Source organism: Astyanax mexicanus, chromosome 5 (genome assembly GCF_023375975.1).
Source record: "Astyanax mexicanus isolate ESR-SI-001 chromosome 5, AstMex3_surface, whole genome shotgun sequence".
Lineage (NCBI taxonomy): Eukaryota > Metazoa > Chordata > Actinopteri > Characiformes > Acestrorhamphidae > Astyanax > Astyanax mexicanus.
In genome coordinates, this window is record NC_064412.1 from 43,020,406 (window position 1) to 43,092,494 (window position 72,089).

Sequence of the window (72,089 nt, forward strand, 5' to 3'; positions counted from 1 at the left end):
GGTTTACAAATGAAATGTGAAATTTACTGATGATCAGTGATGGTTTGGAGAGACATGTCATCTGCTGGTGTTGATCCACTGTGTTTTATTATCAAGTCTAAAGTCAGTGCAGTTTTGTTTTCCCGGAAAATCTTACAGCACTTCATGTTTCCCTCTGCTGACAACTTTTATGGAGATGCAGATTTCATTTTCCAGCAGGACTTAGCACACTGCTAAAAGTTACAATTGGTCAAGACACTGAGTGGTCCAAGCTTTATAAAACCGATCTGACCAATAATGTTAAGAACAGCAACTACGAATATATTATAATGCATTATATCGCTTTGTGATATAAAGCTTTATACTGTGGTGTTATAACGTTTTATGTTTGAGATTATTAACAATTATTTGTAGTTAAAAATGCTTATGTCAAGTGTTATAAAGCATTATGAATGGTTTATGAAGCTTTATGCACGCATTTATAATGCTTTATAGATACCTGATTCACAGAAAGTGTTTCCACAGCATTTTAACACAATTCTCCCTCCCAGTGTTCAGGTGAGTCAGTGTTTTATGGAGCAGGTTATTGATGGAATCACCTGTCGAGCGGTTTGTGTTGTGGCGGTATGCAAACTGTAGTAGGTCCAAATAAAAAACTAATAATTTGTAAAAGAACAGCTTAAGCTATGGACGCAGACAGAGGGAAAAAAAAAAGAAACACGCTGAACTTCTCTTTCTAAGATAAGACCACCATGCTGTTCTAATTCAGGCTAATAATAGGCGTAATGAAAAATTACGCAGCTTTCTGTAATATTGGCCGATCTCAATTTTCTCTGAATGCGGTCAAATTACCGACAGAGGCGTGGGGATTAATGGAGCCAGCAAGTCTTGAAAATGAGCGGTTAGCTGCGCTAATTGTGCCGCGGCGCGGCTTTGCGCTCGAGCTGCTCAGGTGTATTTAAAAGGCCACTTTCCAAAGGGAGCCGCAATCAATATCCCACTGGTGGAGGTGAAGCGGTGATCAATTTTACACTATCGACGACGTTTCATTGTTTTCTTAGTGCATGCTTGTGTGTGTGTGTGTGTGTGTAGAGGGCCTGAGGTGCTTGTTCAAACCAGAGCTCTGTTTTTATTTCTCAAGCGTGCGTGTGTGTGTGCATGCCTGTTTTTTTTTTGTGTGTGTGTATGTGTGTGAGTGTTACACGGGTGTGTGTTTTGGGTAAACATTGCCAGGCTGGCTGTAGTTCTTTGCCATGTCTCTGCTGTGAGGAGAGGCTGGTACCTGGCATGGGGGCGCTGATTACCCTTATTAGAGCCGAGACAGTGGGCCGGGATCCAAACCCTGCCGCGTGGGCCGCCGGGGCCCGAGCACCACTCTCCGCTCTGCAGCCAGCAACCAGCCGGAACCCCGCCGGCCTGCCTCCTCGCCGCCTCTCACGCTGGGGGTGATTGTCGGAGCAGTTGTCAAACAATTTAACCAATTAATTTGTTTCCTGCGTGCTTCCTGTGTAGGATTGCGCACCATACCCTCACTTTACCCTCCTTTTCCTTTATTTTAAACTGATAGTTGTTGAAAATGTTGAAAAATATTTTAGATGATCCGCTGTCAAAGCTTAAACAAATTTAAACAACTTTAATAACTAAAAGTCCATAAACTTTTAACCAGATATTGAATGACGTTTAAATGGTACAGGGTTAAATGTAAACATGAGCTTGCATATAAACCCTGATAATGCTGACGCAGCAATTTATATCTAGTACATTACCCAGAACAGTGATGATAACTATTTTTGATTGATGATATATTGTCTAAAAAAATTATTGCAACCAAAAAAATGATTATTTTAAAATGCTTTTTAAGGCCATTTCAAACCATGGATATAATGATTATAAAAGAGCATAATAAGAGTAAATAACTTTTGATTAGTAAAAAAAAATTGGACATGGATTGGAATTTACAGTTGCTCAAAAAGATAGCTTACAGCTATCTTACTACTACTACTACTACTACTACTACTAACTACCAGGCCGTTATTGTAAATAAGAACTTGTTCTTAATAACTAGCCTGGTGAAATAAAGGTGAAATAAAAAACGATTTAAATGTAATTTAATTGAGATATTAAGCGATAGACCAACACAAAGTAGCACATAATTGTAAAGTGGAAGAAAATGATACAGTGCCTTGCAAAAGTATTCAGGCCCCTTGAACTTTTCAACCTTTTGCAACATTTCAGGCTTCAAACATAAAGATATAAAATTGTATTTTTTTTTTTGTGATTCAGTTTTATGGGCTGTTGATACTCTAAAAATCACAATGGATTGAGGTCAGTAAAATCTATTGAGGACCCATAAATGTACAATTAGTTAAGTTTATTTGGGACTGAACCAGGTTGATTTGGTTTACATACAGTACGTGCAAACACACATAGGTCCAAACAAAGTCCAGTTTAGGGTCGATATTAGGTGATAATGTATTATTATTCATAACAGCATTTTGTAACAATCGTACCTAATAATAAAAGGTTAAACAACATGTTGATGGTACTTTATAGAGTTCTAAAATACACAACTGTTTCTCAGTCTTTACCACTTCCAACAGTGAATCTCATAACCAGAGTTATTTTAGTGTAAAATCTAATGTTACTCTATCACCTCAGTATGGAGCAAACAATATATAAAAACTAATTATTCTAAAATGCTGCTTTTATACAACAATTAAATGTTAAAAAATGATGACTATAATTTACAGCAGTGCAGGACTTTATAAGCTACAGTGTCCTACATCTAAATGGGTAACAAATAATGATTTTGTTGATGCTGTAGATGCGTCACTTTTGATTCCCTAAAAAAACATGTTTTGAGAAAAATCTGCAAAGTAGAGACCAGAGTTGGAGCCAAACATGCCTACCTATTGGTAGACCCACCCTCTTCTCCCAGACCAAGTGTCACAGACCGTCTTCATTGAGTTTACAGTTCTGCCTGAAGTAACAGAAGCAGAGCAGTTCATGTATTGTATTACCAAAACACTTCCATCATTTCCATCATTTACAGTACCAGCACTTAGCTCTGTTTACCATCTACTATTTTAACCCTTAAAACCCTACAGACGGATTTTCCATCCAAAATCACACCTTGTGTTCTCAGCTTAATTACTCAGGAATCCCTTCACACATCAACATAATCCATATATGGTTAGAAAGGGCTGAACTTACTCTTTCTAGAAATAGTAATGATATCCTAGTGCAGTAAAGCTAAATCTACAGGAAACCCATTGAGAAAACACCTAAAAATGTGAGATCTCCTTCCCCAACCAATATTATTTACCTTTAGTGCTTCAAACATATTTATATGATGTTTCAAACCAAATAATATCAGTAAATACCAGACTCAAAAGTGTTCACAGAAAAAGTGTGAAACTACCTGCTTTACTCAAACTAAAGCTAGGTATGGTGTGCACACTACTTTATATAGTTTTTATTTTACTTGCACATTTTTACTAAGTAGATATTTTGCACTAAACATTTTTATTTATTTAGACTAAAAAGTTTACATTTTTGTATATAGTTTTCTTTGAAAGGCATAGGCTGCTCTGACTGTAATCTACGCCTAAGTCCACCTGATGCTCTTCATGTATTTTGTCAAAGTAAAAAAACATGTAATGTACTATTATCAACATTCTTATGTTTTCATCTCATAAACACTCTAGTCTAACCATTTTTGAAAATATATCTTAGGTGTGAATATATTTAAAGTCTATACATTTAAAAATAAGTAAAAAAAAAAAAAAAAAAACAGGTGCTTGGTAAATTTTTGACCAAAACATGATCAGTTCCAAGAAAATATAACAATTCTGCTTCCTTTTACATTTTACATGATTATATTTTGGAGCAGCCGTATGTCTTCTGGAGTAAAAGAGATCAGGGCATGTGTCTGTCTGATATAATTACTGTGTTATAAGACCTGAAAGAGGAGCTGACAAAAACAACGAAGGAAAAACACAACAAAACAGCCTAGGGTTCGAAGGGTTAACCCCAAGCTGTTGTCAGGAGATCAGCACACACTTACTTAGGTTAGGTAAGTGTTAGTGTGTATTAGGTGTATTAGATTAAAATTACAGTCTTTTTAATGTTAAAGGAAATTATCAAAAAGCATTCCTGTCCTTTACATAAAATTTGTATAATACTTTATCTATAGATTCAGTGATATGCATTTCTCACATTTATTATATGATGTGTACATGAAGACTACAAAAATAAAAACATTAAATTATGATTTCTCTAATAAAGCCTACACTGCAGTTGAGCTAGCGTCAGTTACTGCGTGGCCACTGAGGACACTTCAGCTGTCTGGTGATGCTTAATGCTTTCACAGACTCGCTCCGGAGAACGCAGGCAGCTCTTCAGATCCTTTGTTAGGCTGAACCACAAGCTGAGCTGTACATTAAAAGGATCTGAAACTAAACTGCTGCATTTCTGTTCTTTCAAATATAAATAAAAAATGATGCTTTAAAGCAGCTGAGTGTAAAGATGCTGTCAGACGTGTTTTTCTCTTCCCATCAGGCTGACGTCTCCATTTGTAGTGAATATAACGGCAGTGTGATTGTGCTGCATGTTCCTCTGGAGGAAGCCAGCAAGGCTTTTATATAGAGTGATGCCTGGCCTCCAGAGAAATCTGTATAGCATGTTAGCACTAAGCTAATAGTAAAAGAGTCAAAAATCACAGAAAAACCTCTTTATTTCAGAAACTAATGGGAAATTAAATGAAAGTTTTTGCCCCCTTACAAATGCAATCACAGACCATCACACTACCACCACCATGTTTTACTTTCAGTATAATGTTTTTTTTTTTTTTTTTATTATGTGTTTTTATTATGTTACACCACATGTAACACATCAAGGACTTCCCAAAAGTTTCACTTTTGTCTCGTCAGCCACAGAATATTTTAAGTCCTAAAGATCAACAAGTGAGTTGGGACATTGTGTTTCTTTTTGGTCAGCAGTGTTTTTTTTTATCTTGGAACTCTCCCATGGAGATCATTTTTTGCTCAGTCTCTTTATTTTTATTGAATCATTAACACTGACCATAACTGAGGCGAGTGAGACCTGCAGTTCTTTAAATGTTGTTCTGGGTACTTTTGTGACCTCCTGGATGAGTTGTTCATGCCCTTTTGGAGTAATTTTGGCAGGCCGACCACTCCTGGGAAGGTTCACCAGTGTTTCATGGTTCTTTATCTGCTTCATGTTGTTAGACAGGATCTATTTAAGTGATTTCTTGATTCTACAGGTCTGGCAGTAATCAGGCCTGGTTGTGGTTAGTAGTGAAATTAAGCTCAGCTTTCCAAAGAAATGTGGTTAATCTCAAGTCATTTATAGGGGCAATTTTTTTTTTCATTGCTTTTTTTCCCTTAATAAATAAAATCATTATTTGAAAACTATTTACTCAGGTTATATAATATCTATGATATTAAAGTTTGTTTGATCATTTGAAAAAATGTATGTTTAACCAAAAAGCAGAAACAAATGAAATGTGTAAGTGGGCAAATACATTTTTCTCACCCCTGTAGTGAATACTCCTATTTTTTAAGCTGTGTTCATGTAACACAACTTATCTAATTTATGAAATAAAGGTGTGTCCTGTGACTTTTGACTCACCCTGTATAAGTGGTTATATAGTGAATTATTTAAGGCTTGCAGCTAGTGCTGGACAATTACTTTAAATTCATTTCAAATTACTGTTTTAATGTGATTTTTAAAATGTGGTAACTAAAATAGTTGATATTTGCATTTAGTAGTTAGGTCTATGCTTCTGTCAGAAACTTCATATTTCAAAAGTGAATATTTCACATTTTACACTTAATTACTCTTAATTTAAATATAATAAGGTTATGTTTGCACTCTATTTGATATAAAAGCTGCTTTTATATCAAACAGATTAAAGAGAGGCACTTGGTTAATTAAACAGTTAATTTCCATCTAATTACATTGTTTGTTAGTCTGAAGTGTTAGGCTTTACAGTTCTACTCCTGAAGTCCTAGCGGATAAGAGAGCATAAACATACCAAAAACAAAATATATAGACTAAATGAATATGATTGTTATCTATAATATTTCTAATTTATCATTTTTCTAATTCACAGAAATCTTTAGGCCTTCTTTCGAGGTGGCCCTGAGGAATAAAAAATGTTGCTTTAATGCAGTTGAGTGCAGTAAAGATGCTGTCAGATGTGTTTTTCTCTCCTCACCAGTCTGATGTCTCAATTTGTAGTGAATATAGCAGCGCAATTGTACTGTCCTCTGGAGCAAGCCAGCAGGCTTTCAGAGCGAAGCCCGGCTTCCAGAGAAATTATTATACGTAATTGCAAACTAATTAGTACAATGATGGCTTGGCACCTTAGTCTTGTGCGAGACACTCAATGTGGCTTTACAGCATGCATTTAAATTTTACATTAATTAATGATGCATGATTTATGCATGGCTGGGGTATGCTTTATAATGGTTATTAATAGAGTTGTATAGATTTCATTAGTATTTAATCCTCAAATAAAAACCTGAACACTTTATGATTAGACGTTCCGCGCAATATATAGAGTGACATGACTTGTATACTAATTTATGTGGAATTTGCATTCATCTTTGCACTGGGAGAAGAGAGTGAGCATTTTTCTGCTGCCAAAGCAGCCAAACACTGAATTTACTAATATATAAAAACACTACTCACTTTATTAGAAGGGAAGAACTTACACTGTCGGTCTGTCAGGTTACCTAATGTACGCTGAGCGATATCAACCTAGACAGGTTGCGGTTCTTGCTGGTGGAGATTTTTGCCGGTACAAGCTGGTATAAGAATAGGTGGAGGTTCTTGCTGGTACAGGCTTGTATGAGGACAGGTGGAGTTTCTTGTTGGTACAGGCTGGCATAAGACAGGTGGAGGTTCTTGCTGGTGCAGGCTGGTATAAGACAGGTGAAGGTTCTTGCTGGCACAGGTTGGCTTAAAACAGGTGGAGGTTCTTTCTGGTACAGGTTCACCTCAGACAGGTGAAGATCCTTTCTGGTGCAGTCTGATATAAAGACATGTGGAGGTTTTTGCTGGTACAGGTTGGCCTTAAACAGGTGAAGGTTCTTGCTGGCACAGTCTGGCATAAGGGTAGGTGGAGGTTCTTGCTGGTACAGGCTGGCCTAAAACAGGCGGAGGTTCTTGCTGGTACAGACTGGCATAAGAACAGGTAGAGGTTTTTGCTGGTACAGGCTGGTATAAGACAGGTAAAGGTTTTTGCTGGTACAGATTGGCCTAAGACAGGTGGAGGTTCTTGATGGGGCAGGTTGACTTAAGACAGGCGAAGGTTCTTGCTGGTGCAGGTTGGCCTAAGACCAGTATGGGTTCTTGCTGGTACAGGCTGGTATAAGACAGGTGATGGTTCTTGCTGGTACAGGCTGGTATAAGACAAGTGAAGGTTCTTGCTGGCACAGGTTGGCCTAAAACAGGTGGAGGTTCTTCCTGGTACAGGTTGACCTAAGACAGGTGAAGATCCTTTCTGGTGCAGTCTGATATAAAGACATGTGGAGGTTTTTGCTGGTACAGGCTGGTATAAGACAGGTGAAGGTTCTTGCTGGTACAGGCTGGTATAACACAGGTGAAGGTTCTTGCTGGTACAGGTTGGCCTAAAACAGGCGGAGGTTCTTGCTGGTACAGACTGGCATAAGAACAGGTAGAGGTTTTTGCTGGTACAGGCTGGTATAAGACAGGTAAAGGTTTTTGCTGGTACAGGCTGGTATAAGACAGGTGAAGGTTCTTGGTAGTACAGGTTTGCCTAAGCCAGGTGGAGGTTCTTGCTGGTGCAGGCTGGCATGAGGACAGGTTGTGGTTCTTGCTGGTGGAGGTTATTGCTGGTAAAAGCTGGCATAAGAACAGGTGGAGGTTCTTGATGGGGCAGGTTGGCCTAAGACCAGTATGGATTTTTGCTGTTATAGGCTGGTATAAGACAGGTGATGGTTCTTGCTGGCACAGGTTGGCCTAAAACAGGTGGAGGTTCTTTCTGGTACATTTTGACCTAAGACAGGTGAAGATTCTTTCTGGTGCAGTCTGATATAAAGACAGGTGGAGGTTCTTGCTGGTACAGGTTGACCTAAAACAGATGGAGGTTCTTGCTGGTGCAGTCTGATATAAAGACAGGTGGAAGTTCTTGCTGGTACAGGTTGGCCTAAAACAGGTGGAGGTTCTTGCTGGTGCAGTCTGGCATAATGTAGGTGGAGGTTCTTGCTGGTACAGGCTGGTATGAGGACAGGTGGAGGTTCCTGCTGGTACAGGGTGTCATAAGGACAGGTGGAGGTTCTTGCTGATACAGGCTGGTATGAGGACAGGTGCAGGTTCTTGCTGATACAGTCTGTCATAAGGACAGGTGGAGGTTCTTGCCGGTACAGGTTGGCCTAAGACAGGTGAAGATCCTTTCTGGTGCAGTGTGATATAAAGACAGGTGGAGGTTCTTGCTGGTGCAGGTTGGCCTAAAACAGGTGAAGGTTCTTGGTAGTACAGGTTAGCCTAAGCCAGGTGGAGGTTCTTGCTGGTGCAGGCTGGCATGAGGACAGGTTGTGGTTCTTGCTGGTGGAGGTTATTGCTGGTAAAAGCTGGCATAAGAACAGGTGGAGGTTCTTGATGGGGCAGGTTGGCCTTAGACCAGTATGGATTTTTGCTGTTATAGGCTGGTATAAGACAGGTGATGGTTCTTGCTGACACAGGTTGGCCTTAAACAGGTGGAGGTTCTTTCTGGTACATTTTGACCTAAGACAGGTGAAGATTCTTTCTGGTGCAGTCTGATATAAAGACAGGTGGAGGTTCTTGCTGGTACAGGTTGACCTAAAACAGATGGAGGTTCTTGCTGGTGCAGTCTGATATAAAGACAGGTGGAAGTTCTTGCTGGTACAGGTTGGCCTAAAACAGGTGGAGGTTCTTGCTGGTGCAGTCTGGCATAAGGGTAGGTGGAGGTTCTTGCTGGTACAGGCTGGTATGAGGACAGGTGGAGGTTCCTGCTGGTACAGGGTGTCATAAGGACAGGTGGAGGTTCTTGCTGATACAGGCTAGTATGAGGACAGGTGGAGGTTCTTGATGATACAGTCTGTCATAAGGACAGGTAGAGGTTCTTGCCGGTACAGGTTGGCCTAAGACAGGTGAAGATCCTTTCTGGTGCAGTGTGATATAAAGACAGGTGGAGGTTCTTGCTGGTGCAGGTTGGCCTCAAACAGGTGGAGGTTCTTGCTGGTGCAGTCTGGCATAAGGGTAGGTGGAGGTTCTTGTTGGTACAGGCTGGTATGAGGACAGGTGGAGGTGCTTGCTGGTACAGTCTGGCATAAAACAGGTGGAGGTACTTGCTGGTGCAGGTTGGCCTAAAACAGGTGGAGGTTCCTGTTGGTACAGGTTGGCCTAAAATAGGTGGAGGTTCTTGCTGGTACAGGCTGGCATTAGACAGGTGGAGGTTTTTGCTAATGCAGATTGACATAAGGACATGTGGAGGTTCTTGCTGGTATAGGCTGGTATAAGGACATGTGGAGGTTCTTGCTGGTATAAGGACATGTGGAGGTTCTTGCTGGTATAAGGACAGGTGGAGGTTCTTGCTGGTACAGGTTGGCCTAAGACATGTAGAGTTTTTTGCTGGTGCAGGTTGGAATAAGACAGGTGGAGGTTCTTGCTGGTGCAGGTTGGAATAAGACAGGTGGAGGTTCTTGCTGGTACAGGCTGGTATGATGACAGGTTTGATTAGGTGTTTGATCAGTGTAGAGCATTTTCTCCTCAGGATCATGAGCTTTTATAACACCTCTGACCACCTAATAGAGCTTAGACCATCTGAAAGCAGATGGATCTTATTTACTGAGCCCGGAAGGGGACGTGGATAAAAACATTAAATCCAGAAATAAAGTAGAAGTTTGTGCTCACGTTTTCTTTAAATGGTGCAAACCGTTGGTGCAGTTAGTTTTTTTTACATTGTTTATAGTTGGAGAGGACACTTTTGTATGTACATGACAGATCTGATGGTTGTTAATGTGTTTATATGTAATAACTGATAAATATTGAATATTAAACAGAATTTAACTCTAATGAGAGCATCTTTACCCTTTCTAACATATAAACACATCAAAAGCCTTCAGATCTGTCATGTACATACAAAAGCGTCCTTTCGAATGATGAAAAAAGTGAAAACAAACTGCAAATTGTTTGCTTGAATTAAAGAAAACGTGAGCATGAACTGCAAATTGTTCGTTTGATTTAATTGTTTATTTTTCTTTTGTATCTATTGGTTATTTTTATTACTAATGAGTACTCACCATGTAACAACAACATGACTTGTGAAATACCACTAGATTTACACAAATATCAATAATATGTGGATACTAAAAGCAAACAGTAAATTTCAGTTGGAAAAGACATATCCTTTGAATAACTATTTAAAGCTGAAGATAACAGGGTTATTTAAGTACCTTTTTCTGTGGTTGTGAGGATTTTGCAGTGCTTATTTTTTCTTATGTGAATGATACCAACCATTGTTCTACCAAACATAATTGGTTAATTGCACTATTAGCTCCAACTTATCACAGTTCTACTAATGGGAGAGTATGCTTGTCTGAACTGAATCAAAACCAATATTATTTTTTGTAATAAAAATGAACTAAAGGTTGTGGACATATATTTTAAATACCCTAAAATCAGCAGATCTACTCTGGAGATGACCCTGAGGTTTTCCCATTAGTGTATAGTTACATTTTAGTTAATTGCCTTTCAGTTAAGTGCATTTTAATTAAATAATTCATTAAATATGTATCTTTATCTTATGAGCAAACAAATGAATTCAGTAATAGTAGTGTGATAACTGCTGTGATAAAAACATAGTAGTTATTTACTGTGATAATAATCAGTTACATGTGTTTTATAGGTATGTAATTAGTGTTCATTTTACACTGCAAAAAAACTAAACCTTAGCAAGTGAAATTTTCTTAATTTAAGGCAATAAATCTTATTTTCTTCTCCGATAAGACTTTTTGTCTTACTTAGCATTGTTAGTTAGAGTATTTTGCTTATTTTAGGGATAATTATCTTAATAATTCTTACTTAGAATTTGTACCTTATTTTAAGTAATTTGAGCTCAAAATAAGCACAATCAAGTTATTCTGATTCTTGTGTCCAAAAACAGTGACCTTTTTGCTTGATTTAGGTGTTACTTCACTCATTTTGAGACTTTGCCATTGCTTTTTGTAAAAAATCTTACTAAGAAAATTTGGCTTACCCCATTGGCAGATTTTTTTTTGCTTAAAATAAATATATTTGTCTTAATTTGCATATATTTTGTCTATTTTTTTGCCAATGCATTTTTTGCAGTGTACTTTTTTTTTTTTTTTTTACAGTGTAGCTCAAACAGCGGGGCTGTGAAACTGTAGCTACAGAGTCTGGCTGGTGTCTGAGGCGTGTGAGGTTGTGAAGCAGCTTGTGCTTGGCCATATCCCCACACCTCAGTACAGCGGGGTGTTGGGGGGCCGTACTCAGCCTCATTAGAGCCGAGGCCAGGCCGGCTACCGGCGGCCGACCCCACTGGATCCCCCGTCTGGATCTTGAGGGATTAATACTACGCGACACTGTTCAGCCTTCCCTCGCACGCCTTAATGAGTTCAGCATGGACCTCACAGCGACTCCTTAATTTCACCTAATTGAGCGGTCGTTAGCGGCCATGTGCCCCCGCACAGGGGCTCACGCGGGTGTGTGTGTGTGTGTGCGGTGGACGGCTTGGCACAGTTCGCGCAGGGCACTCGTGGCATGACGAGATCATTAATTCTGGCTCTTCATGCGGATTATTTTGATGTTTTGGTAATGAGCGCCTGCTAAGAAGGTTAGTAAACAGCAGAAACAGTACTGGGTCTCAGCTCCTTTGATGTTGAGTGATATAGGGAGGAAGATACGCTGGACTTGAAACCAGGATCCTCAGGATCATCACCCAGAGCCTCCAGTGCAATATCACTCACGCCAAGCTTAGCAGCTGCACCTGCTGACTCTACACTGACTCTGAGAGCCTTAAAATACACCTTCACTCATAGTGTCCAGGTTCAGAAACACAACGGCAAGATATCCAATCCTACACCATTCATTTGTCTTTATATGGATACTGGGTTAAACCGGGCAACAGAAACACTGTTATGCTAGATCTCTAGAGCAGTACAGATAGACATTAGAGCAAAGTTATATATTAGATACACATTAGAGCAAGACAAAAAAAAAACGTATTGCATAGACAGTAAGTACAGCAGACAACAGGTTAAGGTGCAGTTATTTTGAATTGTAGTGAATATGCAGACACTTATAAAGTACTAGAGATCCAGACTTGAGTAAAAGTAGAAGTATGTCATCAAAAAAGTGACTTAAGTAAAAGTGTTACTTAAGTGTAAATACTTTATAATACAGGGGTTAGACAGTGAAACTGAAACACCTGTCATTTTAGTGTGGGAGGTTTCATGGCTAAATTGGAGCAGCCTGGTTCCAAAGAGGACAAATTTTTGGAGCGCATCTTGCTGGCGCATCTGTGACCAAGACAGCAAGTCTTTGTGATGTATCAAGAGCCACGGTATCCAGGGTAATGTCGGCATACCACCAAGAAGGACCAAGCACATCCAACAGGATTAACTGTGGACGCTGTAAGAGGAAGCTGTCTGAAAGGGATGTTCGGGTGCTAACCCGGATTGTATCCGAAAAACATAAAACCACGACCTCAACTCTCCTGTTTCCACCAGAACTGTCCGTCACCACAATCAATTATTGTGGTCTAAAACCAGCTGTTTCAGGTTCATTGTCCAACCCCTGTAAGTATTCAACATTTTGTGTACTTAAGTATTGCAAGTAGTTTGTTGTAAAATGTACTTCTGAAGGACTGAAAATAAAAGTACAAGTATTGTGTTTTGTAGTTTTTATAGAAATAAATAAAACATTGTTTCAAATGTTCAGGCTAAAGGACACCCACAATTCCTCTGGCTGCATCAGAAGTACATTCAGTAATTCAGTACAGTAGTGAAGTAGGGGGTAAAATAATGCACACACATTTGATACCTTGAATCAAAGCCCACTGTAGCTAAGGTAGTACATATGTGAAATAAATGTCTGAAAAAAACAGTTGTAAAATCGTTTATTGTCTAGAACGTGTGCTCTACTTGATATTAGAGACATGTTGGTGTTGGGATAATGTAGGTCACACCAAACATCACATTTACACACAGCCCAGTTCACCATTACTGAGATACTGCCTATAAAACACAGTTTTAGTAAATACACTTGCTCATTTTCAAATGAATCCCTTTTAGTATTTTCTTCATCATATGAAATCAGAGATTGAATGTGTCAGTCCTGACGTTGTCAGTCTGCCTGCCACGGACTCTAGGGTTCACTCTGTAGACTCCATATCCCACAATTCACCTGTCCCCAAGCTCCCGGACATGCTGGATCACGTGGCGCTTTGGTGTTCCAGCTCACCCAGCTACTGAAGTTACTCACACCTGTGTTTCCCTGTATAAATACCTCTTGTTTTCCTCTTCTCCCTTGCCTGGTATTTAAACTAGATTTCTAGCTCTTTTACCCTTGCTTTCTTTTGTGTTTGCTTCTTTGTTATTGATCCATTTTGTGTTTTAGAGCACTTTTTCGCCTAGCCCTGTATAGTTTTATAGTTTACTCATTGCCAACCTTATTTTTGTATTTTGAGTGCCTTCTTTGCCTTGCCCTTCTAGCCATTTTTGATTTCCTGTGTGTGACCTCTTTGCCTGCCCTCTCTGGTATGTTGCTAATCTTTGCTGACCTTCTGTTACTGTCCTTGCCTGTCCCTGATCATTCCTGTAGGTTTTGCCCTTTATTTAATAAGCTATGTGTTTGGTATCCGCGTGTGTCTGTCGTGTTGTTTCCAAAGTTCGCTGCACAAATTGTTCACACACATCTCTCTATAATATAGATTAACAGATTGGGGGATTGGCGTGTCTTTAGTGATTTCCTGTGTTCTCATAGGCAACATAGAACTGAATCCACCAATTATAGTGGAGGGTCAGAAACAAATCCACCAGTCAGACAGAGCAGGAGTCGGAGGTGGAGCCCTTTTTCATAGCCGCAAATCTATTAATAGACGTAAAATACATATTTCTTATCCACAAAACAATGATTACGTATGAATGAATAAAGGGAGCTGGAATTCAGAACACTGATGGAGGATAAAGTTTAGGAAAATACAGTATATGTCTCAGATGTCACAAAGGAGTAGAGACAGCTATGGAATGAGTTCAATTGGAAATTAGTTGGTTTTATGTATTTTAAAATACAGTACTAATAAATGCAGCTCTGGTCTCTACTGACCTCTGTCTCTACTGTCTCTACTGTCTCTACCGCAGCTCTGCTTGCAATGTGATTTGAATCGACTTCTCCACATCCCTATCTTGATCACTAACCTTGACTCAAAAAGAGTCAGGTCTCAGAGATGCAGTTTTTACAGAAACAATAGTCATCCAACAAATTTGCATCCAAACATTACCATGTGTTCCACCCTTGTGATCACTGTGAGGCGGCCGGCCCTCCGCCCAGTCCACGCTTCAATCGCCCGCTGTGCCGCGTTCTTGAAAAGCGGCATGGAGGAGGCTCTCGACTGCGCGCTGACGATAAATTAAAGACTGAGGGGTTGCGAAGCAGTTGCTGTCGTTGCCCCTGGCGACCTCGGCTGCCGTATAACCCCCTTCTTCACTTGTACGTGTTTTTTTTTTCCCTTCACCCCAAACACAGGCAAGAAGGAAGGACGACGTCTTGACAGTTTCCTGTTACGGCGCATGCAGAAGGCCGGGGTGATTGGACGCTATTATGCAAATGGTTACGGTGAGCACGGCTGTTTGGGAGCATCTGGGCGGCCAGGCCCACATGATAACGATCATTCTTCTGATTGCAGGGAGAGAGGGGCCATCAGACGCGCATTAGCATGGGAATCTAGCCGAGCGGGGTTGGGGAGATGTATCATAACCTCGGCAGGTATCTGATCGCATTCTTATGTATATGAAAGGACGCGCCGAAGTTTGCCGTCTCAAGGTTAGACTGCAGCTGTGTGACGTACGCACCGTTCCCAGCTAAAGGGACAGCAGGGACCGTTTGTTTGGTTGGTTGATGAGTCACAGGCTCACTGACCCTGCCTACTGCCCACACAGACAATAAACACACTCACATACACACTCAGTTCAGCGCAGTATATTCAGATGTTCTGCATTTTCCTGTGATTTTCCATTAAAGCAGGTGGTTTCATACAGCAAAATGTACTGTTGCTCTGCTGGAAAGTTGTGTAATTGTTACCAGTTGCACACGAGCCACTAACAATCATCCAGTTTAACGTAATGTCAATGTATCCAGCACTACACAAGATCAGACCTTAATTCTTACTCTAGCTGCTACATTGCTACACATAGAAATAAAGTAATAATAAAATAAATGACCTTTACTCTTACTGTTAAAACATTAAACTTACTGTGCAAACTGAGGATTCAGTGGAAAAAAACACTTTGATTTTGGTCATTTAGACTACATTCAAAACACCATTAATTGTAAACTTAATTAGCTCTAAAGCTGTCAGATAGTTAAATAGCTAGTTCATTATATTATATTTTATTAATCATGTGGTGTTGTGGTGTTGTGCTGTTGGTCGCATTAACAGAATTAACACTCTGTAAAGGTTTTTTTGGTAACACTTTACTTGGATGGTCCATTTGATGGCCTCTTTGATGCTCAACTGACATTCAACTAACATTCAACTACATGTCTATTAAATTCAAATGAACTAAAAGGTGAAAGTAATTGATTCTCTATTGAATATAACCCTACAACTCTAATCCAAACGCTTATCTTAATATTTTAAGGTTGGGTTTAGGGTTAGATTTTAAGTTTAGGTTAAGGTTAGGGTTAGGGTTAGGTGTAGGGTTAGATTTTAGGGTTGATTAAGGGTTAAGGTTAAGGTTAAGTGTAGGGTTAGATTTTAGGGTTGATTAAAGGATAAGGTTAGGGTTAGATTTTAGGGTTGATTAAAGGATAAGGTTAGGGTTAGGTGTAGGGTTAGATTTTAGGGTTGATTAAGGGTTAAGGTTAGGGTTAGGTGTAGGGTTTGATTTTAGGGTTGATTAAGGGTTAAAGTTAGGGTTAAGTGTAGGGTTAGATTTTATGGTTGATTAAGGGTTAAAGTTAGGATAAGGGTTAGGTGTAGGGTTAGATTTTAGGGTTGATTAAGGGTTAAAGTTAGGATAAGGGTTAGGTGTAGGGTTAGATTTTAGGGTTGATTAAGGGTTAATGTTAGGGTTAAGGTTAGATTTTATGGTTGATTAAGGGTTAAGGTTAGGGTTAGGTGTAGGGTTAGGTTCTATTTTTAATCATTTACATTCAACATAGGGTTAAGTTCAATTTAATGGACATTCAATTGAGTGTTAGTTGAATGTCAGTTGAGCATCAACAAGGCCATAAAATGGACCATCCAAGTAAAGTGTTACCTTTTTTTCTGATATTTGAGTAAAATGGACAGTGTGATCTAATGAGTTGTTATCCTTATTTAATTTTCTAATCTTAACGAAGACACTTAAGAGTAGAAGGCAAGTCTACTAATTGAGAAGGTAAGTCTTGCTCTGCCTTTGGTCTCTACTGCACAGAATTTGGTAGCAACGTTTTTACAACATGGTGGATATTTTCGGCTTAACTTGTATAAAACATAAGGAATTTGCAACACAGTGCTCATGCTTATATAGGCAATTCTTTGGAAAGGTCATTTTTTGTGTCTTCACACTTCACTGGAAAGTCATGTTACAAATAATTCTATTTTTAAATATAACATGAAGTTATATTACCAATTGAACCTTCTTTAACCATCAATTTAGTATTTTTTTTATTTTTAATGTAGTATTTTTATATATTATTTTTTTGTTTTCCAAGCACCAAAGAAGTGCCTGTTCCCAAAGGTGTGAAGAGTGAGAGTCATATTTAGAGATAAATACATGTTTTTTTCTATGATTTTAACTGTAATACACATGACTCTAAAATATATTATTTATAAACTATAAAATGACAAATGCTAAATACAGAATATAGAAAGCTCCCAAGGAGTTACATTACTGGTGTTACCACATAGTAAAACCTTCTATATGTACTGTACCAGTCAAAAGTTTGGACACACCCTAATTTCATTGTTTTTTTCTTATTATTTAAAAATGATCTGCATTGTAGATTAATACTGAAGTCATCCAAATGATGAAGAAAAAACATATGGAATGATTTAGTAAACAAAGAGACCATCAAAAAGGTTATGATGAAACTGGCTCTTATCAGGACCACCCCAGGAAACAAAGACCAATAGTTACCTCAGTTGCACAGGATTAGCTCATCAGAGTTAACAGCACCCCAGATAAGAGCACCTAAAAGCTTCACATTTTAGTATTTTGGTGTGTTTATCACTTTTAAGTTTTAATGATGTGGAAATGCTCATACTTTCACTATTAAACATATCCTTGAGTTCTAGTGTTGTTTTTCTATTATTTAATTCCATTCAAATTAATGAAAGATTTTTGTCTGACCCCATTCCTTCCTCAAAGATGATGTTCTTATCCCAATTTTAGTAGTTTCAGCAACCTCCTTAGATACTTGTTGCTTGATGCATTTATTTATTAATTTGACCCTTCTGAAACTAATCTCATCAACAACCACAGGACAAGTCTTTCCACATGACAATTCAATCTAATTAAATCAAATTTATTTGTATAGCGATTTTTACAACTGGTGTTGTCACAAAGCAGCTTTACAGAAACATGATCACAGGACAAAGAATCAGGCAAAACATTAAACATAGAAAATACATAATACAGAACCCCCAGTGAGCACGGAGGCAAGGAAAAACTCCCTCAGAGCTGCAGGAGGAGGAATAAACCTTGGGAGGACCAAGACTCACATTTAAGGGGGGGGGACCATCCTACCACTGGTCAAACGGCTTTTAAATGAATTTAAAAAAGTCTTTATACATCCACATAGGTCTTATATATTCAGGAGTATAACAGTGCCACTAATAATCATCCACCTCTTTGTTTATCTTAGGTGATGAAAGGTACAGTAAGCTGTAATTCCACTGTCTCTTTTAATCTGACTTTTTCTCATTTAGCTCATCATTTCATATAAAACTTATAACTGGTGTGATGTTTTTCACAGCTGTGAAAAAATAAAATACACCTACATTAAATAACATATTTTAGTAGATATATAATTTCTTTAAATGTAATTTTCATGAAAAATGTAATTGGTGTTTCTGTCACTGTTAAAAAAAAAATCATAATGCATAGTTACACTTATTAATACAGCATAGTAATATGATCTAAGTTTTAATATTAAAGACATTTTTCCATTTCAAAAGTGGACATACCTGTAGATTATCCCAAATATAATCATTACCTTATCAAAATCTTCTTTTCTGTAGATTAGCCCACTGGCAACCCTTCTAAGAACTCTTTAATTCTCTCTTTAAAACTCTCTCTCTCTCACTCTCTCTCTCTCTCTCTCTCTCTCAGCGATTGTGATTGGATGCTCAGGGCTATCAGCATGTTCCGGCCAGTTGTGAGATAAATGATCACCTTGCCGAGTGCAGTAACCACCATGTCAAACCATTCTGTCATTACAGTGATTGGCAACACTGCTGATCACCTCACCTCACCATGATTTCTCCACTCCCAGACACTTTTCACATTTCACATCTCTTTCTGTTTCTCTCTCTTCTCTCCCCTCGCTCGCTCTCGTTCTCTTGCTCTCTCGCTCTTGCTCTCGTTCGCGCGTTTTCTCTCTATTGTGTATCTCCGGTCCCTGTCATACTTTACAGTGCTGTCATTTGCAACAAAATTTGCTGGAATGAATTCCTCATTCCCGGGATTCATTGCTAACATGTCTCCTGCTGAAGAACTTTCCATCTTTCCTCAGCCGCAATATGAGGTTTTCAAATGCCGGTTGTTATGCTGCTGCTGTCAGCTGTGTGCTTGAAATGTCAATCAACTGTGGGGCCAATGATTTGTTTTTTGTGTACTTTTATGTTTTACGCTGTAACATGAATGAGTTCTCATTGGGAAGTGTTTACTGAAACAGATGTCCTGTCCTGTGTCGTATACGGCAGAGCCTTGGCATGTATGTGTTATGTTTCTCTGTGTTCTGTTAGCCAGGGATGGGCGGTATGATGGTGATACTGTATACAGCTGTATTTTTAAATAATGAATAATTACATGACATCTCAAAATGATGATGTATCAAATGCCTGATTTGTGTCTATCTAGCACACAGCCAAAATGGCCATAGAATGGGGGTGCTTTTTTCTCTAGTTTGAACACCTATTACTTCAAAATGCTGCAGTAACATGATATGATCAAATCATTTAATCTTTATATCATTAACCCTAGCACCCGAACATCCCTTTCAGACAGCCTTCTCTTGCGTCCACAGTTAATCCTGTTGGATGTGGTTCGTCCTGCTTGGTGGTATTCTGACATTACCCTGGATACTGTGGCTCTTGATACATCACAAAGACTTGCTGTCTTGGTCACAGATGCGCCAGCAAGACGTGCACCAACAATTTGTCCTCTTTTGAACTCTGGTATGTCACCCATAATGTTGTGTGCATTGCAATATTTTAAGCAAAACTGTGCTCTTACTCTGCTAATTGAACCTTCACACTCTGCTCTTACTGGTGCAATGTGCAATTAATGAAGATTGGACACCAGGCTGCTCCAATTTAGCCATGAAACCTCCCACACTAAAATGACAGGCGTTTCAGTTTCATTGTGCAACCCCTGTATCTGCCCCGGTACAGTAATATCATACACCACTGCAATATTTTGAGACTGTATACTGGTCAAAAAGTGGATACCTCCTTTAAATCCTTCTTTTAGCACTTGCTATGTATAAATTAAGATAATGGAAGCGCCACTGATTGGATCGTGATTGGTGGAGAGTGGAGTATAGGTGAAGGGAATGGTCTGGGCTGAACCCCAGTTGTAACATGGATGATATTTTCCTCTTCCTGTATTGTGTTACTCTGAGCATCACTGGAGATATCGATGGAATTTCAGAAGCATACACTTTATTGTCTGCTCAGTCTTATAGAGTCCCATCATTTACGTTCAACAGTGACTGACTTATTAGCTGAGTGGCAGTATCTGTTTGGATGATTTTGCTGACCATGCCTTCATGAGATGTTGATTCCTCCTGAGACCTTCCTAATGAGGAAGCCAGTGACTGTAGACTGAATGAGAGAGAGAGAGAGAGAGAGAGAGAGAGAGAGAGAGAGAAAGTAATAGAGAGAGAGAGAGAGAGAGAGAGAGAGAGGTAGAACAGACAGGAAAGATCTGTGGGGAAAGTTGATGACATCAACATATGGCTTGAACAGGAATTAGTTGGAGCCGTAAACGGCTCGCTAAGACTCGGGGTGATCTCGTTGATGACACTTGAGCTCCCTATGGGGGAATGAGGATGAGATTGCCGACGTTCGCCCACCCCCTTCCTTCTGCCTTACCACCACCCCCCCACCCCCGAACCCCCCATCGTCCCAATCAGGCCCTCTCTCTTGCCGAGATGAGGGCTATAAATAGCGGCTCCCACAGCTCCAAGGACATGCAGATTTGTGGCGAGTCACATGACCCTGGAGAGGCGAGGAGAAGAGCGAGGAAGGGCTGGCGAGTCTCCCTCCTCTCAGGTGGCGCGTAATTGGCTTTATCGCATAGGTCGTCATGCTCAAGGACTAACATGGGCCACGGGCACATGTCCGCCAAGGTGCATTCGAAGACGAGTCTGGGCACTGCTCCTCTTCATTCCTGGCCCTTACTGCTTTTCCCTTTGTCTCTTCGCTACTGTGGTACAATTCTGTACAACCAAAGATAGGTTGGAAGACGAGACCAGTAACTGAGCAATTGAGTTTCAGACCCATTTATAGAACACAGGCATAAAATGTAAGAAAAATAAATAAAAAAAATGCAAAAATGTGTCACAGCTCCAATTCATACTCAGCAGGAAAAAAATAAAATAAGGTTCTTAATTCTCAAATATCTCCTATAACAAACCTGGTGCTTCATAGAACGAAAAATATTTCTATGGCAATATTCGAACCACTGAAGGCACTTTTATCAATTTTGAGTGTTTACTACTCTGCCCTTTGCAAGATTTGTCTCTGTATCTTTGTTATTTTCCTACAATTCTATTCATCCAAAGGTACTTTCAATGATGAAACCAGACATCTCTTGCAAAACCTGTCTACTCTTTTCTAGTTGTTCCTATTAGAGATGCTACTAAATATATATTTTTTTTGCCAAATAAACAAAATGAAATGTAAATCAAGCAGCTTAAATGTATTTCTGTCTTAAGTTTCAATGAAAATGCAATAAAAAAACCTACAATTTAAAAATATACAGTATATCCCCGCAGACCAACCAGCAAAGCCAGCAATGTTTTTGCTTCATATACTTATAGATAATATATAGACTTACATATAATACATATAATAATTTTTCGAATCAATCTGTGTTTTACTTTGTTATTATGAATATTATAAATATTTTCAGTTGCCAAATATACACTCTATATCCATATTTGCTGCATCTAAATTCATTTTGAACTGTGTTCCCGGCACTTGTATTTCTGTTTTTTTTATAGTTTTTGTTTCCATCTGTTCTATACTATATATATACACTTTTAACTAGATTTGAAAGGAGTCTTCTCTTTTCTAGTTATTCCTTTTTCTTTATTAGGCCAACTGAACAAAATGAAACAGAAGGATTGCGTAAATTAAGCAGCTTCAATGTATTTCTGTCTTAATTTTCAATGAAAAGGCAATAACAAAACTACAATTCTAAAATATTTATCAAAGACTTTGACATCCCTGCAGACCAACCAGCAAAGCCAGCAAAGTCTTTGCTTCATATACTTTGCATGATGGCGGATCACCATTGGTCTTAATTACAGACACACTGAAAGCTCAACATTACGTTATTGAGGCCCTACATTTACTGAACACTCTGGTGTGCTATTCCAACAGTACATTCCTCATCCACATAATGCTGCTAGAAAACACAGATAGAATATCATGTTTAGCCATGTCATCAGACTTATCCCTGATTGAAAATGTGTGGAACACTATTGAACATCTAATCAATATGCCACCCCTACTGAAAAATTACAAATCTGCAGGAACTGCATGAGAATATTGGAGCTGCATGGGATGCATTATCACAGGACACCATTAGAAACCTCTACAACTTCATGCTGATACATTTGAGATGTTTCGTTATACATTAATTAATAACACACTATTACTTCTGTATATGAAGCTCAATAAATACAAATGATTGTTTCTGGGGATTGTTGTAGCAGTTGCCTCTACTCTATTTGATTTGTACTATTTGATTTGTCTCTTTCTGGTTGAGTTTTTCCTTTTATTCCATTCATTCATTTACTGTAAAAGTGCTTTTAAGAAAACCAAGTCCAGGTGATTGTAGTGCTGTTCTTTTTTCTGCTGTTCTTTTTTTTTTTTTTTGAGTTTGTTTCTGGCTGGTGTTTTGATTCCATTCATCCATCCAGAGATACATTTGGAAATTAGAGTTGGTACTTCTGGTTTTTATACCTTTCATTGTATTTATTTATTTATTTATTTATTTATTTTTGCTTCTGTCGTTTGATCCAACCTATCCATCTATCTCTAGGAAAGTTCAGAGATAACACTAGTGCCTTCTCATTCCATCTACCCATAGCTTGATTTAAGGATGACTTTACTGTAACTTGTTGTGCTTTTCTGCATTTTTTTCTCTTTCTCGCTCTCTTTTTGCGTCAATCTGTATTACTATTCCTCAGCGTCACTGTTGCAGCAGCCGGTTCCAGTATTTCCCCCCGTTCTCGCCTGCAATGGCTGATAAAATGCCCCCAGACTGTGAGAGATGATAAATCGAACAGTCAGGCACGGTCCGTCTCCATCTGCTAAGGCTGCGCTGGGTCTGGCTGCCACAAAACCACTTTTACATAGAGGAATTAACTGGCCTGGCAAAAGTGCGGCCGAGGCCGTGGCGTTAGCCGCAGGAGGTGACCCCTGGCAAACGGTCTGTTTCCAAAGCCAGATGAAAAGCACAACTCCTCTTTAAAAAAGAGAGTGAGAAAGAAGATGGATAGATAGATGGGGAGGACAGAAGAGATGAAAGCACTCCCACTACCCAGCATAAATTCATCAGTACATACAAAACAGCCCCATGTATCTGCTGGCAGAAGCAGCGAGGAGACAGAGGAACACTGTTACTGCAATCTGTTTCACAATCAGAGGCTTTACACCAAACCATTCACACGCAATACGACACAGTAATAACTCACTGAATACATGTATCACACTACTGACACACACAGTGCAGTCAGAACAATATGGGCCCTATATTAGTGATCTATAGCGCAGAGTGATTTTGGGGGCGTGTCCTGTGTCTTTGGTATCATGCTTGAAATGCAAAAAAAGGCGTGTACTAATTCTCTTGATTATTCATGGGTCTTTTTTGGGCAAAACGTGAAATAAACCAATCAGTGTGCCAGTTGTCATTCCCTTTAAAAGGCAATTTTGCTCTGACTTTGGCGCATTGGGATCTTAAGAGTGCTGTGCTTTGTGTGTCTCAGCATAGGACACTGACCTGTATCATCACACTGTGAAGATACACCAGCAGCTCATTTAAGGGAAGAGCAATGTTATTATTTTATTCTTTATTCTGTTTATTGTTGATGTCTGTTTATTGTTGTTTTAAATCATGGAAATATCAACTTATCCTTTATCTTTGAGTAACTTTTTAGGTCCTTTTACATTACATTACATTTACATTTGTCAAAAGCTTTTGTACAAAGTGACTTACAATAATGATGTACATAGAGTCCCTACTCATTTTAAGTTTAACTGAACTGAGTTTTATATCTGTAGCCTTTTTTTTTAGACAGAGGCGATGCCACATTTTTAAACGTTATTTTAATGACCCATGCGCAAGGTGTGAAAAGAAACTGTTGACGGGGTGTAAGATAGCACTGTGCACCACCACATGCCTTTCGCAGGGTGTACAATAGGGCCCTATAACCTACTCCAAATTTTCTACACTCACTATCCATCTTATTACATCAACTGATCATACAGTAGTTCTATAATTACACACTGATTAGATGCAGCAGTGTTGCTGGAGTTTTTAAACACTGTGTTTACCCAGAGACTTCACTTAAATAAACGCTCCACCTTGTAGATAAAGTAAAGCCAGAGCTAGAAGCTCTGAATCTGTTGCTGCACAGTTTGTGCTGGTCATCCTCCAGTACTTCCTCTGTGCACACAGGACACTGCCCACAGGATTCTGCCCGCAGGACACTGTCTACAGGACACAGCCCACAAACCCAGAACTGCTTTTGATTCACTGCTATCAGGGCAACACACACTAGCACGAAACCAACAGTAGGCCAGTGTCACTGCAGTGATAAGCATGACCCAACACCCAAAAAATAGCTGCTCATTTATTCTGTTATATTGTTAAAATCAAGAAAATATTTTTCAGTGTTTACATTGTTATCACAAAAATACTCAGAACAATTGTGATATTAATTTAGGCCCACCCCTACTTTACAAATTTTACAAAGCCAAAAGTTGTTTTTTTTTTGTTATTTTCGGCAGATTATTATTATAGATATTATTGCTTATCTGGTTCTGTGACATACAATGCGCTATAGAATTTAGATCATCTCATTACAAATGCACAGCATATTGTATCAAATGAAAAACAGGCCGTTTTCTATGTATTTGCACAAGCGCCAGTTTAAATGTCTAAAGAAAGAGAAGAAGCCTGGAGGAAGCTTCATGTATATGTTTATAAAGGTCAGTCTGTCGTTTCAATGAGGTTAAGGAGCAGGTCAGCGCTGAAGATTCGGACAAGGCTAGCTCTCTAAGTCTCTTTCCCTTTCCTATCTTTCCGTTTCTTCCCCACGAGGGCTGCATGATGTTCACGCAAAAAACACTCACCAACACACACCATTCCTCTTCTTGTGTGTTTTTTTTTCTTAGAACAGAAAGCGATAAAACCTCCTTTCATTCCTGCACAGCCTCTCTCGCTCTCAAGCCACTACACAAAAGAAGTAGCAATTTCAGTGTGTGTGTGTGTGTGTGCGTGCGCGTGTCACGATCACCCCCTTCCCACAGCCGGATGGATAGAGAGAGACAGACACAAAGGCTGGGCATGAATGAGGGGTCATCCTCGGTTCGGCCTCCTCCTGATCCCCGGCCCAGCTTTTAATGAATGTCATTTTCTTGCATTAACCAGCCGATTGTTGGGTAATGGTGTCCCCGACAATAACATTTAACCAATTCCCCCCTGTCTTTTGGTCTTGCTCATTTAAGCCGCTGCAGGGGGTGGTAATTGATTGTGCAGTGCCGATCGACGGCGTAAACAGAACGCTGTGTCCTTTATGCCATTTGATTAGATCGCATCAAAAGAGGCTCTGGCTCTATCATGGGCTCCAGAACGAGGAACACCAGCCAGCAGAGCTCAGAGAACACAGTCGCCTGTCTTTCATATGACCCCTACAACTCATCCTACTGCTGCTGCAGTTGCTGAGGGCGTCCATCTTTGTGAATCTTTGCCCGATTTACCACTGCAGGGCTGAAGGGTTCTGAGCATGGCTAGCTAACCCAAAATGGAGCCACAGAACGCTTCAGCAAGAGGGTTTAAAGACTGAGGGATCTACTGAATCTGTTGGCTAGTAGTAATGTGGGGAAATGCCTATAGCCGGTGTGCTAATTCTGCTGTAGTAATGTGGGACCAGTTCAGTAGTTGGTATGCTAACGCTGTATTAGCAATGTGGGACATGACTGGTTCCTGGTGTGCTGGCACCTCTTAGAGGTCGCTAACACCGCATCAGTGATTTGGGACAGGCTACGTCATGCTACACTCTGTCTCCTCCTCTACATGCATTGACGTAGGAACCGGGGGGATATTAGAAACAGGTGGATCTGTCCCCCCCAAAAATGATATCGGTTTGCTCAGATCAGCTGTACTATTAAAGAGGAGACAAACCGGACTAATCATAGAGCCGGTTCAGATATTAAGTCCCGCTGCTCAGTAGAAGCAGCCAATCAGCTTGCTGGTTTTCCCAGTATGCTGTTGGGGAAGCCCCGCCCCCTCGCTGTGAGATTTAGCAGTGGGATCGGGACGCAGCCGCTTTAGCTGATTTTAAAACAGATCTGGATATACGAGGATTTTTCTAAAAGAAAGGTAACGGTAGGCTAACCAGGTAAATAGCCGGTGTGCTAATTCTGCTGTAGTAATGTGGGACCAGTTCAGTAGTTGGTATGCTAACGCTGTATTAGCAATGTGGGACATGACTGGTTCCTGGTGTGCTGGCACCTCTTAGAGATCGCTAACACCGCATCAGTGATTTGGGACAGACCTAGTTGTTGGTATTCTAATGCTGCAAAGCAGTGTTGGAGGTGTCTGGTCACTGGCGTGCTAAAATAGTAAATGCTGAAATAGCAAAAGAAGTTGAACAATGAAACCGAAACACCTGTCATTTTAGTGTGGGGGGTTTCATGGCAAAATTAAACCAGCCTGGTGGCCAATCTTCATTAATTGCACATTGCACCAGTAAGAGCAGAGTGTGGAGGTTCAATTAGCAGGGTAAGAGCACAGTTTTGTTCAAAATATTGCAATGCACACAACATTATGCGGGACAAAACATTATCTATGACCAAGACAGCAAGTCTTTGTGATGTATCAAGAGCCACGGTATCCAGGGTAATGTCAGCATACCACCAAGAAGGACCAACCACATCCAACAGGATTAACTGTGGACGCTGTAAGAGGAAACTGTCTGAAAGGGATGTTCGGGTGCTAACCCGGATTGTATCCTAAAAACAAAAAACCACGGCTGCTCAAATCACGGCAGAATTCAATATGCACCTCAACTCTCCTGTTTCCACCAGAACTGTCCATTGGGACAATAAATTATTGTGGTCTAAAACCAGGTGTTTTATTTGTATTGTCCAACTCTTGTATGTTGGATTAGGCTTGTTACCGACGTGCTATTGCTGTGTTAGCAAAGTTAAATTAGTCTACAGCTGATGTTGATGGCTGGATTTGGGCTGAGGGCTCCATCTTAAGAAAACCAGAAGACTCTTACTGTAACTGGCCCCCCTCCAGGGAAATGATTGAGAGAGAAATCCAATCACAAGCATCCCAGGAGATGAAGATACCAGGTGTGAATGGCTGTTGTATGCGTTTTATATTTATTTGTAATCGGATTTCCCAGGACACATGAAAAGTTTAGCCTTGGCAACTACAGCATGACCTGAATTTAAAATCTTTAAATATCTAATCTTCTTTACAAGTCTGTTATAGTAGCGTGATCAGCTAACCTGTGTGGACATTGGATGATGTGATATCCTGGTTATTAAGTGTGTACTGGAGGGGCTTTGCTGTCGGGACATGTTAAAACCCTTTGGTGTTCACTAGGGGTGTCACGATCTCGATATTTTATCGAAATCGAATCGAAATGAGGTCACGATCTCCAGTATCGAAGTCAAAAAGAGGATCGACGATCCCTCCCGCGCGCGCTACGCAAATAGCGCAGCGCGCTACGCAAATGGCGCGGCACCAACACAGCGCATCCTATTCATTTAAATAGAGAGCCGCTGCATGAGCGCAGTCGGCGGGAGTGTGATCACTGTTTTTATCTGTCCAACGGGGGAGGGGGGGCGGGGGTTGGGCGCGCAGGTTTTGTATCTGTATCTGACGGAGGGGTGGGTGCGCGCAGGTGAGAGCGTGTGAACTCGCTGAAATGCGTGTGTCAGTGTGACTTGAGAACACTGACTATAGATCACAGTGAGGTGGATTAAAAATCTTAAACTTATAATTGACTACACCTGTTGCTTTCCATTGAATTAAAAAAACATCTTTCTCTCAGATAAAGTAAACACAAGCGTGTTTCTGACTAAAATAAAAGCTTTTCAGGAGAGATATAAGTTATGTGTAAATATTTATAAGACAATACCTGACAAAATCTGTTTTAATGACGTTAATAAACATCACTTATCTAACCAGCCTGTACTGATTTCTGCCCCCCAATAATGCTTTCAATAACCTCTAATAGCCTTTAATAGTCTTCAGTAGCCTTTAAAAGACTTACCTGGCGGCCGTGGTGTGTCCACTAAACTCCATAGTTATAAACATCCTGAGGTTAGCAGCGCGCTAACTGACCTGTTTATAATGTAATCCGAGCAGTGACTCCGTGTCGGCTGTTCTAACCTGCTGCTGTTAGCTGCTTGGGCTGAAAGATGAACTGTAGTGAGCTGTATTATCCGGTTAGTGGGGTTAAAACCTTTATTTGTTTACAGAAACAGTAAAAACGGACTGGCTGAGCTCTGTAGCCCGTGGCTGGGCTGTACTGAAGTAGTGACTGAGTGAAGAGAGCGGGGTGCTGCTGCTGCTAGTGGTTGGATGAAGAACTGCAGCTTCATGTAATGAGCAGTTTCACCAGCCATCCACACACAGCTCTGATAAACTGCTTGTTTTAATAGTGCACACTGTTGCTACCAAAAAAAGTCACTAGATGGCATTACCATATATATCTTAATAAATAATAATAATAATATTTATAATATTTATAATAATAATAATAATAAATATATTATTTAAATTTTATGAGGCATAAAATAATAACAAGAAAAAAAAACAAGAAAATCGAGAATCGAATCGAATCGTGACCCTCAAATCGAAAATGAAATCGAATCGAGGATTTAGAGAATCGTGACACCCCTAGTGTTCACACTACAATAAAAAAAGGGGTCATATGTCTTTCTAATTTTTTTTATATATTTTGACAACAAAACTGTTCTTACTACACTGACTTGCCACGTCATGTTATTGATCAGGAACCCGACTCTTGCGATGACACCAAGGAAGCTAAAAAACGCTGCACTGACCTGTGGGATGTGTGTGTGTGTGGTCTCCTGTAATGAACGTGGATGTGAGTCACTTGTTTGTTCGCACAGATAATTCATCATAGAAGGAATTGCCACCCACAGTGGACAGTGCAGTGTGGCACTGTGAACCAAGGAATGTTAAATACCTGCACAACCTCCAAAATGGAATGTCCCATCCATCTGCACCCACTATTAAACTTGGCCTCACCATGAGCACGCTAGACAATGTTAAGGCTCACCCACAGGATAATACCTTATAATCATATCATTTTGACACCGTTTCTACTTCAAAGTGTTTGGTCTTATTGTGTGAAGGATGCTTGTATACATATTTTGGATTCCATAGTAATGAATAATAAAAAGTTACACGCCTAACAATTAACAATGGGTACCACAGCAGCTATTTCTTAACATCTTAGCAAACACTTACAAAACCATAGCAACCCCCTGAGATATTATAGCAACAGTCTAGCAACCACTTAGCACACACATTATGCAGGACGTTCATGAAAGCGCAGCGAAAGTTCTACTAAAGACTCCAATGCTACGTCACCTAATTACCTATCCAATCAGCTGTTCCCTTCTGCCTTTAAATAACGAACACTCATTCAGTACCATTGCTGCCTCTTATACGCTGATGGTCGTTCTTACCCTCCTCCTTCCCCACCGCCTCCAGGTTGGTCCCATTCGGTTGCCCAGGGGGTTGGCCCCGCCCCTTTTTTAAACGTACGACAGGATCTGCAGAGCCCAGACGTATCAAGTCCTGGGCCAATGACGGTGCCTACGCCAAAGAAGAAAGAAGAGACTGTTTCTATATAATCTCTTTATATATATTTATCTTAGTTTTGCTAAATATGTTAAAACATTAAATTGTTCAACTAACAACATTTCTTCCGGAGTCGTAATAATAGAAATATATTTACCATAATGACAATAGAATATTAGGGGGCCAAATATTGTTCCATGTAGTATCAAAAAAAACTTTTTTTTTTCATTCTTTTGAATGTTGATCATATTTATAAGACTTCAGACTACACAGAAATCATATTTTCTGCTTACTCACATTTTATCCCCTGTCATGCATTCGTCCATCCTGTTATGGTAAGCTTCACAACAGGGTGGACAGTAAGTAGGTTTCAGTAAAAACTAGCATTTGATTGAAATGTGGTTGAAATAATTGGAGTTGGAGACATGTTGAATTGTTCATGATGACCTTGTTCTGTTTTAAAGATACATTTTGATGTTCTACAATAATTAACTGTGATATTCTACTGCAACACGGTGTCCACCCTAGCTTGAGTTTAATCTCAGTTAAGTAGGGAAACAAAATGAGAAATGAATATTATTAATAGCTGAACCTGCAGGAAAAATAAAACAGTGTAACAGATGTGACTGAGGTTAAAGGTTAATTTCTTAAAGGGAAGTTTATTTTAAGATGACAGGATGGACAGAATATTTAATATTTAAAAATAGTTTTTTTAATAAAGCTAAATAAATAATTGAAATAAAAAAACAACCGTATAAAGTGTATGAAAAGCAGAGGTGGAAAAAGTACTGAAAAATTGTAATTGAGTAAAAGTACCTTTACTTTGCTAAAATTCTACTCAAGTAAAAGTAAAAATACCCATCTAAAAATCTACTTGAGTAAAAGTAAAAGTACTCAATTTAAAATGTACTTTGAGTAAAAGTTACATTGTTACTTTTAATTATTTGATGTAAAAAAGTAAAAACAAATCATAAATTAAATTGTTTTAATGAACTATTATTTCACATAATAATTTGGATCTTTCAGTCAGTATTTGTTCAGACCACCTCATAAAACATTTTCAAGAACAAGTGGTATAGGTTTCTGTGATCCATTATTTTTCTTTACTGTTAAAAGGTTATGGTCATATAGGTGACTATAAACTGTAGTTTTATAGTTTTACAGTTCATTATTATTATTTAACTTGCCATTGCTATGCTTTAACTGCTATTTACATGTTTTTTTAACATTTAAGCAGATTGTTTAATGATACAAATACTTACCACCAAAATGCTTTCACAGGTTTGATGTGGAAGTTTTGAAAGCTGACAGCTCTGTGTGGCGGGGCAGGATATATATATTTTTTTTAATTCAGCCAATTGTTTTTTTCCCCCCCAGCATTATTTTTTACTCAGTAATGGGGAGTTTTTCAATGTAGCAAAGTAAATTACTTGTGTCAAAATGTACTTGAATAAAAGTAAAATGACCTATTTTAAAAACTACTTTAAAAATTACAAATCTACTCAATTACAGTAACTTAATTAAATGTAATTCATTACTTTCCACCTCTCATGAAAAGATACCTAAAGATATCTAAAGTGAAGATTAACATTTCTCTATATGTGTATTAATGTGTTTATTCAGAGTAAATGTTAAAAGCTTATTTTTACTCAGTGTTTGTATGAAATTTAAATAGCTATGCTGCAACATAAAAAAGACACTGAACGCTGTGGCTACGTCATGCTACACTCTGTCTCCTCCTCTACGTGCATTGACGTAGGAACCGGGGGGATATTAGAAACAGGTGGATCTGTCCCCCCCAAAAATGATATCGTTTTGCTCAGATCAGCTGTACTATTAAAGAGGAGACAGACCGGACTAATCATGGAGCCGGTTCAGATATTAAGTCCCGCCGCTCAGTAGAAGCAGCCAATCAGCTTGCTGGTTTTCCGGCGCGCAGAGGATAGGCAGTGTGCTGTTGGGGAAGCCCCACCCTCTCGCTGTGAGATTTAGCAGTGGGATCGGGACGCAGCCGCTTTAGCTGATTTTAAAACAGATCTATAGATATACAGATATACGGAGATTTTTCTAAAAGAAAGGTAACAGTAGGCTAACCACGTAAACTGATGACCCTGTTTCTGATAGCTGGTTAAAAATACACGTCTCTGAACCAAAACACACAAATTAAACCCACTGTGATTAATAAACTGCAGCTGTTAGTGAGTTAGCTTAACTTTGGAATTAGTTAGATTGAGAGTCAGGGTTAAATAAAAAAAAAAACTATATATGTAATGTTCAACTTGACCTGTACCTGATCAGCTAATCACTATTTCATTTCACAAACTGTGTTTATTAATTTAAAATTACAGGACTTTTTGTGAGCTATGAACGAAAAAAGAGTGGAGAAAATGTAAACATACAACAGAATTGACATGCCAATACATAATAATAATAATAATAATAATAATAATAATAATAATAATAATAATAATAACCAAATCTGTTATATTATTTTAAATATTAGGTGATAACTGATCATTTTGTCATATATATATATATATATATATATATATATATATATATATATATATATATATATATATATATATATATATAACTCAGACATTGCATGTATATTTTTTTCTAACTACAGTAACTGTAAGGTGGAGTAACATGTTTAGGTTGTAAAATCACCTTTACTTGGATGTTTACTAATAATAAACAAAATACAGAAAAAAATTGATTATTTGTGATTAAAAGTAATTTCCACAAATGTTGTTCTAGGAAACTATAGGGTGGCAAATGTGTCCCCCCAATATCAAGCCCGCTCCTACGCCCTTGTCTACGTGTATCTGGCCCTCGGTCTCTCAGAATTGGGCTGGATTTTAAAGATTTATAAAGCCGGTTTCAGGGCAGTTGGCAGTGCGACACTTCATTTAGAACTGGCCCGAGTTTTCTGCTGACCCAGGACTATTCAACAAGGCTGAGTAAATCTCATATAAAGCACTTATTGATTTGCAGACCCATAATCACTTTGATTCAGCTGTGTTTTGGGTGACCTCTGCAGGGTCGTGTCTCGTGGGGGTGAGGGTGTTGTATAGGTATCAGATTAAGAATCGCTCCAAGTCATTTTGCTGGACTGAAGATTTGATAGGAATAATCAAATTGTATCACACATACTAAGGTTCAAAATAATAAAAAAAACTCTTAACTGTTTACTTTAGCAATTGTGGTCAATCACACCACTGTATGAGTTGGGGGCTGTGTGTGTGTGTGTGTGTGTGTGTGTGTGTGTGTGTGTGTGTGTGTGTGTGTGTGTGTGTGTGTGTGTGTGTGTGAGAGTGTGTGTACATGTACACATGTTTATGTGTTCAATACTTTATGCATTATTTCTATCTTTATGGAAATGTGCAGACTGTTACAGTGATTGTGTGCCTCTGTTTGTGTGTTTGGTCTGGAAGTTCAGACTTTGGTCAGTTTGGTTCAAACTAAAAAAAGGTGGTTTTGGTCCAGATCAGCTGAACCAGAGGCTTCCAGGGCTTTAGCCCCAAACATGTTGTAATGTGCTCTAAACCCAGAACATATTTTTTTATAGCAAATCCACAATTATTCTCTCTTATTGTCTTTATATCAGAGTTTTGGGAGAGGAATGCTAACCCATTCTCTATCTGATGGAGGATTCTAACTGATCAACAGTCCTGGCTCCTGGTGGAGGGTCTGGACTAATAGCAGAACAGTTCAGTGTTCAGACTCTTCTTCTGTGAAGGGATGCTGTTGTGATAAATGTAATATGTGATGTGGTTTATCAACATTGTGGATCTTTGCTTCTGAGAGTCTCCGCCTGTCTAAAATGCTCTTTATATCGTTGCTGTCCAATGAAAAACACTTCATCTCCATTTTTGTCGATATTTAGTTTACTATATAATTTGAACAGACTAACTGTCCCTTACACTGTGCCAAAATTTCTTGATGAACGGACCAATAGAAACTCTTTAAAATGACCTGAAATAAACTCTTTTTACATTGACTTCCATTAAAAGTTTACAAGGTTTTTTCTCTCTCCTGTAAAGTTGCTGTTTTGAAGATGAGTTTTTTCCATTGGACAGCGACGATATGCTCTGTGTTAATTTTGCCAATTTAAGTCATGTATTATTTGTTTATATTATGTCTGAATGTATTTGTTTTAATTCAGTTTTGACAGATGCCAGTGTTGAGCAGGTAAAATTACATCTTGCCATGGGCAGCATGTTAGTTCTGACCCTGCAGTGAAATCAGAGTATCTTGCTAGAAAAAAAAAATCTAAAGATGTTAAAAATGTTCAAAATAAAAAAAAACATAAATAATCAAACATGCAGTAAATAATGCATGTTTGCATTACCTGGATGATGAGATTTATGTGGGACTTTTATTTTTATTTTTTTAAGTTTGAGAAACATTTGTGTTTAAACATTTTAGATATACAAATATAAATATATATATATGTAACCCCTATCCCCAGTTAAATTAAAGAAATAAGGGCCTGAGTTCTTTCTATTCTTTCCGTCTCTATTTTGGTAAAATTAAATAAAGTATAGAAATGTAAATTAAATAAAATAATTAAAAGTATAATACACAACAAAAGGGACTGTCACACAGATGTATACAAAATAGCCAGTACTTTACTGAGTGTATAAAATTAGAGGAGGAATAGTCTAAGAATTGAGTGTCCTTTTCTGTGCTTTAAACCAAAAACAAATAAATAGCAGGCTTTAACTGACAATAGTTATATCCTTTTTAAACAGAGCTAGATAGTACCTTTCTTCACAAACAATAGTACAAATATGCAGTGTAAAAATACCCAAGTGTAACTTTTAAACCACCAATTATAAAGTCAGATTTTATACAGTACCCAAATTATTTAATTACTATTAATTATTTCAATAACCAAATATTACCAATTATTTGATGATTATTGTAGCTCAGAATTATATTTTAGGATTAATTTTAGGAACAGGATTTTAGATTTTAGTTTAGAATTAGTTAATTTACCCCTTATTCTCTCTTTTAGAAATACACTGAGTGATATATTTACACCCTTAAACCGAAATTAACCTTAGTATTCTTAATAGTTTGCTTATAAAATAAATTACCACCTTACATTAAATATGTGGGCCCACTTATAAATAATACACTCAAATTCACGGAATAAAGAAACAAAACAAAATGGTGCAGGCCTGGTTCGATGCTGGCGTGCGTTGTGGCCTAAAAACTTAATGGCCGCTTCACTCTAACGAGCCAAAACAAAGGGTTTCAGAGTACCTCAGAGTCCGTGAATCGGAACGGGAGCAAAGCACGTGTTCCGGCCGCATGGAGCGTTTTCCCTCGGAGCCAGAGGAACTTTGAGCCTCGCGGGGACTCAAAGCGCTATCTGGTGGCAGGATTATTGGTCCTGGTGTCCAGCGAAGTCGGGAGAGAGTCCAGAGCCAGTCCAGAGAACAGTCTTTAGGAGCTAGCGCAGAGCAGGCTAATACACGAGGCTACCTAGATACTTAGCCGAGCTGGCTAAGCTAACCGGGCCAGAAGAACTTGCTTAAAGAGATTTTCCCAGCTTTATCTACTAGAACCCGCTCAGTATGGACGTCTTTGTCCTTAAAATTACCGAGTGAGCAATTAATACTGATTATTAGTTCACCCAGTGAGGAACTTTTTCCTCCTCGCCTGCTACTCCTGCCTCGCTGCCGTTCTCCCCCTCTCTCTCGCTCTCTCTCCCTGTCTCTCTCTGTCTGGCCCGTCGGCGGGCTCCTCCCAATCCAGTACTCCACCCCTCACTTGTACACTTCTCCCTGAGTAGCTCCCTTAACCACTTTTAAGTGACCTTAGTGCAAAAACACAGAAAATAAATAAAATATCTACTCTGTACTGCTTTTGTATGATTTTTAAACTATTTACACCAACATAATGACTATTTTTAACCGTTTTAGTACTTTTTTAAACCATCCCTATAAATTTATATGGCTTTATTTATTACTGTATTTATTAGTATCTCTATTTTAGAACTAGAGAGTTTAATTTTTAGCCAGGGCTACACCCTCCCCCTTCTAAATGTCTAATGTCCTCAGTAGACTTATCTTTACATTCTAATATATTTTCTCTTTTTAAACTGTTTTTTAGCTGAATAAGGGCTAATTTTGGCTGAGCACACAGAGCAAACTGCAGCAGCTGCGTTCTTGGCACTTGGTCTTGTACTTGCTTGACTTTCATTGCAGTCACTGAGCTGTATGACCATGCCTTTGTGAATGATGGTTACTGGGCAGTCCGTGGGCTTTCCAGGCTCGTCGTAGCTTAGGCGAATGACAGGCCTCTTTTCTCTTCTAGAAGAACGAGTGCACAGGGGCACAGCATCCTCCACTGATGCACTAGAATCAGGGACGTCTCCCTCTTCTAGATCTGTGTCCGCCACAGTATCAGTAAGTGGATGTGTGGGTTCCTGCAGCTCAGCATTCTCCAGGACCATACTGGGTGCCATGTCTTCTACATCTGGAGCCTGCTCCAGTTCATCACTGTGTGCAACTGCGTTGTCCTCTGTGGCGAACTCTTCTCTCTCTGGAGGTGCCAAAATCTCACCTAGCTGCTTTTGTACATCTCTCAAATCAATTCTTGGAGAGTGATAGACTTCTTCACTGTCAGAGTCAGATGTTCCTTCACTTAGAACATTCAAATCAGGGGTCTTTGCTCTTTTGTGGTGTCTCTGTGCTCTTGTAGCAGATGTTTCTGGCACGGTTTCCACCTCAACAGGTTCTGGCATTCTTACCAAATAGCCAATTGGTAGGAGATGGTCTCTGTGTAAGGTCTTCACCGGTCCAGTTCCTCTTTCTGGCTTGACACGGTACACTGGTAGATTCGGCATTTTCCAAACTACTACATGAGGTAATGCCTTCCACTTGTCCTGTAGTTTATGTTTCCCAGTTAGGCCAACATTGCGAAGGAGCACTCTGTCACCTTCCTCCAGCGGCTGGTTTCTAACTCTTTGGTCGTATCGTGCCTTATTCTTTTGATGACTCTGAAAAGCTGCTTGCGAGGCCAACTGATATGCCTGTTTTAGAGACTGTCTCATCTTGGACACATACTTCTGATAGTGGAATTCGTCGTCCCCATCTGGAGAGGTTCCGAAGCAAATGTCTACTGGCAACCGTGCTTCCCTACCGAACATGAGGAAGTATGGTGAATAGCCAGTGGCATCGTTTTTTGTGCAGTTGTATGCATGGACAAGCTGACTTATTTGTTGGCTCCACTGCTGTTTCCTTGCAGGGTCCAGAGTTCGTAGCATAGAAAGGAGAGTGCGATTAAATCGCTCAGGCTGCGGATCTCCTTGTGGTCTATAAGGCGTGGTACGTGACTTTCTTATTCCCAGCATAGCCAGGAGTTCTTTTATAAGCCTACTCTCAAAGTCACGCCCTTGGTCCGAGTGGATTCTGGCAGGTAATCCGTAATGCACAAAATACTTTTCACATAGTACTTTGGCCACTGTCACTGCTTTCTGGTCTTTGGTGCAAAAGGCCTGTGCATAGCGAGTATAATGATCTGTCACTACTAACACATTTGCAATTCCTTTGGAATCTGGTTCAATGGACAGAAAGTCCATACAGACTAGATCAAGAGGACCAGTGCTTGTGATCTCGTTTAATGGAGAAGCTCTTTGTGGGAGTGTTTTCGCTGCCACACATCTACCACATGTCTTGATATAATGTTCGATCTCTACTGACATTCTGGGCCAATAAAATCGGTCTTTCACAAGTTGAGTAGTACGATCAACACCCAAGTGTCCACATTCATCATGCAGGGACTTTAAAACTTGGTTCCTGAAAGTCTTTGGTAGGACAAGCTGCATAACACTCTTCCCACTTTGTGTCTTCACCACTCTGTGAAGTATTCCTTCTTTCAGGGTCAGTCGTTCACGTTCTTTGCGTAAACAGGCAACATCTGAAGGGCCACTTTTGGTGGAATCCTGTATTTCACCAGTTATCAGTTCTTGTATCACTACTCTAATGACTGGGTCCAGTTCTTGGGCATTCTGGATATCCTGCCTGCTCAGACGTTCCAATGAATTCAAAGTCAGAGAAGCGGGATAAGCATACGCTTCAGGAATGATCATAGGAGGAGCTCCAAGCTGATCAATAAGTCTGTGCGGGACTCTGGAGCTCAGGGTGACCTGTGTATGCTTACAAAGAGCTTTTATTCCAGACTGGGGAATTTCAGCCCATCCTTCATCACAATCTTCTGGAGGGTTGCGGGACAAGAGATCAGCATCCACATTTTGTGTCCCACATCTGTACTGGAGGCTAAAATTGTAAGTAGCAAGGGCGGCAAGCCACCTGTGACCAGTTGCATTCAGTTTTGCGGTGGTGAGAATATAAGTGAGTGGATTATTGTCTGTTCGGACTGTAAAGCATGCTCCATAGAGATAGTCATGAAATTTATCTACTACAGCCCACTTAAGGGCTAAGAACTCTAACTGGTGCACAGGGTAGCGCTGTTCGGAAGTGCTCAACTTACGACTTGCAAAAGCCACAGGTCGTAGACCTTCAGGATACTGTTGGTTCAGAACAGCTCCTAGTCCATTCATGCTTGCATCTACATGCAAGATGTAGGGTCTAGAGGGGTCTGCAAATGCAAGTACAGGAGCATGAGTTAGACAATGGATGATTCGGTGGAATGCTTCAGTGCATGTCTTGTCCCATCTTTTCCCAAAGGGCTCTGACTCTCTGAAGTAGGTTTTGGTTTTGTCTTGAATGTGTTGTCTCTTTCGCTGTACAGGTGGGTAGCCTTTAGTGAGCTCAGTGAGTGGGCGGACAATGGCAGAGTAGTTAGCGATGAACCTGCGATAATATCCGCAGAAGCCCAAGAAAGATCTGAGAGATTTGAGATCAGTGGGCTGCTTCCACTGAGTCACAGCTGACAATTTATCAGGATCAGTAGAAATTCCATCTTTTGACACTACGTACCCAACGTACTTCACTTCCGGTTGGCAGAATTGGCATTTGTCGATCGAAATCTTGAGGCCAACTTCCTCTAGTCTGTCCAGAACTTTCAACAGGCGTTCTTCATGCTCTTCTAATGATTTGCCGAAGACTATTATATCGTCTAAATAAACGATGACTTGGAGGAGGTGCATGTCCCCAACAGCTTTCTCCATTAGTCTCTGGAATGTCGCAGGGGCCCCAGTGATCCCCTGCGGCATTCTCTCAAATTGGAAAAACCCTAGCGGACATATAAACGCCGTCTTCTCCTTGTCTTCCTCTGACATTGCGATCTGATAATATCCGCTCCGTAGGTCAAGAACGGAAAACCACCTGCTTCCTGATAAGCAATCTAGGGCATCATCTATGCGGGGCATAGTGTACTGGTCTGGAATGGTGCGGTTGTTCAAGGTGCGGTAATCAATGCACATCCTCACGCTGCCATTCTTCTTCCTAGCAATGACAATTGGTGATGCATATGGGCTACGCGATTCCTTGATGATCCCAGCAGCCAACAACTCTTGGATGTGGCGACGTACATCTTCTACATCTGCTGGTGCGATACGCCTGGACCGCTCTCTGAATGGGCGACTATCACTGAGGCGTATATGGTGTTCTACACCCTTAGCTAACCCAACATCCCACTCATTGAGTGAGAACACATTTGGTCTCTCTGCCAGCTTGTTACGGAGACGGTTTTTCCAAATTTCAGGAATAGGAGATTGTCCGAAGTCAAACAGTGCTGGGTCAAGTTTGTCAGGTCTTCCATCAGATTTTTGTGCCACCACCACAGTGTCAGTGGAGTACATATGCGCAATGACGGTTCCCACCGGAATAGAGGCATTCTTTAGTGACTCATTATGGAGGAGTACTTTCAGGCTCTTTGCTTCAATCTCAGAGGTGGGGAATACAACAGGCTGTACTACTACTCCATGCGGAAGTTTAAGACTGGATGGTGTCTCAACCAACAGGATCTCTTTGGACAATGACTGGGTAGGTTCTACGCTGCAGGTTACATAGCTTTCCACTCTGGGTGCGAGAGTCAGTGGACCGGGACCTAGCCATTTTACTTTTCCTACCAGACCATCAGTATCCTGCTTACAAGACTGGTTGGAGTGTAGAACTGGACTGAGCAATGGCTGCACTCGAAAGGAGTGGGACTGGTGGGAGTCTGCTGTCCCCTGACACAGCTGAGCCAGTCGTTTGAACAAGTTAGCATTCGTACCAATAATGACTGGGATGTGATCAGAGGTTTGGGGCTCAGGACAGACCAGAGCGAGGACAGAAATGGACTGGTTATCACCTGACAGTTCTTTTGGAAATTCAAAGTCCACAACAATGTATCCTCTGTACGGATAGCTTGATTCACTGAGACCCCATATGGCGAGGCCAGTGACAGGATGAAGTGGAATATGTGACAAGTGTCGGGAATACCAGCTCTCGAAAACTATGGTCACTTGAGAACCACTGTCCAACAGGGCTTGACAGGAATGCCCTGCCACTTTAACTGGGATGGTAGAAGAAGGACCAACTAAGCCCTGTGGCAGACTAGAAGTGGGCATTGTCTTTACTAGGCTCTTTTTTACAGCACAGTTTTTGTCACTGGGATTTCTCTTAGGTTCTTTTTTCTCCGTGCTGCGGGTGTGTAATGCACGAATCAGCTTCTGAATGACTTTAGGGAGATTCTCTGGATCCTTGCATTTGGTTGTAATATGTCCATCCTCCCCACATCTGTAACAAAAGAAGGTGTCATGCTGCTTGGCTAACTCACCACGCTCTCTGGGCAGTTCACGCCCAGGAGGATCGCTGGACTGCTTGAATGACCTCCCTCTGTATGAGGTAGAATGGACCTGCTGTACAGCCATTACAGTCAGCTGAGACTGTAGCTCTTGCACCTGTCTTTTCAGCATTTGGACCTCACTCTCATGTTCAGGATGAGTGAGTTTTTCTTTGGCACGGGAATCAGTATCGGTGGTAGGTGTCTTAGTCAGCTTATCCGTCTGTTCACCTGCTTTGGTGATCCACTTCTTAATGTCTGTTCTCAACTCTTTTAGTTCATCAATTTCAGAAGATCTCTCTTCACAAGCATGAACTGTTCGAATATGCTGTCGCCGGCTGGGCGTATTCATCTTCTGTCTAGTTGCCTCATACTGTTCTTCCTCTTTTATTTCATTAAGAAGCTTCAAGAAAGTAGGAGGATTGTTCTTCCTTTCTCGTAGTCGAAGGTGTATCAGCATCAGGTCTGAATCCACTGCACCTCGAAGTAACTGTTCCACTCTGGCTTGGTCAACTAACGCAGCAGGAAGACCTCCTCTCTGCACTATTTTAGTAAGGGACCGGTCCAGACGTCTTAGAAAGTCAGAAAGACGCTCGCCAGACTGTTGCTGCATCGTTCTGTAAGCAAAGTACAGGTCTTCTCCAGACTCCATACTACCAAATGAACTTTCTATGGCCTCAATATAAGCTACTGGGCTTGCTTGTGGATCAGCTACTTTAACTGCTTGGAAAATCTCCAATGCTGAACCTTTAAGACTTTCGACAATTCTCCTGCGCTTCTCTCCATCAGAACAGTTGCTCTCTTCCACCATAAGCTTAGCCTGCTCCAGCCAATTCTCCAGGTTCTCTTCTCCTGCCGGAGTAGGACTGGTTCCTGAAAAGATCCTCAAGCGTTTGTACGCATGACTCTCACTGTGTGGTTTAGCAGTTTTCTCCAACAGATCACTAACAGCTCGAATAATAGACTCAGGGCTGCTAACTTGAACTTGAGGAGTGCTCTTAGCATGCAAAGTGGAAATGTCACCCAGTGTCTTGCCTTCTTCTTTAAGAAGTCTGAACAGTTTTTCATCAAACCCATCAGCGCTGCTACTGAACTCATCAGAAATAATCACTTTCCAAGTAGGACCTCCACCACTTGGCACAATCTCAGGAGGAATTCTTGTGGGGTCCACTACTTCACGGGATGCGCAAAGCACCACAAGACTGTTCTGCTGGGGGTCAAATCTCTTGCCTCTCACTCTTACTCTGCCCAAAGCTTTAACAGCTTGCACATTTTCTTCAATATAAGCAATATCAGTGTCTTCAGGAACACCAGTGAGCATAAAGGCATGTTTAAGGTCTAAACCTTCTCCTCTGCACCAGTTACGTAACTCATCGGAAGGGGAAACTCCAGTGTGCTCTGCCATTTTGTTTTAGTATTAGCTGGGTCTGTTTTAATTATTTTACTTTGCTTACTATTTTTGAATGCCTGCTAAAAAAATTTAGATAGAGAGGGAATGATCCCAGCGGTGCCTCCAATTTATGTAACCCCTATCCCCAGTTAAATTAAAGAAATAAGGGCCTGAGTTCTTTCTATTCTTTCCGTCTCTATTTTGGTAAAATTAAATAAAGTATAGAAATGTAAATTAAATAAAATAATTAAAAGTATAATACACAACAAAAGGGACTGTCACACAGATGTATACAAAATAGCCAGTACTTTACTGAGTGTATAAAATTAGAGGAGGAATAGTCTAAGAATTGAGTGTCCTTTTCTGTGCTTTAAACCAAAAACAAATAAATAGCAGGCTTTAACTGACAATAGTTATATCCTTTTTAAACAGAGCTAGATAGTACCTTTCTTCACAAACAATAGTACAAATATGCAGTGTAAAAATACCCAAGTGTAACTTTTAAACCACCAATTATAAAGTCAGATTTTATACAGTACCCAAATTATTTAATTACTATTAATTATTTCAATAACCAAATATTACCAATTATTTGATGATTATTGTAGCTCAGAATTATATTTTAGGATTAATTTTAGGAACAGGATTTTAGATTTTAGTTTAGAATTAGTTAATTTACCCCTTATTCTCTCTTTTAGAAATACACTGAGTGATATATTTACACCCTTAAACCGAAATTAACCTTAGTATTCTTAATAGTTTGCTTATAAAATAAATTACCACCTTACATTAAATATGTGGGCCCACTTATAAATAATACACTCAAATTCACGGAATAAAGAAACAAAACAAAATGGTGCAGGCCTGGTTCGATGCTGGCGTGCGTTGTGGCCTAAAAACTTAATGGCCGCTTCACTCTAACGAGCCAAAACAAAGGGTTTCAGAGTACCTCAGAGTCCGTGAATCGGAACGGGAGCAAAGCACGTGTTCCGGCCGCATGGAGCGTTTTCCCTCGGAGCCAGAGGAACTTTGAGCCTCGCGGGGACTCAAAGCGCTATCTGGTGGCAGGATTATTGGTCCTGGTGTCCAGCGAAGTCGGGAGAGAGTCCAGAGCCAGTCCAGAGAACAGTCTTTAGGAGCTAGCGCAGAGCAGGCTAATACACGAGGCTACCTAGATACTTAGCCGAGCTGGCTAAGCTAACCGGGCCAGAAGAACTTGCTTAAAGAGATTTTCCCAGCTTTATCTACTAGAACCCGCTCAGTATGGACGTCTTTGTCCTTAAAATTACCGAGTGAGCAATTAATACTGATTATTAGTTCACCCAGTGAGGAACTTTTTCCTCCTCGCCTGCTACTCCTGCCTCGCTGCCGTTCTCCCCCTCTCTCTCGCTCTCTCTCCCTGTCTCTCTCTGTCTGGCCCGTCGGCGGGCTCCTCCCAATCCAGTACTCCACCCCTCACTTGTACACTTCTCCCTGAGTAGCTCCCTTAACCACTTTTAAGTGACCTTAGTGCAAAAACACAGAAAATAAATAAAATATCTACTCTGTACTGCTTTTGTATGATTTTTAAACTATTTACACCAACATAATGACTATTTTTAACCGTTTTAGTACTTTTTTAAACCATCCCTATAAATTTATATGGCTTTATTTATTACTGTATTTATTAGTATCTCTATTTTAGAACTAGAGAGTTTAATTTTTAGCCAGGGCTACATATATATATACCTCCTTCTAATGAACATATTCTATTGTGCAATGTACACATGCAGATTGTCTTTTATAGTACTGTTGATTTTAGAGGAGACTATTAAATGGCAGGTGTTCAGGTATTTTTGGTGTAATACAGTTTTATAATCAATTTACTTTGGACTAATATTTGTTTATATTCCTTTCAGCGATTTTATTTACTGAGCAAAAGTAAAAGTAAACCATAATTTGTATCCTAGAAATTTGAAATAAATGTAATTATTACATAACATGCATTGTTAATATACAGTTTTTCAAGTTTTATTAAATGATAAAATCACTGGGGAGACATCTCTGCTTTGTGTATATTACAAGCTAGTGATTACTGTTTCTTAAAGGTGCATTATGTAGGACCTGAGAGCGAGTGTGTGAAATGGCTACAGCAGTCCCATTTCAAAACACCACAGAGAGTAGTCTGCTCCACCCACCCCTCCACAGCCACGAAACTTATTTGGGTTGCCAAATTCAGGAGGCTGAATCTACACAACGTTAAGACTAGTAGGAGAGATCTTAAGAGTGCGGGCGAGAGAAGAGAAATACAGCAATTCTAAACTCTTCTAAAACCCGTATCTAGCATTATATTGACTGTATGTTACACGAGGGAGAGCTAAAGCTCCGCGATGTGCCGGACCGCGGCTCCGCGAAAGTACCTGACTGAGTTAGGTAGCCAGTTAGCTTACCTCTTCAGGAGAAAAGCTCTGGGTCGGTCTTGTAGTCTTTTTGACCTCTAAGTCTCCACCGTTCCTTCTTCGGTCACTGAGCTTTTTTTGAGACATGCTGAGGCTTTTTAAGCTGTGTAGCAGCTGAGGTTTAACTGACCCAGCTCTGCTAGCTAAGCTGCTTTGCTGCAGCACCGATCGCTGTAGTGTAGGGTTATGTGCTGGCAACCTTGGTGGGCGGAGTTAGTGTTGGGGAGCAGGAGGAGTCGGAGGACAAAACAAACACAAAACCCGGGACGGAGTGAACACTTAAAATAGGAACGTACTGCTGAATCCCTGCTGACAAGAGCTGCCAGTACTTCCACTCAACATGTTTTCTTAATATCTGATGATACATCCTGATCAATTTATCATTTTCTACTAAAAATTAGTTACATAGTGGTCCTTTAATGTTTTTAGAGTTCATCACTTTCAGTTTGTTTTTAGTTTAAAAGCAGAGTTTCCCTCTTGTTTCCTATGTGCTTTTATGTTTTTTTAAGACTATAACAATCAACAGTGCTAAATGTCGGCACACTTTTTTCAGTTTATTTTTAAGTCCATTAAATAAAAAGGTAAAAACTACCTATTATGAAAGATACATAAAAAAAAAACATTTTATTAACTGATCTGAGGCAAAGATCAATATTTAACCAGGTAACACCCCTTAATGGTCCAGTTTATCAGCAGTGTGAAAACACTTTTGTGGATGATTCAGACTTTCAGATCAGTTACAGGAAGTTGAAGCATTTTTGCCAGTGATTACAACTTCCAGTCTTCTTATAAATAATGCCACGTGGATTGTAAACCTGCAGAACCTAGTGAAAAAAAGTAGATTAAAGTATACTGAGCATTATTATGCTATAGTGAGCTTGTAGCCACATTATTGTTATATTTTACACATATTTTAATTGTATAAAAATAGTACAAAAAGTGTTCTTAACTGTACTAAAATGGAACATTTAAATATACTACTTTATGTAGTATATGTAACTCTCTATTTTAAATATGCTTACATTAAAATTAGAACACAATTAATGAGTATTATAACTGTATCACTATTTAATACACACCAACTATATTAGAAATGTACTAAGAATTGATGTTAAATATATTTACATTAGAGTACAAATATGCTTCTTGTTCCTGTCTTTTATAAGTAGCACGCTTCTGGTACACTTTGTTGGGTATAAAAATATATTTTAATATACTGTACTACAATTTTTAGCGTGCTACAAATTTATTTAATTTTTTTTAATTAGTAGTAGTAATTTAATTTACTTTCTAAAAAGTTACATGATACATTGTACTTTAAGTGAACTGCTGTAACAGTTGTTTTTAACCACTTTGCTAAAAATATACAAAGAAATATTTGGAAATAAGTATTTTAGAATATATTGGATTACATTAAACTAAAAGTATAATTCATAGCAGTCTATTTTTTTTAAATACACTATATTGTACGTAAAAAAAGTATGATCAAAGTTTACTTTCAAACATTTAATGAATCATAATATTAATGTACTTTAATATATTTTAAGTAAGTACAAACAAAAGTTAGTATAATTACAGCATATTTGGACATTTCTCAATATGTTTTAAGTACAATGAAGCTTATTTTTTTCACCGGGTGACTCTCTTTTAGGTTTGTTCAGTTGGACAGGGACCATTGGTGAGCGTTTTCTGATCTCTTCAGAAATGTTCCGGCAGCCTTTCAAGGCTTTGAGCTTTCACTAAATCACTCCTGTTTGATTGTGTCTTTAAACCTTCGAACCCAATCTGAGGTCCTGATCTTCTTGATGTTCAGGTTTATCACTAAGAACATCTCTGTACTTCATACTTCATCCTCCTGTCCAGCCACTAAATAACACTTCCACAGCATGATGCTGCCACCACCATGCTTCACTGTAGAGGTTGATCAGATTAGAGAATTGTGTTCCTCTCAGTCTGAGAGTCTTTAGGTTCTATCATGTGTTTTTACTAAGAAGAAGCTCGGTAAAGCCCAGACTGGTGGAACGCTGCAGTGATGGCTGACCTTTTGTAAGATTGTCCATCTGCACACATGATCTTTGGAGTTTGACCAAAGTGATCATTGGGTTCTTGGTCAGATCTTTTATTAAGTTTGGTGTCTTTCCATCAAGAAAAATCAGCTGGATTTACCACAGGTGAACCCCAAATCAAGGTATAGAAACATCTCTGATGATCAGAAAAAAAAAAAAAAAAAATATATATATATATAGCAAAGTGTCTGAATGCTTAAATTCTGTTTTCACTTAATTATTATTATGAAGTATTGAGAACAGAATAATGGAAAACTTTTTTAATTTTTTTATTTTAGCACAAGGCCACAACATAAAACGAAAAAAAAAAATGTCTGAAGACTTTCTGACTGTACTGTGTGTAGTGCACTCCAGCTTGAGAATGAATTGTTCTTACTTTCAATTGCAATACATCATACACCCCCCCCCCCTTCTCACTCACTCTGTGGCTTTATTCCCTTCTGTCTCTCTCTTTTGCATGTTGTATTCTCTTATGTATGTGTGTGTGCGTGCGTGTGTGTGTGTACGAGTGTATGAGAGTGTACGTGTGTGTGTGTTCGCAGTAGTGAGGCCCGTCTGTATTGAGAATGAACCGTGTCAGTATGTAAACAATGTTAATTAAGGCAGGCAGTGTAAGATTCACGCTGACCGCCACTCTATCTGTTTGTTGTTATTGTTCATGCTAATTAGCTGTAATCCATCTCTCTCTCTGTCTCTCTCACTCTCCTGTCTTTCTCACGTTCTGTCTCACTCTCTCTTTCTACTCAGACATTACACCCCAATATAGTACACAATACAATACCCATATAATAATATTATTCTTAGATTTAAGTATTTTATATATTCATATATTATATATATATAATCTCTATATTAGTCTGTTTTAATCTGATCTGTATCTGACATTGTTCTGAACTGTTCACACTCTTAAACTGACACTCATGCACTAAGAGCAATGCTTCACATGAAGTTTCGGTTTCATCTTTTCCCACATAGCATGAGCTTTTAGGGAGTTTCAGTAACTTTGGCTGAGCGTATCACTTTCCAGATCACTGTAAAATAGACATGCTATTCAGACAAGACCACTTATAAAAAAAGTTAGATTCAGTGTGTTTTTGCCATTCACACTGCCACATAATAATATTAATAATAACACATCAGCCTCAAATATGACAAAAAAGATCAGATTTGGGCCATTTTTACCTGATGAGGGAATGTAACCAAAATCATGCTCTCACTCTGTCTTTCTCTTGCTCTCTCACTGACATGTGCTGACATAGTTCATGTTTTAAGAACACAATAAAAATGCTGTGTGTGTGTGTGTGTGTGTGTGTGTCTCATGCTGGAGGTCTTCATTGTTTGGCAGTACAATGATCTTGCTCACAAGTGAACATCCATTAATAAGCCAGAACCACGTGTAATACTGCCATTCAGTAATTATACTGAGAGAGAGAGAGAGAGAGAGAGAGAGAGAGATACAGAGGGACAAAAGAGGGAGAGAGAAGGATGCGAGAAAGTGAAGGAAGGGGGAGAATGTGAGGAGAGAGAGAGAGAGAGAGAGGGAGCTCATCCCCCATTCATCCCCCGCTGGGATTTCTCTCGTCATATCTCTGACACTGGGAACATGTTAACTAATGGCTAATTAAAACACGTCATTAATGAATAGCCAGTGCGACACGATAAGGGAAGTTGGCTAAATTAAAACATTTCCTGTCGTCCCTGACAACGGTAACCTGAGGAATGCATTGTGGGCCAGGCCGCTCACTGGAGCATGCCAGAGCTTACCGCCGCTGTGGAGGAAGCTACAACTTCCTGTGCAAGGAGGAAATTGCACTGTTAGACACGCATGATCCTGGTTAAGTGTCACATAGTTACCCTCATAATGACCCCTAGTGTCATGAAGTTTTCTATACACTCAACAGTGAAAATTAAACAGTGAAAACACTGAATACACTGAATACAATATGTTTCAATCCCTGATAATGCACTGATATTACACTGAATACATTGATAATACACTACATTCCCTGATAATGCACTGATAATGCACGGAATACACTGACAATACACTGAATACAGTAATAATACACTACATTCCCTGATAATGCACTGATAATACACTATATTCCCTGATAATGCACTGATAATACACTATATTCCCTGATAATGCACTGATAATACACTGAATACAGTGATAATATGCTATTTTAACTGATAATGCACTGATAATACACTATATTCCATGATAATGCACTGATAATACACTGATAATACACTACATTCCCTGATAATACACTGAATACACTGATAATACACTAAAATTCCCTGATAATGCACTGATAATACACTATTTTAACTGATAATGTACTGAAAATACACTTCATTCCCTGATAATACACTAAGATTCCCTAATAATGCACTGATAATACACTGATAATGCACTGATAATACACTACATTCCCTGATAATATACTGATAATACACTGAATACACTGATAATACACTATTTTAACTGATAATGTACTGAAAATACACTACATTCCCTGATAATACACTGAATATACTGATAATACACTAAGATTCCCTGATAATGCTCTGAATACACTGATAATGCACTGATAATACACTACATTCCCTGATAATATACTGATAATGCGCTGAATACACTGATAGTACACTAAAATTCCCTGATATTGCACTGAATACACTGATAATGCGCTGAATACACTGATAATGCACTAAAATTCCCTGATATTGCACTGAATACACTGATAATGCGCTGAATACACTGAAAATGCACTGAATACACTGATAATGCACTGAATACACTGATAATATGCTGAATACACTGATAATGCACTAAAATTCCCTGATAATGCACTGAATACACTGATAATGCGCTGAATACACTGATAATGCACTGAATACACTGATAATACGCTGAATACACTGATAATGCGCTGAATACACTGATAATGCACTAAAATTCCCTGATAAGGCACTGAATACACTGATAATGCACTAAAATTCCCTGATAATGCACTGAATACACTGATAATGCACTGAATACACTGATAATGCACTGAATACACTGATAATGCACTGAATACACTGATAATGCACTGAATACACTGATAATATGCTGAATACACTGATAATGCGCTGAATACACTGATAATGCACTAAAATTCCCTGATAATGCACTGAATACACTGATAATGCACTGAATACACTGATAATGCACTGAATACACTGAAAATGCACTGAATACACTGATAATGCACTGAATACACTGATAATATGCTGAATACACTGATAATGCACTAAAATTCCCTGATAATGCACTGAATACACTGATAATGCGCTGAATACACTGATAATGCACTGAATACACTGATAATACGCTGAATACACTGATAATGCGCTGAATACACTGATAATGCACTAAAATTCCCTGATAAGGCACTGAATACACTGATAATACACTGAATACACTGATAATGCACTGAATACACTGATAATGCACTGAATACACTGATAATGCACTGAATACACTGATAATATGCTGAATACACTGATAATATGCTGAATACACTGATAATGCGCTGAATACACTGATAATGCACTAAAATTCCCTGATAATGCACTGAATACACTGATAATGCACTGAATACACTGATAATGCACTGATAATACACTGAAAATGGACTGAATACACTGATAATGCACTGAATACACTGATAATGCACTGATAATACACTGAAAATGGACTGAATACACTGATAATACGCTGAATACACTGATAATGCACTGAAAACACTGATAATGCACTGAATACACTGATAATGCGCTGAATACACTGATAATGCGCTGAATACACTGATAATGCACTGAATACACTGATAATATGCTGAATACACTGATAATACGCTGAATACACTGATAATGCACTGAAAACACTGATAATGCACTGAATACACTGATAATGCGCTGAATACACTGATAATACGCTGAATACACTGATAATGCGCTGAATACACTGATAATGCACTGAAAACACTGATAATGCGCTGAATACACTGATAATGCACTGAAAACACTGATAATGCATTGAATGAACTGATAATACGCTGAATACACTGATAATGCACTGATAATACACAATGTTTACTGAATGTAACATTAATTTTGTATATTATAAATGTTTTATTATATCGCTAAAAATATTGTTATTGCAAAATTACCAAGGCTGACATATTGTGATATAATTTAACAGCTATGTATTTTAGCGCTCAGCTCTAATAGGTGTAGAGTAAAGTCAGTGGGTGATGTAATGAAATGGGTGGTTAGTGTAAGTGTAACTGCTGCTAACAGGTCGTTAGTCTCTGATAACACTGTACAGAGCCTGTGAATGGAGGCTGTGATTAATGTCAGGGTAGAATAGAGGAAGAGCGTGGCGTATTGGGGGATGGCACGCGCCGGCCGAGTCATTCAACAATGCTACCCTGACCCACAGTCTGCGCATATATTACAAATCAGCCTTAATGGCAGGGTTAAAAGCGTGGCAGAGAGAAGACGGCCCTGCTAGTGCAGACTCAGCGCTTTCAAAGGACATTCCAGCCATTGCTCAAAGTCAGGCCACACACAGACCCGGTGTAGCAATGACAGATGGCCTGAGTCTGGCCAAGGAGAAAAATTCATATCTGTTATCAAAAAAGAACAAACTTACACATTTTATCTTTAGTCAATCTCCAGTCTCTGGAACCCTGTATATCAAATGTGTATCAAACAATTCAGCTTCTTTTAATATTGTCCAACTGAACTGTGGTCCATGGTTAATTTGAATTTAAAGGAACATTGTGTACTAAATGATAGTAAGCATGTAAAGCTTCCTCAGTCAAATGTTATAACAATAAAGAAAGTTGTCTGCCCCGCCCTCTTCTACCCTCCCAGATTTAAAATTCATGAGAGTTACCAGGTGTCCAATCTTCATTAATTGCACATTGCACCAGTAAGAGCAGAGTGTGATGGTTCAATTAGCAGGGTAAGAGCACAGTTTTGCTCAAAATATTGCAATGCACACAACATTATGGGTGACATACCAGAGTTCAAAAGAGGACAAATTGCTGGTGCACGTCTTGCTGGCGCATCTGTGACATCTGTCATCAAGAGCCACGGTATCCAGGGTAATGTCAGCATACCACCAAGATGGATGAACCACATCCAACAGGATTAACTGTGGACGCAAGAGGAAGCTGTCTGAAAGGGATGTTTGGATGCTAACCCGGATTGTATCCAAAAAAAACATAAAACCACAGCTCCCCAAATCACGGCAGAATTTAACGTGCACCTCAACTCCTGTTTCCACCAGAACTGTCCGTCGAGACAATAAATTATTGTGCTCTAAAACCAGGTGTTTCAGATTCATTTTCCAACCCCTTTACGTTATCGCAGGACAGGGAGTCAGACAAACCATAAACCCCCAGTGAGCAATGGTGGAAAGGAAAAACTTCCTAAGAGCTGGAGGAAGAAGAAACCTTGGAAGGAATCAAATACCAAGACTCACATATACCTTGAACTATCACATGTGCTATCAAGGCTAATATGTAAGAGTGGTACCCATCCTCCTCTTGTCAGACGACTTACAAATGAATGTTAAAAAGTTATTATACATCCACAAAGGTCTAATATGTCCAGGTGTATAGCCAGGCCAGCAGTGGAAGCAGTTAGAACATTTCTAGTTAACAAACTTGGATGTAATCAGTATTGGAGGATGAGCAACTAGTTTGAGGCAGGTGATGAGCATCTGATCTATGGTGGGTGATGGGGAAGACTGACTTCCAGAAACTTCCATCAGTCTGGTCGGTGAGGTGAACAGTAAGTAACTCAGTAACTGGATTTATGTAAAACAGGGAATATAAAATATTATCAGAGTGTGGCTAATGACTCCGGCAGATCTGAGTAAAACAGCCTAACTAAAGGCAGAGAGCCAGAAGGTAACATAGACACGGAGGCTCCCTGAAACACCGGCATCCACCCACTCCACCGTCCACAAACCTGAGTGAGCGTGTGCAGTGGGAGAACAGCAGCACCAGCATCTCAGTTTACCACAATTCCCTCTGTCCATGAACCCCTGGATCTGCAGCCTTATCTAAAGGGAGACACATTAATTACCAAAAGCTAAACTAAACAAGTACGTTTTTAGTCTAGACTGAACACTTTCTAAAGGTTTTTCCAGAGTTGGGAAGCTTTATAAGAGAACGCTCTTCCACCCTATGGGAAATACAAGATAACCAGCCCCCTCTGATCTAAGTAATCGAGATAGTTCATAATAGGAGATAAGCAAACTAATCAGCAATGGCCTGTCTGCTCCTACACTGTGACTGATAGCAATTAAAGTTAGCATGTTGTAGCTTGACGGCATTGAAGGCTGGTTTATACTTCTGTGTTGAGTCAAATCAGAGTCTACAGTATAGTCTGTGGTGATTGGCTCATGCCATTATGTGCACTTATATGTGTGCAGTGTTGTGTCTGCACTGGTCTCCAGTTTAAATAGCAAAAGTGGAAATGTGTTGTTGAGAAAAAATCAGTTCGTTTGGCCAATCACAGCTGCTGCTGCTCTCTGTGTTGTCTTATAGCTACATTTTGACATTGATATGTCAAATAGAAATCTAAAGCTCAGCGTTTAGCTACCTGTTCTGGAGAAAATGAGCAGCTCTGCATCTGTCTTGTAGTCCTTCTGGTATCTAAGCTGTCTCCTTCTATCAGACATATTGCATGTATTTTCTGATGACCTCTGAACATGATTGGTTTGAGTGATGGGATCTAAAGATGGTAATGTCCTCAGACTTTTGGCAGGCACGGCATGTTCCCCTCTATCTCTCTCTCTCTCTCTCTCTCTCTCTCGCCCAGATGTACATTCTGACATTCAGTCAGCACAAGCTCCTGCTCTGCGTCCTGATTGATGCGTGTGATGCGATGACTGAATCTGATGTGCTGAGTCTATTCCCTCAGCGCGTCGGATCCATACGGCCCTGCTCGGCGCTCGGAGGTCAGAGGTCGCGGTGGATGTCCGCGCTCCCCGCAGTAATCTCTCGCTCGCTGCTCAGCTTCCCCTGGACAGATATTAAATCACGGCAGACGCACCTGAAGCTCCGGCTCTTCATCCATATTTCATCTGCCTCCAATTTAATAGCGCAGCACTTTTTTAGCCTGATGTATTTATTAAGCGCCTCGGAGTAGAGGAGAAATCCTGTTTGTTTCAGGGGTGGGGGGGGGGGGGGGGTTGTGTGGGGTTGAGATTGAAAAAAATGCTCAACAACTTAGTATGGAGTAAGCACAATAGTCATTCTTTACCTAGGCAGTTCACGCATATATACAGTATATATATATATATATATATATATATATATATATATATATATATATATATATATATATATATATATATATATATATATATTACTATCATTATCACATACATTCATCCTCTACATACAAGTAGATGGGTCATTATTTGAATGCTGTGCCTTTGACTGGCATTAAAATTTTTTTTTGACTGTTTATCATATTTATAAAACATCAGACTACACAGAAATTATACTTTCAAGATAAATTACTTTTTATTTTTGTAGTCCTTCTGGCATCTGAGCTCCTGCTGTCAGACACATCGCCTGTATTTGCTGATCACCTCTAGACATGATTGGTTTGAGTGCTGGGACAACAATGCTCATTGAAAAATGATACTTTTAAGATTAATCACTTTTTATTTTAACTTCTTATTTCAGGTATGTTAGACACTTTTGTTTCAGAGAATGTTCTAAAATGATTTTTATTACCATGATTTTTTTTTTAACATGACAGGATGGACAGTTTAAGCTTTGCATCAGCTAAGCATGGAGACAATATGAGAAATTAACTAAGTGAAACTAAAATTATTAATTGTTCATTCCCTTGGCAATAAAACAGTGTAAAAGGTTGTGATGGCATCCTAAAATGAAAGGGTGGACAACCAACTCTTCCACACATTTAAATAGCGTGATATTTTGATGAGAATAGCTAAATAAATAGTTGAAAAGCATAAATTATTTAAAAAAACGTATATTGTTAAGAAAATACACTTTAAAAAATTAAACTGTTATTTAAAATGAACATTCCGCTATATGTATATTTCTGTCTTGTCCTGGCCCTGTTCCATGTCTGTCCTGTTCTGTCTCTGTTTTTACTGTTCTCTCCTCTGTTTACCTTTCCTCATCTATCTATCTATCTATCTATCTATCTATCTATCTATCTATCTATCTATCTAATGTGGTCCTGTGTGTTCCTCCTGTGTCTCTGCCTTAAGTGTTTTCACCTGTGTTACATTTGTAGCTCTGCCCCCTCGTTACCTGTCCTCAGGTGTTTCCAGTTTTCTTTCCCTCCTTGTGTCGGTATTTATAGTCCTGTGTTTCCTGTTTTCTTTGTCGGTTCCTGTACGTGTCTACGGCTGTTAGGTTATGTTATATTTTGTTAGTTGCTCTACTTCCTATGTTCTCTGTGTTTCTTTGTTTATTTAGTTCTTAGTTTGTTTATTTTTTGTATTCTTTAATAAAAGTACTTGGATTTGAGTACGCTCTCCATGTCCTCTCCCTGCTTCTGCACTTCCTGACAATTCCCTCTATATCTGTACTGAAAATCTGTATGTTTATATATTTGTGGCACTTGGCTGAAATAAAGCATCAGGTTGGATCTTTCCTCTGCTCTGAGTTTCCTCAGAAAGTCCTGCTCAGAGTCTTAGAGTCTCGTCTCGCTTGGCAGAAATTGGAAGCGTTTACAGAGAAGTGTAATAATTAGATTGGCCTCTCTGGTGGTTGTCAGGACTATGCAAGTTCTGCTCTAAAGCTTCTCACTGGCACTGCTGACATCACCATACCATCTTCCATTTCCATTTCCTCCACCCAGAGAAACCAAGGCAGGGTTATGACAGCATTCCCACGCACTGAACCACCGTACACACTACTGCCGGTCCAGAACCAGCTTCCAGCTAGTATTAAAACTCTATAACAGCATGCAGTCTGACTACACATGGGAAATTCTTGCTTTACTGGTTGTGAATCTTACCATGCTATCTTTCCTGAAGCTTAAAAACATCAAGGAATCACAGGTGGAATCTATAGAGATACAGAGCTCTGGACCAGTTTTCCCCTCACAGATAAAGTCCTTGCTCTCAAGATTAGTTCATTAGATTAAATTATTGAACTTTAACCGTGGACAGCCATGCACCCATTTACTATTTGGGGACGATGGGTAAGTGAGTACGTATCTGCAGGGTAAAATCTATAGAGAAACCATATACATTGCTGTGAAAAAGTATTTGCCCCCCTACATATTTCTTTTGTTTTTGCTTTTTTATCAGACAAAGATAATCTGAGTGTAACGCAGAGGAGGAGGCAGGATGCAAATGCAAGTCTTTTTTTTCCATAATTTTTAACTAACAAAAACAAAACACTAATAAAAAACAGAGGATAAACTAAAACACTGAAACAAACAAGCAAAAATAACGAACAAAGAAATAAACTACAAAAAGCAAACCTGAAACCCTGAAGACAAAAAACACAGCTGGTCTGAGGTTAAACAAAACAGATAAACTAGATCTGGACAGAGTAACAGGACAAGATCAGACAAAAAGCGCGACAGAGAACAAAGGAGCACATGAGGTATTTATACACAGGCACACACTAGGGACACCCGTGGAGGTAATGAGGGGGCGGAGTTACAAATGAGACAGGAGGGGTTACAGATGACAAGGCGGGGCTAAGGTGGAGACAAGACCCAAACACAACAGTAGCACATGGCTGGGAAACATGACAGGTAAACAATAGAGAACAGGACAGGAGCAGAAAGAAGCCACTAAAAAAGGAAAGACACTGGACAGAGACAGGCTAAGGTGTGACACTGAGTTAATATAAAAAGCAGTTTTTAAATGATAATTTCATTTATTAACAGTAAAAAAGCTTCCTAAACCAACCTGATCCTATGTTAAAAAGTATTTCCCCCCTAAACCTAATAACTCGGTTGTGCCACCCAACCGCAGTTAAGCATTGGCAATAACTGGAAACGAGTCTTTCAGATCTCTGAGGATCTCTGAGGAATTTTGTTTCACTCTTCTTTACAGAATTGTTTCAATTCAGCCACATTGAGGGATTTTTGAGCATGAAAGTCCTGTTTAAGATCCTGCCACAGCATCTCAATCAGACTTTGACTAGCCCACTCCAAACCCTTCATTTTGTTTTGTTTCTTATTATTGAATCATTAATACTGACCTAAACTGAGGCAAGTAAGACCTGCAGTTCTTCTGGTTCTGTTCTGGGTTCTTTTGTGACCTCCTGGATGAGTTGTTTATGCCCTTTTGGAGTAATTTTAGGTTCGCCGCTGTTCCATGTTATATCCTTTTGTGAATAATGAAAATTTGTTGTTTGCTGAAGTCCCAAAGCCTTAGAAGTTCTAAAGGTCTGGCAATAATCAGGTCTGGTTGTGGTTAGAAGTGAAATTGAACTGAAATGTGTGGACACTTACTTTTTCATATAGCGCCAAATTGGTTTGGATAGATTTTTTTTTTTCCCTCAAAAAAATAAATCATCATTTAAAAAGTGCAATACTTTTTAAATACTTTTTAAATAAGGCAAATCATTTTCCTTTCTGTATATAAACTGGAATACCTCAGCATCGCATCTTTAGCATTAGCATTGACACCATGCCATTAGCATCACTACCAACATGTGATTAAAAGAAGTGAAGAAGACTTCTTGGGCTGAATAACGTGTTTATTTACAGTGAGCTGGAATGCACTTTTGGTGATAAACCAGCTGAAGATACTGGAACTGCTTAACAGCTCCTGTGATCTGGGGAAAATGAAACCGAAACTTCACGTGAAACATTTTTAACACCTAAAAAAATCCAACGCATTATGCTGCAAATTTAAATATTAAATATCTAACTGTTTAATTACTATGTTCAATGACAATATAATATAATACATAACGAGACTTTACTCTTTAGAGAGTCATACCTGCAGAAACTGAAGCATGTCCACACAAATTAACCAATACACAATACTATTAGGAATAAAGATGTTATATTATAATATAAAAAAAATATAGCTTGTATAGAATATTTTTGAATATATTGATATTTATGATATATTGAGCAGCCCTGGTGAATCGCTTAAAATTAAAATAAAAAATCGGATTTGGTGAGAAAGTTGGATTTGGACCACTGTTATCTATTGTGTGAATGGTGAAGCCTGAAAATTGTATAGAGAGACAAGATAAAAAAACACAGACTTGACTCTTCTTCCTTTAGCTACATCTCTCTTCAGACGTGTCCGTCCTCTGATGGAGTAATTCTCTATTTTCTCTCCACACTCTCTGCCAGCTGGTCATCTGTTGATGAGTTATGGCTAAGGCTGTGTGTGTGTGTGTGTGTGTGTGTAGAGGGTGTAGACCCAAGAACAGCATCTCTGTATCCTCTTGACTTCAGCAGCGGTTCATAAATTGCTCTATAAATTACAGCTGTCCAGCACTGGCTCTGAGTCGGGATCTGGACCTGAGCGCTCTCTCTCACTGCGCTCTCTCACTGTTTAATACCACCTAAATACCTTCCTCCACCCCCACACTGCCTTAAACACACACATATAATATTCATAGCTTAAGATTAGCATGTAGCGGTAGGTAATGCTAACTGAGCAAGACTGTCTTTGTTCAGCATTGTCATTTTGTTGTATATTTAACTAATATTACAAAATATGAGAGTTATGTACAGGGGTTGGATAATGGAACTGAAACACCTGTTATTTTAGTGTGGGAGGTTTCATGGCTAAATTGGAGCAGCCTGGTGGCCAATCTTCATTAATTGCACATTACACCAGTAAGAACAGTGTATGAAGGTTCAATTATCAGGGTAAGAGCTCAGTTTTGCTCTAAATATTGCAATGCACACAACATTATAGGTGACATACCAGAGTTCAAAAGAGGACAAACTGCTGGTGCATGTCTTGCTGGAGCATCTGTGACCAAGACAGCAAGTCTTTGTGATGTATCAAGAGCCACGGTATCCAGGGTAATGTCAGCATACCACCAACAAGGACCAACCACATCCAACAGGATTAACTGTGGACGCTGTAAGAGGAAGCTGTCTGAAAGGGATGTTCGGGTGCTAACCCGGATTGTATCCAAAAAACATAAAAGCACGGCTGCCCAAATCACGCCCAGAATTCAGTGTGCATCTCAACTCTCCTGTTTCCACCAGAACTGTCCGTCAAGACAATAAATTATTGTGCTCTAAAATCAAGTGTTTCAGATTCATTGTCAAACCCCTGTACATACACTGTGCAAAGACAGCATTCTCTCAGTTTATTATACAGTATTGTTTTTGTAATTTTTCTTTCTGGAAAAAAAACCCTTAAAAACAGCAGAAATAGGTTGTTGTTTCGAAAGGTGTCATGTGATTTTTAAAAACTCTATACAAGTGTAATACCTCAGTTATTTTAACTGTGAAATATGTTTTGTTCTTTGTTAAAAACTTTAGATTTTTTTTATTTTATATTATTGTGACAATAGAGTGCTCCCCTGATTCTTTCGTACTTGTTGGGATTTTTTTGGCATGTGTAGAAATTTGGATAAACTTACTTCAACATTTTCTATCAGTTTATAGTTTTTAAACAAACAGTAAAATAATGTAAATTATTATGGGTATTTTACCTGTAAAGAAAGCATTTTATTTTATTTTAACAAGTTATTGATGTAATTAAAATAAGTCTGACTGTTTATTTATACTTGTATTTTTTAATCTAATGGGACTTTTTAGTTTTTTGACGGATAAAAACTGTACACTGAGTGTGTTGGGATGCTGCCCAGTGATGCTACATTGATTGGTGGCAGTTATAGTGATAGGGAGTTGTAGTTGATATAAACAGTTATTGGGTAATTGGCTTTCCACATTGAAAAAATTTAGAAAAAAAACAACATTAGATTTAAAACATTACATTTTTGGGTTCTCCATGCTAAGGGGACTTCCTTTCAAGAGATTTCATTTTTACTATGACTAAATCTGGTGTATTTGTGTTATACAAAATTAGTCAAATTTGAAGTAAATTATGAAAAAAAAACCAATCTCAGTGTTTCAAAGCAGTCCAGTAGCATTTTTGGACAAAAAGCCAAGACTTTCTCTACTGTCTGAATATACACACTCCACCTCTACTAGAGCTGACTATTATTATTGTTTTTTGTTGTTTTATTTCTAATCTTGTGTTAGCTCTGTGTGTGGATCAGTAGGGGGGATATGGCATGCGGCTATATCTCACAGCAAGACACACGCACACACACACACACACACACACACACACACACACACAGGATATTTTATTCCGTTTTCACTTTGGTAGAAAAATTTGTGTATCACTGCGTGATTTCCACAGCTGCTGGATAGATTAATTGACAAAGTGCGGGGAAAAAAAAATCTAATTTTAGGTGCCAGTAGGGAAAATTCTGGGACAAATTTCTCACAGGTGTCTACGTAGAGAAAAAGAGGGAAGGCAAGAGAGAGAGAGAGATAGAGAGAGAGAATGGTTTGATGGAATTATGCAAATCTGAAATTCGAGTCTGGGAGATGCAGTGTATACATATGAGCCGCCCAGCCGCTGTGAGCAGCAGTGGTCTGTATTAGTCTGTACCGATAGATACCCAGAAATTGAATTCTCAGTTTCTCTGCGTTATATCGGATGGCGTCTGGTTTTGGGGCTTGCGTTGTTATCCAGCTATTTTCAGGCGGGCGTGTTCTGCTGGATCACAGAGCGGGAGAGAGGTGTGAGCCTGGGTTTTATAGTCGAGGTGTCTATATGAATGTAAATTGTGTGTATACTGTATGTGCATGCTTGCTTTTCCTTATATTGTCAATAGAGCTATATGTTAGAGCTATATACTGAAATTTGATCTCTATTCAATAAAATTGGAACTTGTCTTGGTCTTGTGTATTAGCCTCGACAAATTTAGGAAACACAACAGCCTTTGTTTGAAATTCATTTAACCATTAAGAAAACTCTTGAGGATATGACCAAAAAAATCTAATGTGTGATTAAGTCTAGATATAATTTATCTAACTTGGTTGCAAGAAAAAGTGAGTGCACTGTGGACTGATCACACAATGGTGTTCCCACTATCTGAGCTTCTGATTGTTCCTACCTGCCCTCCTGTGTATATATACCCCACTGTTTGCTATTGAATCTCGTTTACAAGTTCTTCTACATTGCGTTTTCTTTGTATTTACACATTTTTGTTACAGGCCCTTTCTGTGTTTCTGACTATTGTGTTTTGTGTATTTTTGACTTCTCTCTTGCCTCTGAATATAACCCTGAATAGCTTCACTACTCTCTGTGGTATGTCGTTTATTCTTGATGGCATGTTGTTATTGACCTTGCCTGTCCCTTATTACTCTTGTAAGCTAAATCCCTTTTTGAAATAAACTTTCTTTAAAGTAGCACAAAGATACTGGTTCTGCTACTGGGTTAATGTCCTAAAACCACCATGATACAGCCCTGTCCTGCTCTCCCAGTGTAACGGCCCGTGTCCTGGTATCTCCTCTATGCTCCTGAGACTATGCTGGGAAACACAGCAAATCTTCCTGCAACAGAAGGATCTGGACTACCTGTGCAATCTGAAAGGGCTGCAGGTACTGCCTCATGCTCCCAGCAGTGACAAGGACACTAGCAAAACACAAAACTAGAGAGGAATCAGTCAGGAAGGATGAAGAGAAAGAGAGAGCAGTTGTCTGTGGTACTACTTGTAAAACCTGTTGTCACTCTCATTTGGGAAGCGTATGCTTCCAAAACTTGCTGTGTGAAAGTAGTCTCATCACCAACAGTGGACTCTTGGGGGATTATTGGGGGTGTTCCAAAACTTTTTAGCGGTGGGTCTGTGCCAATGGATCTGGCCTTCTGTGGGCAGTGCTGCTGTGGTTCTGTTGGTTGTGGGTTTTAAGTGGTTTGTGTACAGCCTCTTCACACACATACACACACACACACACACACACACACACACTTCATCTGACTGACCTCACCAGTGAGTCGCGGAGCCAGTAGGTGGCTGACTCAACCCAGTACCCCCTGCTGCTTGTTTATGACAGAAGCACAGAGTGACACAGTGACCAGAGAGGGAGAGAAAGAGGGAGAGAGAGAGAGAGTTGAGTAACAAGAGAGAGAGATAGAAAGAGGCAGAGAGAAAGAGAGAGGAAGAGTAACTACAGTGTGTGTATTAGGGTGGGCAACATGGCCTTAATATAATATTACAATATTTCAGTGTATTTTTGCTATATCGTTATTTACTTGGTTATTTAAAAAACACTAATATTACTATTATTATAATTATTTAATTTTAATAATTTACTACTGTACGGAATCAATTGTAAAGCGTCAATGTATTTAGTATCAATACAAGCGTTTCAACTGTAACAACTGTAACATCAGGCATGTTATGTCCAGTCTGTTCCCTGTTAGTGTGTGTTTAAGCCAGTCTAATGGAAATTGATTAGCGACTTTAAACCTTTCAGTTTAATTCAATTAATCAATACATATTGACAAACCAAACACAGAACAACATCCCCTCCTGTTAGCTGGTCTGAGTCTAACACTTTCTGTTTACTGGATATTTAGCCTTGCTTCACTATTATCCTCTGAAGCAGTGGACTGGATCTCCAGTAACCCTGCATTCACACTAGCAGTGGATAAAGTGCCAAACTATCATTCCGTTCCTGTGGGAGGACACGATTTTATCTGTAATTAAGAGACAGTGGCAGCGTGACAGAGCCACAAATCAAGTGGAGATTTTCTAAACTTTATTAAAACAAAGTCCAAAACAGTGAAACGATATTCTAAACCAATTTCACAACACCTTTCTGCAGTTGGATAGTTGGTAGTTGGGTTTGAGACTGAGTCAAATGTAAAGGATGAAGTTTCATGCTCGGCAGGGCAGGGCTTATCGCTATATCTGGATGTCTATATGTAATGTGTTGTGAGTGTACAGTGTACAGTGTGTGTTTAGAAAAAATATTTTTTTAGTATCATTTGATGAAAAATGAAAATGGGTCCCACAGACCTGAACACCACACAAGGGTTAAGGGTCTAGTACAGGGGTATTTAATTAGAATTCAGTTTGGTCCAGTTGGAGAAAAAATTGTCAGTCCAAGGTCCAGACTGTCAGCCTTTTAACATATGTGTTATGATTCAGTGCTATATCTGGTGTATATATATTTATTTTTTTTCCCAGTCGGGAAATTCACAATTCAATAGCTGGAGCAGAGGTCTGCACAGATCTTATTGGCTGAGGAGAGCATTTGTTAATCTTACCCCACACGTGATTGGTCTTTGACTCTTACTGCACCGCAAAGCACGTAAACCGTAAAGACAATAAAAGTTCCGCCACTTTAAATTAACACTGTCAGAATTAAATCCTTCTCAGTAGTTTATCGGTTTGGGTCTGAATTGGACAACGCCTGGGTCCAGATCCGGACCACGGTCTGCCTATTAGTGACCCCTGGTCTAGTAGATATATACCAACCACAAAAAGGGAGAAGTGACAGATTGTGCGATATGTACCATGTGACCCAACATCCCTAATTGCAGACATTCAGTGAGCAGGGATGCCCTTCATGAGTCATCCTGTCAGTGCAGTGCCAGAACCATTGGCAGACGGCCTCATGGTGCAGGACTACACGCACACAGACCATTACAACAACTGGTCATGACACTTCTTGAATTTTTTTTTTTCTTTCTTTTTTTTATAACACGTATGCCTTCTAACGGACATCTGTATAAAGACAGTGTCCTGACTCAGGAACCTGTTCGTTTTTACTCCACATTTGCCGCATTACATGGTGGTAAACGGTTCTGGCCTTAGTATCATTCCATTTCATTACGCTGATTCATTCTCCTCTGTTCATTATTACTGTGCGGACATGCTGTCCAAAATAAACGGACTAATGGTGTTATTACAGCGTATTTTTACAGTACATGATACGCCAAGGATAATTCTGTTTTTACACTGCATAACTGCAGCAAGTCCGCAGAGTGTGCTGTCCGTCTGCCAAATACTGAGTGTTACTAATCTTTCCTGGAGCACGCCGTGAAACAGAATCTGATGTGTGTGTGCCCCCAGTGAGCCGGCTTTAGCGCGGGCACTGCACTGGCTGTGCATGCAGGGGTTTCCTCAAAGGCTCGGGCAGCAGTGGGCACTGTGGCCAGCCTGAATGAAGCTTTTGTGTTCAGGAGAAAGTGCTAAATAACCACATGTGGAGTGAGAGAGAGAGAGAGAGAGAGAGAGAAATATGTGCATTGCATCCATACACCTGTACGGTATGTGTGACTCCTGCATTAACTCATTGCCTTCCTGCATGCTGACAGATTTAACACAGTGACCATGTCCAGGTTTAACATGGTATAGACAGAGACAGTGACTTATTTAACCCTTACCCAGATCTTAATTATATTTTTCTGCTTATTATGGTTGTAATGCACAACTACACTCATCGTCACATTAGAAATAAATAGTTGCACCCATAATGAAGTGTCATGTTGTAATGTTGTTCAGAAGGAAGATAAAAGTTGATCGAAAATTTAGAACAATATGGGCAATATTTGAGCTACACATACTAGGGAAGGGTCTAGTAATGCAGCCATATATATATATATATATATATATATATATATATATATATATATATATATATATATATATATATATATATATATTATTGATTTTACAATTAGAAACCTTGCATTATGCATTATAATAAACAGTGGTGTGCAGCCAGGTGTGACAATAGGTGCCTGTAAATCATTACATAATATTTAATCAGGAAATAAAAAGACAGCAACTAATTCAAAGCTTTAGTCTGCGTTTTTCAGTTGCTATGAAAATGGCTTCTGCCCCCTTGGGTCTGCGTGGACCCTTCTCCTGATTTTGAGAAGGGTGTAGTAATTAGTCTGTTAGCAAAGTCATAGGACAGTCTAACTAATCAGATTCATGATTTTCACTACGGGGGCGGGGCCTTGGCTGCCTAACCCCTTCTCAGCACTCTGCTGAAGGACAAACTCTGTTCTTGTAGGAAAATTAAGCATTTATTGTTGTGGTCTATTGTACATGGTACTTTTGTCGTTTCTAGCTGTATATGTGGGCTGTTAATGTGTACTAAGTTCCTATAACTAAGTTAAGACTTATGTCTAAGTTAAGAATATGTAGTTATTGTAATATTCATTTATGGGTATTGCAGAAGGGGTACCCACTATATTAACTGCATAATGATAATAAAGCATTCAAATTGAAACAAAGGACATAAGGTGGGTCAAACACACATAAAGGTTTGAGAAAACAGACAGCATACAAGAAAATACAAAAAACAAATATATACACATACACATATAACACTGCAAAGTCTGAATTTAAGTTAAGTCGAACAGGATAGAACTGAGCATGCCTAACAAATAATTTTTAAGACTGCTCGGGACGCCATATATCACAAAACACTGAAAAAATCCCTTCTGGAAGTCTTACAGAAAGATCGCACAGGTACAAGCACCATTCATTTTTATTTTAAGTGTGTGAAGCATCTGTGTAGTTTTAGTTGTTTTTTATAATACAGGAAAACCCCAGAATAAACCAGGACATTTAATACTCAACAGGTCCTGCAAGCACTTAACTTTGGGTATAAATAAAGTACAAGAGAAACAACTGGTTAACTTTCTGAAACTTACCTTGTACTTTCCCAACACTTATGGTGTAACTGTTCTCTATGAATCAGTATTATACAAAAAACACATGGGGTCCTACTCGTACTTACATGTTAGTACAAATAAAGCACAGGAGAACCAGGAACAAGAGTGTAACACCTCACACCGGGTGGAGTAGGAAGAATAAGTATAGTTAGTAATGTCAAGCTTAAAAACAATAATATTTATATATCCTTAATAACACAATTAGGAATGCTGAGATTTTAAAGAAAATGTTTTTATTAATACACAGAAACTACAAAGCTTTATATGGTGGAAGGGTTCTGATCTTCAGTATTTTTCCGCTTTAGTTTTCTCATCGGTGTCATCCTGTTGTCCTGTCATCCTGGTGTCCTGTTGCACACTTTGTCCTGTAAAGCTACTTTTGTATAAAATTAAAAAATGTAAAAATAAACCCACTCCTCACCTGATTTCTACTGTTCTTACACAGTACTCACTCTGTAAGTAGACAGTACTGACCCTCTAACCTGCGGGCTGTATTATAAAGTGTTTTTCATAGACACAGCACTTCTCGGAAATAAGGCAAGTATTAAACTGCTAAAGGAATGACTTAAACTGGTAGAAAATACACAATAAATGCTAACAGAGCTAGCTCAATGCTTCAAGCTCAGTCCCCGGGTACGCTAACAGCACCACAAACATATCCCACAGGTCAATGCAGCATTCTTTAGCTTCCATGGGATATGGCAAATGTCATGGGACACAACTTTATACAGTTCCTGTCCAATGACTTTTGGCATATTTTGGAATATAATACTCTCCACAGGTGAAGCAGCTTCAAACCTGGACCTCTGGATCCTCATCACCCACCCTTTGAATAGCAGAAGCCTCTTCCACCTTCCCTATTTCCCTCGCTCCCTCGTTTTTTCTTTCTGCCTCTCTTCTTCTGTGGTGCACAGCATGAAAGGGAAGTGCGGTGGCGGAGGTGGCGGTACGACCGGGCTCCCCCGGTGAGGCCGGAGAAATGGCCGGCGTATTGATTGAGCGGCTCCCTGGCGCTGCTCTCTGGGAGGCCAACAAAAGCCCTGCCGACAGAGCGGCCGTTCCTCCACACAAACAATCTCCCAAACGCTACACACACTTTCTCACGTACACACACTCTCGCTTGCGTAGACACACACACTCGCTGGCACGCACCAGGAGTCATCTTTGTCCTGAGCATCATCAAGGGTCGCCTTTTATTTCCCCTTCATCTTCTCCCTCTCCTCTCCCGCCCGAATCGCACAAACTTCCAAAGATTGTTTTCATTCCTTTGTCTCTTTGAATTGTGAATGCAGGAGCACGGCGCTGATCGCCCGGAGGAGGGAGGACGAGCGAGAAAGAAAGAGAGAGAGATGTGTGTTTGGTCGAGAGGGGCTTGAGCGTGAGGCCTCACTCCCTTGTTCCTCGTAACCCCGCCGAGCCCCTCGCCAGGGGGGTGGTTCTACACCAGCCATGCATGTGTTTGTGTGTTTGTGTGTGTGTGTGTGTGTGTGTGTGTGTGTGTGCGCACCGCCAACCGACCCAGGCCCCGCGACCCCCCGGGGTCAGCGCCCGGCCTCAGAACCCTCTGTACCCGTAGGCAGGCTGAACTCTACGCCCGGCCCCCCCTCAGCCCGCCGTGAGAGTCACTCTCTCACTCATCCTGCATACTTTCCACGCCGCCGTTGGACGAGCGCCTCGCTTGCATCGATTTCTCCCTGTCTGAGAGCCAGCATGCGGCGGCCGCTGGTAGGCTCGTTCACTTTGGCGCCAAGAAGAAGCATGAAGATGCATTTTAGATGTGTTTTGAAGAGCCAGGCATAAGGGGCATGCTTTGCCTGGCCTATCAGGACCCCCCACATGATCTTTCAACACATCTATGTTACGTTACATTATAGGTTTAACGGGGCATGAATCTGATGAATCCGATTTTTTTCTAAACTGTGACTCAACACTGCGAGTTCGACACCTCCAGTTTGGCAACTCTACAGAAGTAAGAAAAATGGGTGTTAAATTTCAACTGAACTAAATTTGGATGATCTCTAAAAAAACTTAATCTATCTGTTTTCAAACCCAAGAACCTATTAATATAACCAGCACAGCAACATCCATCTGTTATCAAACTACAGATCTCCTACTAATCTATCCAGCACAGCTCCATCCAACTGAAATCAAACCCCAGAATCTACTAATCTAAGCAGCACAGCACCATCCATCTGTTATTAAACCCCAGAATCTACTAATCTAAGCAGCACAGCACCGTCCATCTGTTATCAAACCCAGAACCTACTAATCTAACAAGCACAGCACCATCCATCTGTTATCAAACCCCAGAACCTACTAATCTAACCAGCATAGCACCATCCATCTGTTATCAAACCCAGAACCTACTAATCTAACCAGCACAGCACCATCCATCTGTTATTAAACCCCATAATCTACTAATCTAACCAGCACAGCACCATCCATCTGTTATCAAACCCCAGAACCTACTAATCTAACCAGCACAGCACCATCCATCTGTTATTCAACCCCAGAACCTACTAATCTAAGCAGCACAGCACCGTCCATCTGTTATCAAACCCAGAACCTACTAATCTAACAAGCACAGCACCATCCATCTGTTATCAAACCCAAGAACCTACTAATCTAACCAGCACAGCACCATCCATCTGTTATCAAACCCAGAACCTACTAATCTAACCAGCACAGCACCATCCATCTGTTATTAAACCCCAGAATCTACTAATCTAACCAGCACAGCACCATCCATCTGTTATCAAACCCCAGAACCTACTAATCTAACAGCACAGCTCCATCCATCTGTTATCAAACCCCAGAACCTACTAATCTAACCAGCACAGCACCATCCATCTGTTATTAAACCCCAGAACTACTACTAATCTAACCAGCACAGCACCATCCATCTGTTATCAAACCCCATAACCTACTAATCTAACAAGCACAGCTCCATCCATCTGTTATCAAACCCCAGAACTACTACTAATCTAACCAGCACAGCACCATCCATCTGTTATCAAACCCCATAACCTACTAATCTAACCAGCACAGCACCATCCATCTGTTATCAAACCCCAGAACCTACTAATCTAACCAGCACAGCACCATCCATCTGTTATCAAACCCCATAACCTACTAATCTATCCAGCACAGCTCCATCCATCTGTTATCAAACCCCAGAACCTACTAATCTAACCAGCACAGCACCATCCATCTGTTATCAAACCCCAGAACAACTAATCTAACCAGCACAGCACAGATTCTGTTAAGAATGTTATTATGATCTAGCCTTGGAGACATTTATTAAACAGCCCCATTGGTGGCCTTTTGGGCCTCATAGTAAAAATCTCCAATGCCAAATTGGATCAGTATCATGATGGGAGTGATGAGTGGAAAGAGCACCACCTACCCACCCAAAGAGAGCTTGGACAACTGTATTCTCTCAGCCTCCAAGTGCTGATGGCAATAGGGCTGCAATGATTAGGTGGTATAATTGACAATGTCGATTATTTAAATTAGTCAACTATAAATTTCATTGTCTACTAATCGTTAATTTGTAGGGCTGGTGAGGGAAGTGCAGTGGGAGAAGGGTAAATGCTGTTTCAATCATTTTTTGAGATGGAGGACATGGCAGAAATAATCGTTGACTAATCAACTAATCGAAAAAATAATCAGCAGATTAGTCGACAAAATAATCATTAGTTGCAGCCTTAGACAGGCAAGTGGCCTGATTATATATATACAATATATCCAATATTTATCCAAGAAAACCATAGCGACAGCACTAGTCTTCTGGAACTTTAAGCCCTACATAAATTTGCTTTTAACTTTGGAATTCTAGATTTTCAAGGACTGGGATCTGACCACAGCTGCACTTTCAAATCCACACACTGGTATGCCCATTGATTGAGTTGGCCTGGATCAATCTGGGTAGGCTATGCACCTGCAGTCAACATAGTTCAGATTACAGCAGGTTCACTTGAGGAGATAGGACAACTTGCCTTTTCTCTCCTTCCCCCTTTCCAACACCAGTTTGGTCCTGCCTAATGCAGAGGGTGGTTGGTTTCCTTCCTGTCCTCCATGCATGGCAGGATCTGCAAGGGTCCAGATGTTGACCTGGACAGACGACTTATAAGTTGAAAAACTAATAAATATTGCTTTCTGTCATACTGTTCAATTTGCCAAAACTTATAGTTTTCGTGTATGCTTACCTCTGGAATCCTCTGACTTGTCCCTTCTTCAGATTTGTAAATTTTGGAGATGCTGCATTTTAATTCGCTGTGGATGAGGGTTATGCCGCATCTTACTAAAGATCCTCAAGGTCATTTGTGAGCACTGATGATTTTTGAGTACTGGTATTCACCATGGGAGCGAGCTGCTCTTCCATAAACAGACTTAAAACAGGCGTGGTCCATGAGACCATGAAGAAAACTCCTGGTGAAAACGCCATGCTTCTGTTGGTCCTACTGTCAGAGTAAGTAAGAGAAAGGGACAGACTGTAGGTCATACACAATGAATCCTCAATACACCTGTTTCATCACATCACATGATTTAATTATGTAATCCAACTGTAACCTCATTTCCCATTGCCAATATACAGCAGAGGGGGAATGTAAAAAGAGAGAAGACCAAATCATGACAGATGTGAAAGATTTTGCCTTGAATATAGTAGAAAAAATGACTGAAGAACTATGCAATGAAATTTTTAAATAAGAGCTGTGGGATGTGGGATGTTTGGAAAACAAAATCTTTGTGTTATTGATTTGTTGTCACACATCCAAAAAGTCTGAAGTCATGGTGTGAAGTTTAGCTTTATTTTCAGGCACTTGGTCAAGCTACATGGTCTGAATTATCACAGGACACCATTAGGAACATCTACAACTCTGCAGATATACACCTCTGGAAATACATAAGAGACCACTTAAAAATAATGAGTTTCTTTACTTATATCAAATTGAAAAGCTCTGGAATATAATCAAGAGGAAGATGAATGATCACAAGCCATCAAACCAAGCTGAACTGCTTGAATTTTTGCACCAGGAGTAAAGGCATAAAGTTATCCAAAAGCAGTGTGCAAGACTGGTGGAGGAGAACATGCCAAGAGGCATGAAAACTGTGATTAAAAACCACCAAATGTTGTTTCTGAACTCTTAAACATTTATGAATATGAAGTTGTTTTCTTTGCATTCTTTGAGAAAGTCTGAAAGCTCTGCATCTTTTTTTTTGTTACTTCAACCATTTCTCATTTTCTGCAAAGAAAAATGCACTAAATGACAATATTTTTATTTGGAATTTGGGAGAAATGTTGTCTGTAGTTAATAGGTAAAACAACAAACATGTTCATTCTACTCAAACATACGTCTATAAATAGCAAAATCAGAGAAACTGATTCAGAAACTGAAGTGTTCTCTGCTGATATATCTGACATGTTGTGTTATACATGCGTAAAACACTAAGTTTGCATGTGAAGCACAATACATATTATCTATATTATCCATATTGGTCAAAATATTTAATCAATTATTGCTCCTAGTAACTTCTATCCTCCTAGTCCCATACTATCTTCTGGGAGCAACCTTTTTTTTTTTAAAGATGAGCGTATATTGTGACTATATGGAATGGATTTATGGAATGACTCAACCATCAAAGCAGTCCTCTCCTCATCCCTACAGTGCTCTACAGTTCAGGCAAGCTTCTTTGAAGCTCAGTGGTAGTACTTAACTCATCTAGTCTCTTTATGCTCTCCGGTCATCTGGTTTATACAGCAGAAAAGACAACTCTAGAAGCATATTCCAGTAATGAGGCCATTTAAAGCTAGACAAGCTCTTTAGATTAGGAACCCTCTCTTTCTTTCATCTTGCTTCATTTTCATTTATTACACAGGAAACCTCTGATAATGCAAGGTCGTTTGACCGACTCTCCACTCCGGCAGTGGAGTCATATTACTGCAGATAGGTCAATTAGAGCATTTTCAGGTCAAACACGACCGTTTTAAGGTTCCATTTGGAGCGTTTTTCTTCTTGTGCTATGCTTCCATACTGCTCTGTGTACATTAGCGGAAGAGGGCAGGTTGTGATGGCACTCGAGGGAGAGAGCATGTGGTTGCCCACCACCTTTTTCCAGTCACAAAGCTCCTCTCTTCGCGAGCGTTAGGAGCAGGTCATCTAGGTACGCCATTAATCCCGCTGCGGCGCAGTAAAATGGCAGAGCTCACGGCGCTCTTTAAGGGACCTGGGGGTGAATGGTGGATGGAGGGGGGGAGTTGCGGTGGTGGTGGTGATGGTGATGGTGGTGGTGGTGGTGGGGGCTGAGGGGGGGTCACTACTTTTCTCTTCTCTCTCTGCAGGAGCTGCAGAAACCGGGACGCAAGAATTAATTAAATCGCTTGCCCCCTTTTTTTCTTTCTTTCCTTTTTTTTTCTTCCTTCCCTCCACACTTCTCTCTCTCTCTCTCTCTCTCTCTCTCTCTCTCTTTCTCTATGCCCTGGCGGCTGCTCGCTCCTGGCTTGCACGGCTGAGTCTGAGTGCTGGGAGAATTCTAAATGCTTGGGATGAATTGTTTGTGTTGGAGAAGTGCAATGCAAAGGGGAGGTAGGAGAGGGGGTGGAAGGGTTGTTGGGGGGGTATACAGGGATGAGGTTGGAGGGGAGGGAGGAGGAGGAGGAGAGGGGGGAGGGCGACAAAGGCTAAGAGACTGGAGAAAATTGAAAGACTGCCAGAGATGCAGGGATGCAAATAGCAACACAACCTGAGAGAGTGCCTCTACCTTTCATACGCTGGAGTGGGGGGTGGGATTCGCGGTGGAGCTGGGGGTGGTGCAGGAAGAGAGAGAGAGAAAAAAAGAGGGAGAGAGAGGTTGGGATGGTGAACGGCTGGAAGAGATGTAAGGAGAGGTGTGGTTATTAATTTCCAGTGCGCGCCT